This window comes from Quercus robur, chromosome 8, assembly GCF_932294415.1.
Source record: "Quercus robur chromosome 8, dhQueRobu3.1, whole genome shotgun sequence".
NCBI lineage: Eukaryota > Viridiplantae > Streptophyta > Magnoliopsida > Fagales > Fagaceae > Quercus > Quercus robur.
The window spans coordinates 40,548,483-40,620,571 of record NC_065541.1 but is presented as its reverse complement, the minus strand read 5'-3'; the positions used below and the strand labels follow the sequence as shown (position 1 = coordinate 40,620,571).

At 36.5% G+C, this 72,089-nt stretch overlaps 3 protein-coding genes across 3 annotated transcripts; 1 reads left to right on the top strand and 2 right to left on the bottom strand.

Annotated features, from left to right (window-relative positions):
* The first annotated feature begins 736 nt into the window (after positions 1-736).
* Positions 737-4,289, top strand: LOC126695502 (protein STABILIZED1-like). Its single transcript, XM_050392269.1, has one exon. The coding sequence runs from the start codon at positions 929-931 to the stop codon at positions 4,031-4,033; it is 3,105 nt and encodes a 1,034-aa protein (XP_050248226.1). The 5' UTR covers positions 737-928; the 3' UTR covers positions 4,034-4,289.
* A 7,256-nt stretch (positions 4,290-11,545) lies between these two features.
* LOC126695503 (protochlorophyllide reductase) lies at positions 11,546-14,920 on the bottom strand. Its single transcript, XM_050392270.1, has 5 exons — positions 14,763-14,920; positions 14,527-14,625; positions 13,028-13,562; positions 11,974-12,332; positions 11,546-11,839 (listed from the first exon to the last, which is right to left on the bottom strand). Exons 1-5 carry the CDS (start codon positions 14,814-14,816, stop codon positions 11,684-11,686), a joined length of 1,203 nt encoding a protein of 400 aa, XP_050248227.1. The 5' UTR covers positions 14,817-14,920; the 3' UTR covers positions 11,546-11,683.
* Positions 14,921-45,523: 30,603 nt separating this feature from the next.
* On the bottom strand, positions 45,524-48,239 carry LOC126695501 (ethylene-responsive transcription factor ERF054). The gene has a single exon (XM_050392268.1). The coding sequence runs from the start codon at positions 47,671-47,673 to the stop codon at positions 46,282-46,284; it is 1,392 nt and encodes a 463-aa protein (XP_050248225.1). The 5' UTR covers positions 47,674-48,239; the 3' UTR covers positions 45,524-46,281.
* Positions 48,240-72,089: the final 23,850 nt, after the last annotated feature.

The following is a 72,089-nucleotide window of genomic DNA, read 5'->3' as shown; positions in this document are numbered from 1 at the left end:
TTGTTATTGTTATTTTTTTATTTTTTATTTTATACAAGATAGAAGTTTTACTCTAACCTAATTTAAGTATATATATATATATATGTATGAAGTTTCGACGACCTAAATTTGGCTTAATAAACTATTGTTATTGTTATTCTTATTATTATTATTATTATTATTATTTTGATATAAGAATAGCTTGATCTAAGTATATATATGTGTGAAACTTTCTCCTAGATACTTGAACCCTGCCCGTTACCCTTCACACCCCACAAGCACTTATACTTGTGAAGTGACCATTGCATCAAGGGTGTGCGGTGATATTGTTATTGTTATTATGATACTTATGTTTGTTATATTTGAGATTATTTATGAGGAATATTGGAAAGGAAGTAGAAATTGCCGTGCTTTTGGGAGATGATATTTGCACGTTTTGCATTTGGGAGACACTGTTCATGGACTAGCCATGAAGTGAAAAGCGCAATAAGTTTTCAGCAATAGTGTTTTGCTATTTTAAAATTATTTTATTATGATATTTTCGTTTTCAGCAAAATAAATAGTATCTAAACAAACCTTTAGTACAAAGTGAAGATGATAATTATTATTTTCACTTCTGCCTCCAAACAGCCTTGTACATACAGATTGGGCAGTCTTATTTTGAAAACGTGTCATACTTGAAATCAGTAAACGTGTCTTATTTTTATTGGGCAGTCTCACCAACTATATATACTGACGTGGGTGAGTGTCGTATTATACAATCTTTTCTCCATTTACCAGAGTCGGTTACTCTCTTTTCCTCTCCCTTCCCCCGAATCCAAATCCCCTACGAACACAAACAAAACACCCCCACACTCTTTCAATTCAATTCATTGTCACTTAACTGTTCTCTCGATCCATCTCTGCTGTCTCAAATCTCAAAATTCAAACAATCACACCACAACCAACCATGGTGTTCATCACAATCCCAAACCACAAAACCCTATCCCTAACCCTAGACCCAAACACCACCACTCTCCACTCCCTCAAACTCTCTCTCCACCACCACACTCACATCCCAATCCACCACCTCCACCGGCTCTACCTCTCCCAATCCCACCCACTCCCATCTCAAAACGACGCCGTCCTCCTCTCCCGCCTCCGCGTCACCCCTTACTCCACTCTCTCTCTCCACCTCCCTCTCCTCGGTGGGTCCCAGGCCCAAACCCCAACCCCAGCCCTAACCCCAACTCCAATCCCTCCTCCCTCCAAGCCCAAACTCGACTTCCTCAACTCCAAGCCGCCGCCCAACTACGTCGCCGGGCTCGGCCGTGGTGCCACCGGATTTACTACCCGTTCCGATATCGGTCCGGCCCGTGCTGCCCCTGACCTCCCTGACCGCACCGCCACTACCATCGGCGGGCCCTCTGGGGCGGGCCGGGGCCGCGGAAAGCCCGATGAAGATGAAGATGGCGACGAGGCGGATGAGAAAGGATATGATGAGAATCAGAAGTTTGACGAGTTTGAAGGAAATGATGTTGGTCTGTTTGCTAATGGTGAGTATGATGAAGATGATAAGGAGGCTGATGCTGTTTGGGAAGAGATTGATAAGCGAATGGATTCGCGGCGGAAGGATAGGAGAGAAGCTAGGTTGAAGCAGGAAATCGAGAAGTACCGTGCGTCGAATCCGAAAATTACAGAGCAATTTGCCGATTTGAAGAGGAAATTGTATACTTTGTCGACTCAGGAGTGGGATAGCATTCCCGAAATTGGAGATTATTCGCTTCGAAACAAGAAGAAGCGGTTTGAGAGCTTCGTGCCTGTGCCGGATACGCTATTGGAAAAAGCTAGGCAAGAGCAAGAGCATGTTACGGCATTGGACCCGAAGAGTAGAGCTGTTGGTGGTACTGAGACACCGTGGGCGCAAACTCCGGTCACGGATTTGACTGCTGTGGGTGAAGGAAGAGGTACTGTGTTGTCATTGAAGTTGGATAGGTTATCAGATTCGGTTTCGGGACAAACTGTGGTGGATCCAAAAGGTTATCTCACTGATTTGAAGAGTATGAAGATCACGAGTGATGCGGAGATTTCTGATATTAAAAAGGCGAGACTGTTGTTGAAGAGTGTGACTCAAACGAATCCGAAGCATCCACCGGGTTGGATTGCTGCGGCAAGGCTGGAAGAGGTGGCTGGAAAGATTCAGGCAGCTAGACAGTTGATTCAAAAGGGTTGTGAAGAATGTCCGAAGAGCGAGGATGTGTGGTTGGAGGCTTGTAGATTAGCAAGCCCGGATGAGGCCAAGGCAGTTATTGCAAAAGGTGTGAAATCCATACCGAATTCAGTTAAACTGTGGTTACAGGCAGCGAAATTGGAGCATGATGAGATGAACAAGAGCAGAGTGCTAAGGAAAGGGTTAGAGCATATTCCAGATTCGGTTCGGCTTTGGAAGGCGGTTGTAGAGTTGGCCAATGAGGAGGATGCCAGACTGTTACTGCACAGGGCTGTGGAGTGTTGTCCGCTGCACGTTGAATTGTGGTTGGCATTGGCAAGACTAGAGACATATGATCATGCAAAGAAAGTGTTGAATAGGGCGAGGGAGAGGCTGCCCAAGGAACCGGCTATTTGGATAACTGCTGCGAAGTTGGAAGAGGCAAATGGGAATACAGGAATGGTGGTGAAGATTATTGAGAGAGGTATAAGGGCCTTGCAGAGAGAGGGTTTGGCAATTGATAGGGAGGCATGGATGAGAGAGGCAGAAGCCGCAGAACGGGCAGGTTCTGTGGTGACTTGTCAAGCCATTGTTAAGAATACAATTGGGATTGGTGTGGAGGAAGAGGATAGGAAGAGGACATGGGTGGCAGATGCGGAGGAGTGTAAGAAGAGGGGTTCAATTGAGACGGCCAGAGCTATTTATGCTCATGCATTGAGTGTGTTCTTGACAAAGAAGAGCATATGGCTTAAGGCAGCACAGCTGGAGAAGAGTCATGGGACTAGGGAGTCTCTTGATGCTTTGCTTCGTAAGGCAGTTACTTACAGGCCACAAGCTGAGGTTTTGTGGCTTATGGGTGCTAAAGAGAAGTGGCTTGCAGGGGATGTGCCTGCTGCACGAGCAATCCTTCAAGAAGCTTATGCTGCCATTCCTAACTCTGAGGAGATTTGGCTTGCAGCATTTAAGCTTGAATTTGAGAATCATGAGCCCGAGAGAGCTAGAATGCTTCTTGCTAAGGCTAGAGAGAGAGGTGGCACCGAAAGAGTATGGATGAAATCTGCTATTGTTGAGAGAGAATTGGGGAATACTGATGAGGAGAGGATGTTGTTGGATGAAGGTTTGAAACTCTTCCCTGCATTCTTTAAACTGTGGTTGATGCTTGGACAGCTAGAGGAGAGGCTTGGTCACTTGGAGAAAGCCAAGGAAACTTACGAGTTGGGTTTGAAGCGTTGCCCTCATTGTATACACCTTTGGCTTTCGCTTGCTAATCTGGAAGAGAAGATGAATGGATTGAGTAAAGCACGAGCTGTCCTCACCATGGCTAGGAAGAAAAATCCTCAGAACCCTGAGCTCTGGCTTGCTGCTGTCCGAGCTGAAATGAGGCATGGTAATAAGAAGGAATCTGATATTTTGATGGCAAAGGCATTGCAGGAGTGTCCCAACAGTGGTATATTATGGGCAGCATCAATTGAGATGGTCCCCCGTCCGCAACGAAAATCCAAGAGTATGGATGCTCTCAAGAAATGTGATCATGACCCCCATGTGATTGCTGCTGTGGCTAAGTTATTCTGGCATGATAGGAAGGTAGATAAAGCTCGAACTTGGCTTAACAGGGCAGTCACACTTGCCCCGGATATTGGAGATTTCTGGGCATTATATTATAAATTCGAAATTCAGCATGGGAGTGAAGAGAGCCAGAAAGATGTGTTAAAGAGATGCATTGCTGCAGAACCTAAGCATGGTGAGAAATGGCAGGCAATATCCAAGGCTGTAGAGAATTCACACCAGCCAACTGAAGCGATCCTGAAAAAATTAGTGGTTGCACTTGGGAAGGAAGAGAGTGCAGCTGAGAATAGCAAACACTAGTTATAAGTCAGCTTGTAGTCGTGCAAGCTTCTCTTCTTGTTTTGGTGGTAAAATAAGTGTATTAATCCTGAGATAGACTTGCACTGCCTGCCTCTTATTTTTTTTAGCATATGTTTCTTACTTAGTGGCTCTGATGATAAATCCTTTTTATTTCCTCACAAGAATGTTTTTGTGTACTGATTTGATGATTAATCCCTAGATTTTGTTTATTACTGAACCACTATTTTTCTCTATATTTTAATTCTGTGTTTCTCTATGTTTCTTTGCCTCAGTTTGTAGTTTAGGTATGACTGACATTTATTATCATTCATCTCAATGCCATATCACTTTCCTGCTGCTCCATTGTATGGTTACTTATTATCATTTACTTTGCTTATTTTAATCAGGGTTTTTTATTTATTTATTGCGGAGCTTAAAGGATAGGTTTTGGGCAGCTGACAGTCATTATAACTCTTTGTTGTCAGACCCTAAGTTGTGATTCTACTTAAGCTAATAGTTTCTCGTCATCTTTACCCCCCATCTCCCAAACCAAAACAAAGTAAAGAGTTTGTCTTGATTCAAGTTTTTGGATGCCAACCTGGTCTAGAATTCTAAAATTTTCACAAACCAGAGCTCGTAGGGAAGAAACCAACAAATTATAAGGCAAAGGGGTTGAGGATGGGATGCCTTTTATTTGTTTTTCCTCCAAAGTGCTTCACTAGCCAGCTAGCAGACATTAGCCAAAAATATGCATCAGCATCTTATTGGTACCTTGCAATTTAATTAAAGTTTCGTGTGATGCAGGGAGCACCAAAATCATTTTATTTTTGAATGTGAAATGAATTTTGTTTTTGAATTTGAATTTTTGGTTTTTTTAATGTTGAGGGTTTTAAGGGATTTAATTAATTACTTCCCCATATTGGTGTAATCCCTAAACCCTATTAAAGTAGTGCTCTTGTAATTGTGAAAGGCAGTACAATTTGAATTAGAATAATTTGATGATTTTCTCTTTGTTTGGTGGCGATGCCTAGGGCTTGCAGGCAGATTCTAGGTGGTGGAGCCTAGGGGTTGTCCTGTTTATCCTTTTAATCTTCTTTTATCTTTATTTTCCTATGCTGTTCTACATCATAATGCTTCCAAATATTTGGTGTTTGTTTTCAGATTTTAAAGCACTGTGCAACTTTTGATGATCTATTCCCAATTAAGCCTTTTCTCTTATTTTTCTTTGGATTGAACTTGATACTTAATCAGTTCATGATTATTTACGATTCATGTGTGCATGCTCCAACCACCTCAGATATATTCTTTCAGGTTCGTGGACTGGCTTTGTTCTCTTCTTTTGGTTTGTTGTTGTTGCTGCTGGTTTGTTTTTTTCCCTCTCTCTATCTGGGTAATGGCTCAGAGCAAACTAATATTGTGATTTATGGGGCTCATTGATTTATATTTGTTTTGTCAAAATTGTTGTTTTTGGGTTCAATAGGTGTAAATACTACCAAACTGGATGCAGATAAGCTTGACAGGCCTATATATTTAGGAAAAGTTGTGTGGGTTATTGCTGTTGCTCCTCTTGCCCCATATAGAGGTGGTCATTATATTGGTGAATATGCCTTTTATATTATCTACCACAGGAGAAAGTGGAATTTATTTTCTTGAATTTGGTTGTAGGATATCCTACATGGCACATGAATCTCTTACCTTCAGATAGTATACTTCCTGTGTGCTTGTTGATTTCATTTTGAATAAATTTTATTACTTATAATAAAAAAATTTGTCATTAAGATAAACAAGTACATAGGTTCATCAATAGAATGTCCTAATGTCAACAAATGAAGACAGTCATTAGGTTCTTAAACATACATTTTGTGTTAAGCATAAATGTTTAGCATCCAAAATTGAAGAATTACCACTGTAGCAGATATACCAAACTTTTAAACTAATATCATATCAAGATCCATTGTTTTTAATGATATCATTAGGTCGTACAGCAATTATTTGTTTTCTGTTTTACAGATTTTCTTTTCATTGCTTTAGATATTAGTGTCTGCAAGATTGTGTTTTAGATAGTGTCAATGGTCTTTTACCCAACTGGCACATCAACCCCAGCAGTGGGACATGTCTGAGAGTTGAATCTCCTCAAAACCTTTGCTTAGCCAAAAAAAGAAAAAGAAAATTGTGGTTTAGATAGTACACTGTTGTGTACTTGTGCCAGGTCTCACTGATGCTTCTATGGACACTAGTTGAGAATGATATACTGATATGAGTTGTTCTAGCTACTTTCTTAAGCATTTTTCTTGCATTCGCAGGTATTGCTTTCCTACATATCTGCTTTGTGAGAAATGAGATCTTCAGTTTTTTCATGGACTTTTTCTTCTTTAAAGTAGAAACTGTTTTGTGTAAAGGGTCTCTCTCTCTTCCTTGATTGCAGCAATGCTAGATAACATCTCAAATGATCTTCACTTGGTCATGACTTATACATTATTATTTTCTTGGTTGTCAATTATCTATATATATATACATATATATTTATTTATTTACAAGTATTTATATACCATGGATATTAGCTTTCACTTTATTAAAAATATAAAAAAAAAAGAGAAAAAGAAAAGAGTAGATAAATGCTATAATTCGCCAACTATAGACCCCACAGTGCTCCCCATAATCTGAAAATCCATAACCACAATTGCTGGGATAATGGAAATACTGTTTAGTTGACCTGTGCCGGTTTGAACAGCCTCAGTTAATTTCTCTGATTCATGCCCCAAAAGAGTAGGTTGATTTTATTGGCAATGGTTTTGGTGACTTTAGGCTTTGGAGATATATACCAATGACATTCATGAGATGCTTTGCTAATCGAAGTAGATCTTGAAGCTGATTTTGCTTAGCCGTATCCATTTTTCAGTCATGAACCTCAATTGTATTTTATGTTGTATGTTGAACAGGTACAAATGGGCTCATGGTACAATCACAGCTGATGCACCAATAAGTTTAGAAGCTTGTGGAACTCTCTTTATGACACCTGGGATGGGGGTTGTTAATTTTTCTGTATTTCTGTTTGTCCCTGTGCTTCATAACTTCCATTAATTGTTACCTAAATGTGACTGGTGTAGGTCTCCTGCTTTTATATTTTATTATAAGCAATGCAAATCTGTAACTACAGTAAATTCCTCTGAATAAAATCATGCACATTCTGCTAATGACTGTAGCTCAAATGGCACTGCCTTTGTAAGAACAAGGTGGAGGGTGAGATCATAGATATAATAAAACATTGAAACAAAATTGAGTCCTAAATTTATATAAAGTTTTCCATAACATTGCAATATATGCCTTGATTGACAGTACCTTTGCACTTTTTATTTGCTACATGTGGGGTGGTCTTGATCATGTCTCTGCTGCAATGCTGTTAGTTTTGCCGGTGTTTCCATACTTTCTTAGTCCAGATGCAAGTGGGACTCTTCTTTTGTCCCACAAATCCCGCTTATGATGAGATAGCAAGGAGAAGAGGTAAGGGCAGCATTATTGACTGACTGCTTGTTCTGCGCTAGTTGGCTCAAAATGGATGACCAGGGTAATTGGTCCTCTTGACCCCTCCTGGCATCCTCCAAAAGGATGATGTGGATGTCATTTGGCATGTCATTTTAGTAAATGAGGTTATACAAATTAAGGAGGATGGAAATCAACAGCTGCTTTAATATGTAAGGTGTCTTACTTCAATTCCCGTTCTCTTGTATGAAGCAAAGGTGATTGATTCTTCTTTGGTGTACAGACATTTGATGGCATGATGTTGGTGAATATTCATGGGATACGGATCTTTACCTTTCACATTATCCATTATGTTAAAGACTAGTGACTTAATTTGCAATGTTTGCTATTGTGCACAGATTATTCAGTTAGGATTGAAGAACTTACTAGTGTGCGTGCTGCTGGCAGGGACGGGAATGTAAGGCTATCATCTTCTTGTCTTGTATGTATTTGTTAGTCATTGTGTTCATATTTGTTTCTGTTTTCTCTGATGGTTTGTGCCAATATGCCTAAAAATAATAGTGCATGATTCACTTGTAGATGGAACCCGTTTAGGGCATTTAGGTCTTTCATATGTGCCAAAACATTTGACTGGATATTCTGGACCATCATTCATGGAAGCTCTCATACAATTTGAGGGGCTGACTGTTTGGTGTAATAAAATGCATCTTGAGAGGCTAAACAACATGCTCTGGTCTTGGCTAGAGAAAGAGAATCAGTGAGGGAAAGAAACAAAGAAAGGTATAAGGAGAGTGACGGAGGGAGGGGGAGAGCAGAAATAAATGTGGTGAACGAACAAATCTACTCCTATATCACCATGCTTTGACATGACTTCCCCAATTCCCTCAGACTTTATGCTGAAAATCATGGGCAGAAGTGAATGTTTATGCGGAAAATCAAAGCCAATTTCTTTTTCTCTCTCCCCTACATGTTCTCTATCAGTCTCTTTGAAGCCCAATAGAGGCCCTAATAACTCAAGTATCAATTATCTTCCAAATCAATCTCAAGTATCAGTTCTATCTCATGGATAATCAATTTTTTTTTCCTGCTCATGCAAGTTGATTTCTTGAGTTTGGGTTAGAATGCCAAATGAATTCTATTATGATTCTGGTTTAATAATTTGCATGATGATGGTTGTGCCCCTTTCCACTCTTGGTTTCTCTTTGCTGAATCTTTGCAAAGGCAAGGTTTGTATGAACCCCACTATATAATTAGTCTATGTGAGATGTACAGGGTTTTTTTTTTTTTTTTTCATGTCTATGAGTTTCTTGGCTTGGTTTTGTGAATGATCCACTTTTGTTTCTGTGATAAATTTTAAGAAAGGAATGGGAAATGAATGCAAAAAATAAGATGGGTAATGGAGTTGGATCTTTATAAATGTATGGATTGCCATATCATAAATAGAGATTTTAGTTTGGGATGAATTTCATGGTTCTCTATATATATTTAGAGAAATTATACAATGTGGGTGGAATGTAAATGAGGTGTACATTGATTATGCTGAGATCGATAATGATTATGATAAAAGGACTATGTTGGTGTACTATATAAATGTTAGCTTGGCAATGTTAAATGAATTTTTTTGGCATGTAAAAAATCCAATTATGGAGTCATGTGATGGGCAATGCATACTGCGTGTGTAAACTAGGTAGTGCAGAACATGCTTAGAATCTGTCAATGTGCAATGTTATGGTTTTATTGGGTCAGACTATTGATTGTAATATCTATAATCAGTTTTCTGTTTTCTTGAGAGTATTAACTATGCTTATGTGTTTGAAGCATTTTAGCTTTCCCAAATCAAATTTATGGGCTTTCCAAAACTGATTGTCAAACAATTTGTGATTTTTATCCACCTAATCCTCTAAACATGACTTAGTGTATTATCATTATGTGGTAAAATGCACACACCCCCACTTGAACTTTGGGGTAGTTGCACTTACACCCCATGAACTTTTATTTTAGTCAATTTAGTACATAAACTTTAGTACTATAACAAATAGACCCCCTAAACTTTTACTTTAGCCAATTCAGTATATGAACTTTGAAAATGTACCAATAAACCCCTAAACTTTTATGTTCATTTTAATTTTTCCCCCATATGGTTTAGTACAAAAAGAGGTTAAATTGGGGGAAAAAAAAATTAAAGGAGTCTTACAGTGACATTATCAAAGTTTATGGACTAAATTGGTGAAAGATAAAATTAAGGGGGTATATTTGCTGCAGTACAAAATTTTATGTACTAAATTGGCTAAAATATAAGTTCAGGGGGTATAAATGCAACTACCCCAAAGTTCATGGGGTGTCAGGGCATTTTTCCCTATTATGTGACTTAGTGTATTATGCTCTGTTGTTATTGCTCTTCCCCCTTGTTTTTGATTGTAAAATCTGATCATAATAGCATATAGGTGTGGTGAGTTTATACAATACTTGCCCCATTGGTTTCCCTGTCTATTATGATAGTAATGAGTTGTTTAAATTTCCCATCCATTGAACAATAATCACTTCTTTTGGGATAGTCAATCAAATTCACCTATAACCTAATAAATTGTTTGAAATCATCAGTTTTGATGGTAGCTAATTTTCTGCACCTGGTTCACTTTCTTGAAGTAATTAGTTTTAGAAGGATAATTCAGTTTTATATACACACATGCGGTTACTTAGTTTCACCTTTTTTTTTCCCCTGTTGTATTGGGTGCTTCTTGAATTTTTTGGTATAGGTTTCAATACACAGGTTTTTTTAGTGCATCACTTGATTTATTCTTTATTCTATGGCCTTCTTCATTAGCTGGATATTCCACATCCAAATTGAAGGTAAGATTAGAATCTCATGATAATTGCTTTATGATTGCTTGCTCACTCCCTAAATTTGATTCAATTTTCATCCTACACTAATTTGCTCTCTCTTTCTCTCTCTCTCTCTCTCTCTCGTCCTTGTCTAGGGTTCATTGGCTACATCCTCTACTTCAAGGGAGGAACAAAAAGTTGATGTTAACCCAGCCCATTCTACATATTCTGCAGAATGGGATAACCATGGATGGTTTTACATGTTAGTGAGAGTTGCACTCTTCCTTGGGGTATGGAATTAATACTTTATTTAAGGTCTATTGTTATTTGTTTTGACTGTTAGGTATTTTTAAGTATTTCTAAAATGTAGGTCTTGATGGGAATTTTCACTTCTTTGAAGGTTTCTCTGCTTAATCTAATAAAAATCTCTTAAGCTCAGGCAAGAGAAAGTGATATAATGGATGGAGAGGTCTGTTGAGATTTTGTTACATATTTAACTTGTTTTGTATCAGTCAGGTCCTAGATTGTTTGAGTTCATTGTGCTGGTGCCACACTCAGCCAGCTTTTTGGGTCATTGTTTGTCACTGGAATGGCTTAGTTGGGGCTATGCAAGATTGCTCGTTCAGTTCCTTATTGATAGGACCTTGTCCTAATATGAGGTAGACCATCCATGCTTTAAGGGGAATCTTTAAATGGATAGTAGGTGGATGTATTGTGTGCTGTGTCTGAATAATTGTCTAGGTTATCATCCTGCAACTATTACTATGCTTCTGCTCACCAAAAGAGAAAGAAAATAAAAATCACTATCCTTCCTCTCTTGCTCTCTAGAAAAATGTGGTATATTGTGTGCTCTGTCTGAATAATTGTCCAGGTTATAATTCCTCAACTATTAGTTTATTACTTTGCTTCCACTCAACAAAAAAAACAAGGGGAAAAAAATCACTATCTTTTCTTATTTCAGCAATATGTGGTACCCAGATGTTTGGATTTGTGTACTTCAGACTTGGGTTTGGCTATTTATGCATCGGGAGGCAATTGGTTCTCAAGCTTTGGCTGTTCAAGGCCACTCAATGCATGCCTTGCATACCAATCGAAGTAAAAATCTGTCCTGAGAAATGGTGTATTTAAAAAAAGTAATAAAATTTTAGTCTCAGTTTTGGACCATATTGAGGTTTATATTGCTGGTTTTAAAATTTTGAGCTCCATATAGTTACTTATCTTCTTGCATAGTTGAAGAGTAAATAAAGGGGAGAACTTTTACCGTCTTATGCAACTAAAAATTTCTACAAGGGTAAAACATTTCTTGGGTATTTCCAAATTAGAGACAAAGGCACATTGTTTAGGAAAATTTTCTGTTTTGATGCTTATTTATGCCAATCCAACTAGCTTCTCACTAATATCCCAAACTTTTCGTGCTTTCTCAGCATCACTGGCTTCTTTGGAGAGCTGGTTTTCGAATGAAGCCGAATTCTTGTTCCAACTCCAGTAAACACCTGATTTTGTTAGGCTCGGATCACTTACAACCTGAATGACCAAGGTTTCATTTAGTTTATGTTCAACATAGAACTTCATTTTTCACACGCATACAAGTAAATAGATGTTTATGTAGGCATATGTATTTATGTATTCATTCTTGCATTTTATAGAATTCAACTGACCTGTGCAAGTCTTTCCCCAGCTTCCTCTTCAGAAACATAGCCTTTAGTGATGTACTTCTGGAAGGGTGGAAATAGAAGCCTGAACAAGGGTATGTGCTCCCTAAACAAGCCTGTTGTAGCAATGCAACCAGGGTAGAGAGAAGCAAAGGTAATTCCTGTCTCTTCATGGTAGCGCCTGTGGAATTCTTGCATGGTGAGCATGTTGCAGACTTTGCTGTCTTTGTAGGCCTTGGCACCATCGAAATCTCCTCCATCTATCATGGGTGATCCGTTTAGCCCATTCAACCCTCCTGAAAGACCTCTCAGGTCCCCAAGGTTTGCCTTTGGTGGTACATTCCCAGCCAAGGTGTTTGTATTACCTAGAATCAAATTCATTGCAAAACCACATTTATAATATGTATCTTGTCATTGTAACAATTAATTCTAGATTGCTTTTATCATACATGTAGACTATTATGGGCCTTCTTTTTTAAGGTACACTTCTTATATAATCAGTTATATTTCATTAGTTAACTTGTCACTTAAGGATGATGCAAGTAATTTCCTTTGCCAATATACACACACACTGACAATGCCACAATAGGTAATGCTTTCTGCATATGCTGCTGCTTCTTCTCCTTTTTTTTTTTTTTTTTTTTTTTTCAGGAACCTTTTTCGATCTTTGAAAATTATTTTCCAGATTTTGATATTAAGTACCTGTTTGGATGCTAATGAAATGCGTCTACATCTGCTTTTTATTTTATTTTTAAGAAGCACGTTTCTGTGGCTGTGGTGGCTTTTCTAGTGGGTCTCATGCATTGTTCATGAGACCCACAAAACTTTCATTAAAAATGAGTCCCACGGCACTATTTACACATTTAAAAATTATTTGCTACAGTATTTTCAGTTTTCAGCAAAATAAGCGGTATTCAAACACATCTTAAGACTACCTAAGAAGCTTCTAAATACTCTCCCTTTATAACATGTAGGTCCAAAATTGGTTACCGTGGTTTGATTGAGAAATGCTGAAGGGAACATATTTGGAATTCGTATAGTGGTTGGAAGTTAGTAGTACCTGTGATGGAACCAACAATTATGACACGCTTGGAAGTGAAATCTGATTGCTTCATGTCATCAAGCAGTAATCGAGAGAGGAGGAAGTGGCCAAGATGGTTTGTCCCAACACTCAGTTCAAACCCCTCGGCTGTGAAAGATGGCTCCTTAGCTGTGGGTAAGTAGACAGCCGCATTGCAAACCAGCACATCAAGTGGCCTACCCAATCGATGGAAATTCTCTACAAATTGCCGGACGCTGTCCAGGGAGGCAAGATCAAGATGCATAACTGTATAGTTCTCTTTGGCAATGCCAGCTGCTTTAGCTGCTCTCTCAGCCTTGAGGAAATTCCTACATGCCATAATTATATGCCATTTCCCTGTATCGGCTAAAGCCTTGGCTGTGGCCAGCCCTAACCCAGAGGAGGCTCCAGTAATTATGACATTGCCCTTTCTCAAGGTTTTCTTTGCTTCTGGTGCTGCCTCGCCAATTGTTGGACTTGTAGTTGCTGTTTGGGCTCTAATGGTTCCAACAAGTAGTTTCCTTTTTCCAACTTCCTGCAAATGGAGCCAATTGATTATTCAATACAAACTACATCTTGAAAATGTTGAGAATTCACGGCTAAGTATAGCATCTGTTTAAATCAGGAGCACCTACGAAATCACATATTCCCATTGACCAGAAGTTCATCTTATTATGTACTGCACAGCACTTGTGTATCTTGTAATTAGCATTTTGAAACGAGTATATTCTGCAATGCACAATGTCATTATTTGGATTTTATGAAGTCATTTTAGCTTTTAGGAAGTGGCATTAAAATCATCCAGACAAAGCGTTTATTTGCCATTAGCTTTTTCCGTTTAGTAGCTTATTTACTTATAGTCTATTTAGCATCAGTTTATTTTACTAAAATTAAAAACTTTTTGCTGGAAGCAATGTAGATAAAAGTAAAAATTAGTTGAAATAGTACAGTGAGATTCATGAATTTTACCAAAAGTATAGTAAAATCTATAAATAATAGAAAAAATAAGCTGAATAGTAAAATAAATTGGCAAAAATAATCTTAGCCAAACAGAGACAACTTTTTTAAGTATCACCTTTTTTTTTCTTTATTACTAACTACATTTTATAACTTTCAGTAAAAGGTAATCAGTGTGCAACTGAGAATTCAAACCTATGTTATCCATACACAATCCCCACTTTTTGATGCCATACTTGGAGATAGTGAAAAAGAAAAAACTTATAATAGTTTAGAACTTTAGATAGTCATTTAAAATGAGAAGAAAATCATTTTACGAAATCTACAGTTCCTGTCATCTTTGTTGTCTTTTTAATAAGTTTTTATTTAAATTCAATCTAAGAATTGTTTCTGCCTAACATTTTTCAGCATCTGAAACAAGGGAATAGCTTGAATTCCCATGGTTCTACAATAAGAATTAGACAGCCATTTTCAGCTTAATCTTAGAAGTGCAACAGGAAAAGAAGGTATGAAAATTTTAGGAAGAGTGATGAATTTAGCACCTGCTTCCTTATCAGAGGACACTTGATTTCAGCTTTGAGGGGGTCTGAGACTGAAACTCCAAATAGACCTGACTCCTTGAGAGAAACATTAGACTTCACCTGTTATGGAAGAGAACAAGAAAATCTCATTGCATGAAACATGAATTAAAAGTAGAAGAAAACAAGGAAAGACCCAAAAGCTATAAAACAATACCCACAAGATTTGCCAAAAGATAAGGCAAAACAGAAGAGTGTACCTCTTTGTGGATGGAGATAGCAGATGGAACTGAAAGTGCTGCTTGCAGAGCCATGAGACACTAGAATTGTTAAAAAATGTAATTTGCTGACTGGAACTTAAATGTTGTAAGAGGAACATTTATTTCTCTCTTTCCTGTTAGGAGAGATAAGGTGGTAAGGGTGTTGCTGACTAACCTGCCACGTGGACTCATATCAACCTATCAGGTGTTTGAGATTTGGATTCTCTTCAAAACGTTTAGCTTGGGTTTTGTGCAATTTGGTGGGTGATTTTTGGGTTATCCAGAGCCTTCTAGCAAAAACCTTTGGGCTGGCCCTCCAAGTATGGTGACGGACTCATGAAAATTTATATTAACATTATTTATTATTTATTTTATATTTTTTATTTACGTATTTTAAAAATGAAAGAAAAAAAAAGTAAATAGTAATTATTTTGTATAAAAAAAGAATCAACTAAAATAACCAAGGAAATTTGACTTTAATCAAATAGAATTTAAAATAAATAATCTCACATTTCCCATAATTTTTTTTTTTTTTTGACATGAGTCTTTTTATGTTAAAAGAAATTAAAAAAAATTCGCAAGATGATGTGAATTGTAATGCATAATAATTACTATATTTTTTTCCTTAGAAAAAGGAAAAAATTGGTCCAAGAATTCTTATGTCCTTAAGAAAAAGAGAAGAGAAGAGAAGAGAAGAATTAGACTATATTTGGTAACAATTTTTGTTTTCTATTTTCAATTTTTTTTTTTTTTGGGAATATGAAGAAAAAAAAAATTTCTTGTATTTTTAAAATAAAAAACATGTTTGGTTAGTTGAAATTTAACAGATAGTTAAAAAAAAAATAGAAAATATTAAAATAAGTTGTTACTAGGATTTGAACTCTAATGCTAACTCATTAAATGAGACAGATTCATTAAATTAAATGCGTGTTTTCATTAAATTAAATGCATTGAAGTTATGTGTTTCACTTATCACAAAAAAAAAAAAAAACCTGAAATTATTTCTAGATTGGCCTTCTAAAAGCACCTTTTGCTGTAAAGATGCAAATGTGTTTCACTTATCCATAAGTCATGTAAATGAATGAATAAGACTTAAGCCCTAATAAATAAATAAAAGAAAAAGAAAAAGACTTAAGCAATATTGTTTAAGTGTGTGTTTGTGTGAGGATGAAAAATGAAAATTATTTCACTATTTAACTTATTTTTGCTACTATTCATGAGCCCTACTGCACTTTTTGACACTATTCATGGGTCTACTGTACTATTTCAACTAACTTTTACCTTTATCTACAGTACTTTCAGTAATAATTTTTTTAGTTTCAACAAAATAAGCGGTATCCAAATACACCTAAATGTAAATTTTTTAATAAAATATTTCTTTACTAGCTACTGCAAGGTAATATTTATAATAAATGATATGTCTACAACATTTTCACAACAAATCATAAGTGGCAAGTTGTTACTGGTTGTTATTATTAAGTCAAAAAAGTAATCTTAGTATTAGGTTCAAATTTGAACCAGTAATAACTAATCACCTATGATTTTTTGTGAAAATGTTGTAAAAATGTTGTGGACGTAATACTTCTCTTTATTTATATATGATTTTCTCTTTTTCGGGGCCATGGACAAGGTTGCAATCTCCATGAAACAGGATGTTATCTCCACATAAAATATTGTTATGTGGTGGTGTTTATGCATTTTAAATTGATAATGTATCTGTATATTTAGATCATTGTTATCATATGATAGAAATTAGTATGTAATAGTTTTGGGATGCAATTTCCATGAAACGCAATGTTAATGTTGTTATGTGGTGGTGTTTATGCATTTTGAATTGATATTGTCTTGAGAATGTATCTGTTTGTTTAGATCATTGGAAAGCTGATCCAATGGTGGAGGCGATGGTTGGTGCTTATGAGATTCCAACGATGTTGATGTGGCTAAAAAAAACCCTTCCTAAAACTGACTACACAGCCGATGAACACCCTTACTTTTCATCCATAGTCTGCGTATAGAAGCTAAATAAATTATTAAAATGTTATAATTAGATTATTAAAATGTTCATCGTTAATTATGTAAGATTTTCTAAAATTAATACATTATTTATTTATAATATTAAAGTTGCTTAAGAAGTGTTAAATAATATATTTCATGTAGGACCATGCGATAAGTATTTTTATAAAAAAAATTTAGTATATATTTTCGTAAGTTAATGGAAGATAACGAGGAAAGAAATGGGAAAATAAAAATTGTCATTTTTGTGATGCTATTATTTTCAAGGGTTAAATGAAATTAGGCTACCTATGTGCTATGAAATCGACTTTTTAAGATCTTTGTAGTACATAAAATAATGCACTTGACCCTTGCGTTAATTAGATTTATGTTATTTTCATTAGACAAAACATGACCATGTCTGCATCACGAGAGTCAAAATTCATTCACACTAATTGATATTCCCACTTAATACATTTCTCCGAGTGGTCATTTCGTCCAATAAAAGTAATGATGATGAAAATCTAATAAAAGGGTTAATTGCATCATTTTATATACTACAATGATTTAAAAAGTCTTCTTTTTTGGTAGTATAGGAGATATGTTTGATAATGACCCATATCACGTGGGGTATCTTTGCATTTAAGATTTAACCCTATTTTCAATAAGTATTGTGATGTTATCATTATTAATTCAAATGATAAACCACCTAAAACTAGTTTAGGAAGTGCTTATGTAATATTCTTATTCTAGAATTAATGTAATATTCTTATATTTTTAAAATAATAACAATTCTAGATTTTCTTTAAATTGATTATAATAACTTTGACAGGAAAAAAAAGAAAGAAATGAAATCTGATGCTATAAAAAAAGAATATAAGAGATATTAAAAATAATGAGTGAGAGGTAAATATTTTTTTAAAATAATCCTGTTTATCATAAGAAACAAAAATTTTTTGAAAGAAAAAAAACTATTTTTATAATTAAAAGTATAAAGCACATATAAAATTTTTCTCCAAATTATTATTTTATAAATGTACTTTCATTTTACTAACTTTTACTACTCTAATTGTAGTTTGATATACATGTGAGTGAAATTTGTTGGTTTGATACGTGTGTGATTTAAAAATTATTGAACAAAATATAAAACAAAATTTTTATATTTTATAAAATAATGAAAAATAAATTAGTGACAAAAAGGAGTGAACATACACTTGGAGCAACCATATCATGTAAAACATATATTTTATTTTGTGGTTGTAAAGTGGTGGGCTATGCTAGTAGTGTTGGGCTACTTCCTGTTGCACTAGGCCCAAGTTTTCTGGATAAGGGAGTTGGGACCGGTCTAACTGCAACTTAATTTGGTCCGGCTTGTGCGCAAACTATACCTGGTTTGCCAGGAACGTGCTTGCGACAGATAAAGCTATTTCAGACAAGTTGTGGCAGACATAATAATAATAATAAAAAAATAAAATATTTGGCTACTTAGTAGGTGTTGAGGTCTGAAAAAGATCATAGTAAAATAAGCCCAAAAAGAATAAGTTAAGCCCAGAAGAAAAATTCAAGCTAAGCCCAAAGGAATTATACAGGAGACCCATGAGGGAATAAAAGAAAGGCCCAGAGGATCCCGAAGCCCAGAAAAAAGAAGCATCCAAAAAAAGAGGACCACGGCAAAGTATAAGAAGCAAGGATCCTCAGGAACCATCAATAGGCGCGGATCCCTTCAGGCACAAAGAAAAAGGAAGACTGGGACAGCTCGATAGAAAGAAGACAGAAAAAAAGAAAACAAGAAACAAAAAGCAAAAAAGAACACGAGCGACCTCTCATGGCACAGACAGAAGGGGTCTCGGGGAACCAAGACAGGGAAGAAGAATGATAACAAACGATTTTTAAAAAAGGCAGAACAGGATTCCGCCCAAATAGGAAATAAAAGGAAAAGTAGAAGGCGCCAGAAATGGGGATGCCGAGAAGAGCATACCTCAGCACATCCCAAAGAAGATGGCCAACCAGAGGCTTTCAAAAGAATTAGAACTGAGAGAAGGAAAGAATGAGAAGAAACGGAAAAGGGACTTATCGAGACGATGGGGACAGGACATACTCTGTTTGCAAAAGAGCAAAACAGGGGAAACAATGGTTCCCCGGGAAGTCCAGAAAACTCCATTATAAAAGGAGGGGATGGGTTGCGAAGAAAGGGCAGCGAAAAAGTGAGAAAGAAAGAAGAAATTCTCTAGAAAAAGAACTATCAGAAAAAATCAAGAGTGAAGAGAAAATATTAAGGGAAAACAAAATATTGCTTCCCGGTATCCTGTAAAAGCCACTATTGCACATATTTGGATTTAACGAGAATCAAACTTTGCAAGTTTTGAAGGCTGAAATAGTCATTCAAGACTGCAATTTTTGAACTTGATTGAACCTTGTATCACGTCCTAGTGAGTTTTCTGTAATCAAATAGATAATGTATTAATGAAACTTTGCTTCATATTTCCCAGGATCCCCACAGCACTAATTTTTATCGCTTAGTTAATCCTGTTTCTTTCCTTCTGAATTTACCTTGTTAATTTTTGGCACTCTACGATATCCTTGTTTGTCATTTTCTTTATATTGTCAGGAGTATTCTCTGCATTTCACTTGATTCTTAAACAGCTCGTTAGCTGCGGTGAGTCAAGGCCCGGTCCACCAAATCCTCCTTTTCATTTAGGCCTAGGATCCTTGGGCCTGAGTGTCACGAAAAAGGGCACTCTAACCCACAATCTCACCATGCCCTGTATTGGCTGGGTATAGGCTGGTGGTGCTTGGGCCTTACGCGTGCCTTCCTTCCATATGTGTCCAAAATCTGCTTGCTGCCCATTCGTCTGCCGTAGTCTGGAAGTTTGCCTGTATAGCCTGCCGTCTGTTTTCTTTGACCTTTTATGTAATGACTCAATTTTGCTGGGCCTCTTTAGGCCAGCCGTTTACTTTTTCCCCCAGTGGCTTGGTATGGCCATTGGTTTTCCTACTTTTGGGCTCCTGTGTCCCTTTTGTCTTCCTCTTGGGCATCCTTGGCCCACTTGCTTTCTTTGGGCTTTCTTGACCCTTTTACTAACTCTGCATTCCCATGGGTTTTTACTAACTTCATTGAGCTTCCTTGGTCCAATTACCTTATTCTCATCCTTGGGGTTCATGGGCTTGCCATTAACCCCTTACTTTCTTTGTTTGCATTACTTTGGGCCTGTGGTGGGCCTTTCTCACTTTTCTACATCATATACTGCCCATGTGTATGCTATTTCTCTATTTCTGGGCTTCTTTAAGCCCACTTGCCTCTTTAAGACCCATCTGTTTATTTCATGGGCCCGCGATCCATTATTCCTTTCGCTTGAGCCTAATGGTTTTGCCATTTGTTTGCCAATTCTTTGCTGCCCTTGTTGTTGGGCTTTCTTCTTTCTATTTGGATTCTCACAAATGACCCTCAACAGTAGTATCACAAATTATAATATGATGTGATTTAGATATGAGCTTATATAATTATAATTTTATTATAAATGGCTTTTGTAACAATAATTAGATAATTGATTATCATATAAAGTCACAATTTTCATATTCCATCCTTAAGGCCTTATAGTTTCACATAAAAGATTTTTTTTTTTTTTTTGGGTGTGTGTGTGTGTTTAGATAAGTTTTAGTCATAACAAATGTAAAATTTTATTATTTTTATTTAGTAGAGACTTTTTTTAGATAGGTAGATTTTTGGTAGATTTGAAGATGGTGGGAGGGGGTGTTACCACTTACCACAATAGACATGGAACATAGACATGGAGCATAAAAAAAGAAGAATATGTCATCAGAATAATTTAAAGAATGCTATAAATTATGGGTGATGGTAGCACAAAAATGCATAAATACAAACTGTAAGGACGCGCTTTGAAACCCAAGCCCAAAATGTAAATGGATCCAGGCCCAGCAAGCCCAATACAATGAATTTATAGAGAGTGGGTTGGAAAACTAGGCCCTAACGAGTTGGATAACAGTTAGAATGGATTTAAAAGACAATCAAGCAAAAGTAGGAAGGATCTGTTTAAGTAAATTCGTCCTCGGCACAATTCAAGGAGGTTAGTTCTTCTATAAATCAATTGAAAAAGGTTACAGATGCAATTTTGATTACTACAGTGCTTTCTCCCCTTCTTTTTCTCCCCCCCCCCCCCTTCTCTTAGGGTCTTCACTCTAATTTATACTATCTCTTCTTTCTCATCTTTATCCTACATGTGGACAGTAGATTGCTTATGTTAATCCTTGTCCCATCAGTACCCTCCTAAAGTCTTTGGGGTAGCTGTAAGGCTGAAAAACACTGTTCAGAGATCACTTCCTCATTAATGCGGCCAGAGAGTTAGCTACAGAGCATTCAATGTGGTGGCAGCAGTTTTTCTTTTAGATATTTCTAAGCTCCCATCCCTCTTGTACGTTTACAAAGCAAGTCCTTATTAGTGAAACTTCCTGGAAGGTCACCTTGAATGGTGGGATACACATTTGATTTATGCTTTGTTTATCCGAGGAGACATTCCTCCTTGGCCTGCCTTCCCCAGCCTTTCCATTCGCAACCCACTCATGGGACTCTGAGCTTAACACCCTTAATATTGTTTATTCATCTTCAGACCAACCAATGTCCTCGGCCAAAGCCCAAGACCCAGTATATAATTTGGGCCTTTATCCCTACAATAACCCCTTAAAACTCCGGTTTTTTCCCTTTTATCCGAGAAGAAAAAGTGGGGTTTTGATTTTTAAGATTTAAGACCATTTATTTCTTTGATTTACATGTGTGAAAACATTGCTTCATGTGCCTCATAACTGCTCTTGACGCTTCGAAGCCCGCGATGCCTCATTTAATGCTCCAGGCGGCACTCTGTTCCCCATATCCTATAGTGAGAGATAAATCCTACGGCTGGTATTTCCCTTTGGAATTCAAGCAAGATGACTCCCACTCAATTTCGCCTTCTATATAAAGCACCCGGGGAAATCATTTTTCCTCATCTTATAATCTTTGAGCTCTCAAGAAATTCATAACCCTCAAAACTTCAAAATTCCCAAATTTCTAAAGTCTCCAAGTCTTTCTCTTTGAAAAATTCAAACTTTTAAGAAGTACTAGAAGCAACTATCATATTCATTCTTGTAAGTTCTTTATTTTCTAGGTTATTTTCTTCTCAGCTTGTCTCCTCGGCCATTCATCCTTTATTTCTTTTCCTTGAAAACTTCATTGGTTCCTTTTTAGCTTAATCTAATGGGTAGGTTTAAACACCTTGTAGACACTGACACTGGTATGGAGGGTTTTAGGTCTAGGTACCACATTCCGCAGGGAGTAGCCCTGCAGTATTGTTGCCCAGACCAGATAGACTTTAACAAGAAAGAAGGGGAGGTTGTCATTCATATGATCGCTTTTATAGAGGAAGGAATGACACTTCCCATTGGTAGGGTGATTCGAGACTACCTAATCAACCATAGGTTGTGTCCCTACCAATGCGTCCCTAACTTGTTTAGAATTTTAGGTTGCGTTGATGCTCTCAACGAGCATATGAGTTTGGGACTCACTTGGCACAATGTTGTCCACCTGTACGAGTGCCACTCGCTCGTTGACTCGGGGTATTATCTCAAGTCCAAATCGCCTGTCGTTAGGCTCATCTCGTGCCTCCCCAAATCCAATAAGGGTATGAAGGACGACTTCCTGATAGCCTCAAGGGCATGGCATGATAGTCTGCATTGCCAAGTCTGAAAGGGAGAGCCAGGTGGGGTACCCTAGGTTTAGGTCCCCTCTATTCTTTTTGTTCTCTTGAAGCATGGGCAGTAGCCCCTCGGCTTCATGTTCCTCCATTGGATTTCGTTTACTTTCAATGGTGATTACATTATACTGACTAGGGTTTTTCTCCTCGGATGTCTTTGCAGATAAAAGGCACGTTGCTCCCAAACTCAGCCTCGTCAACATTCCGGGTCTCAACAAGGTGCTGAGGTTTGAGATCTTTGTAAGTGAAGACAGACAGTTACGAGCCGTCCATCTGATCTTGGACTTTGTGCCACTCTCGGACGTATTTCAAGAAGTAGGCAATGCGATAAGAGCAAGTGACCCTCAGCTAGCCTCGATTGACGTATCATTGCCCGGTTTCCTAGCCTGAGAAAACCTTCCTCTGGTTGAACTACCCTTCCAGCGCGCTTTGCTTGAAGTAGCAGTCTCGAGGGAGGAGACTACCTCCTCGCGCCTATCGCTTGAGGTTGAGATTAATCAATTTCATTTCGGGGAGGACAAGGAGGAATGGGTTGATATTATAATCCAACTCCCAGATTCCAAGGACAAGTTAGACATGCACTCCGCTGCCCACTCTCCCAGGCTCATAGTTGCCCGTATAGACCCTAGTTCCGAGGAAGACGAGGAGATGGACATCAACTCGAGGAGAGGACTGAAGGGCATCCTTGCTAGGAGGAACAAAAGGGCGTCGTCCAAGGAGGTCCCCAAGTCCCAAGGTCTTGCTAATCTCCTCCCTCTTCCTCTTCTCCCTATAACTACAGTCGGACTGCTCCCTTATCCTGACTTGAAGAAGAAGAGGAAAGTGCAAGAAGTGGAAGAGGGCGAGATGGTTTCTTCGAAGGGGGTAAAGTAGCCCAAAAATGCCAAAGATAAACAGGCTTCCTCTGTGGATAGCAGGGAGGACCTCGTTGGGGCTGAGGTGTGCTGACAGCAGCACATTTGGGCTTCTCGGCTGGAGCTGGATGGCGTCGCCATCCCATGGGACGCTTCAATCCGAGAGTTCTAGAGAGGGCATTAAGCCTACATTGCTGAAGACCTAAAGCAGTTTCTTCTCCTCCCCAAGGACATGGAAGCTCTCAGGTGCATGAGGCAGCCTGAACTTTTCTTGTCCCTGAAGAGGGACCTTACCATGGTAAGTTAACCAACAAATCTTTGAATTAAATGCTAAGCTGCACTTTCATTCTTCCTCTCTTTCTCTTTTTTTTTTTTTTTTTTTTTTTTTTTTTTTTTTTTGTAATGGGATTTCTTCATTATTTTTATGCAGGTTACTCAGCAAGTTTTTGTGGCTGAGGAGTGGGTCCGGGACGCCCGTAATGAGGCTAGGGTTGAGGCCCACTCCTGCACTAAGACTGAGAAGTCCTTGGGAGCCCTAAAGCAAGAGCAAATGGAGTTGGCAAACACGCTGATTGCCGTGGACATAGCATGTTTGAGGGTCAAGGCGGGTTTGAAGAATGTGGAGATGCAAGCTGAGGACCAGTGCAAACAGCTTCACATGACTAAGATAGAGCTGGCCACCCAGAGATAGTTGGTCCTGGATCTCAATGCTGAGCTGCAGAAAGCTAAGGATGCAACTCAGGTGGCCAGAGAAGCTTTTGAGGCCATGGAGACAGCATCCTATGAATGTGGGGTACTGGAAATGTAGACCCGGTTGGCAAAAGAGACGGTAGGAGTGTGCAGGGACTACTATGCCGAGACATAGGCAAAAGCGCTCAACTGGGCGGGAGTCCCTACTGACTCTAAGCTGAGGAAGGCTGAGAACATTTTCTTCCTGGAGGACATCCGAGAAGTTCTAGCAATGCTCCCTCCTCCCATTGCTGATCCTCTCCCTCCTCTTGAGTAGCTCCCCACCATCCAAGCCCCTTCTCCTGATGCTGAAGTTTCAATAGGGGTTGGAAAGGGTAAGAAGGTTTAGCCTCCAATCAAGGCCAAACATTCCGAGGACGCTCTCACAATCAGGGATGTGGTCTCTAAGGCTAAGGATGCAGAGTCTAAGTCCAAGACAGTCGATCCCAAAGAGAACCCTCATCAAGCAAAGGCATAATTATAGGATTTTTCTTTTTTACCTTTCTATATATATGTTTTTTGTGTGTGTGTGTGTGTGTGTGTGGTATTTCACCACTGTTTGTAGTAGGCTCTCCTTTTGATCAATGAAAAGACTTTACCTTTTGTTTCCTGAATCTTTCTTTTTCCTTGTAACCTTTACTCTCATATCAGTGTTAACCAAGATTGCTAACAATAGTGAATTGTTATTACTCATACTTTAACAAAAGCTAATAGTGTTGTATTACTGCCAATTCAAATGAATTGAACAAGTGCCAGCAATAAAGAGAATTATTACATACTTGTACTGAGAGTTGGGCCTTCTGCAAGGAAGGCTGAATTTTTTGGAGATGAATAATATATCCTATAAAAAATAAACATGGCAGATAACCCTTATTCTACTCAACACTTATATAAATATCTAAGAACGTTAATTTACTTAAAGCCACTGGTCTGAGGAGTTGGGTATAATCTGGGATCTATTCTGGTACTTAGGAAAATAAATAGGTTGTGTTGATTTACCTAAGGCGTGCGGTTTGAGGAGTCAGACATACCCAAGGTTCTGTTCAACACTTGGAAAGATGTCACAAAGTGTCAATTTACCCAAAACATGTCGTTCGAGAAGCCGGGCATGACTATGTTCTGTTTAATACTTAAAAAGATGTCATTAAGTATTAATTTACCCAAAGCATGTGGTCCGGGAAGCCAGACATGACTAAAATTCTGTTTAATACTTAGAAAGATGTCATTAAGTATTAATTTACCCAAATCATATGGTCCAAGGAGCCAGACATGACTAAGGTTCTGTTTAATACTTAAAAAGATGTCATAGAGTGTTAATTTACCCAAAGCATGTGGTTCGAGGAGCCAGGCATGACTAAGGTTTTGTTTAACACTTAGAAAGATGTCATTAAGTATTAATTTACTCAAAGCATGTGGTCTGAGGAGCCAGACATGACTAAGGTTCTGTTTAATACTTAGAAAGATGTCATAGAGTGTTAATTTACCCAAAGCATGTGGTTCGAGGAGCCTGGTATGACTAAGGTTCTGTTTAATACTTAGAAAGATGTCATAGAGCGTTAATTTACCCAAAGCATGTGGTTCGGGGAGCCAGGCATGACTAAGGTTCTGTTTAACACTTAGAAAGATGTCATTAAGTATTAATTTACCCAAAACATGTGATCCGGGGAGTTAGGAACGATTAAGGTTCTGTTTAATACTTAAAAAGATGTCATAGAGTGTTAATTTACCCAAAACATGTGGTCCGAAGAGCCAGACATGACTAAGGTTTTGTTTAATACTTAGAAATATGTCATTAAGTATTAATTTACCCAAAGCATGTGGTTTGGGGAGCCAGACATGACTAAGGTTTTGTTTAATTCTTAGAAAAGATGTCATAGAGTGTTAATTTACCCAAAACATGTGGTTTGAGGAGTCAGGAATGACTAAGGTTCTGTTCAACATCTAACAAGTAGTAGAACGGACGACAAATAACATGATAAACCAGAAATCTGGTAAATACTGCTTTCATTAATAATAATACCTTTTCAGGTTGTTCACATTCCAGGGACGGAGTACAGTATTTTCATTTAGATCTTCCAGGTAATATGTACCTATTCCTGCCACTGATGTAATGTGATATGGTCCTTCCCAATTAGGTCTCAATTTTCCCCATGCTGGGTTCTTTGCAATACCCAAAACCTTTCTTAACACCAAGTCTCCTAGCGCCAGTGGCCTTAACTTCACGTTGGTATCATATCCTTGCTTGAGCTTGTGTTGATAATAGGCTAATTGGACCATGATATTTTCTCTTTGCTCTTCAATTAAGTCTATGCTCTTTTCTAGCAGCTCGTCATTGTTGCTCGGAGTGAAAGAACTCGTTCTCAGTGTTGGGAATCCAGTTTCTAGAGGAATAACAACCTCGACTCCATAAGTCATTAAAAAGGGGGTTTCCCCAGTGGACCTACGAGTTGTAGTCCGGTATGTCCAAAGAACGTGTGGCAACTCTTCCACCCATTTTCCCTTTGTGTTGTCCAACCTCTTTTTAAGTCCACTCATTATGACCTTATTGATATCCTTAGCCTGTCCATTCCCCTGTGAATATGCCGGGGTGAAATATCTATTCGTTATGCCCAGGTCACAGCAATACCTCCTGAAGGCATTGCTATCGAACTGAAGACCATTGTCCGAGATGAGGGTACGAGGGATTCCAAACCGAGTGACAATATTTTTCCAAACAAATCTCTTGGCATCCACGTCCCTGATATTTGCCAACGGTTCAGCTTCAACCCATTTGGTGAAGTAATTCGTGACGACCAACAAATACCTCTTGTTCCCTGCTGCCTTAGGGAAAGGACCTACAATGTCCAAGCCCCATTAAGCGAAAGGCCAAGGGCTGGACAGAGGATTAAGAACTCCTCTCGGTTGATGAATGTTGGGTGTAAATTTTTGGCATTAGTCACACTTCTTTGCATACTCTTGTGCCTCCCTTTGCATATTTGGCCACCAATCGCCTTGCGTGAGGGCCCTGCCGAGATAAAGATCTGCCTCCTGTGTGACTTCCACAAATCCCTTCATGTAATTCTTCTAGGAGTAGCTTAATTGCTTCAAGGTGTATGCATAGCAGATATGGGCCAGAGAAAGATCTCTTGTACAACTTTTGGTCCTTAGACAGCTAAAATCGAGGAGCCTTCCTCCGTACCTTGTTAGCCTCGGACTTACTCTCGAGTAAGACATCTTCCTTAAGAAATAGCACAATAGAGTCCATCCAGCTTAGACCTATACTTATTTGATGAATATGAACCCCATTTCCCCTTTCCTTAGCAGGTTTACACAAATCTTCTACAAGGATCACTCGAGGTAAACTTTGTGCCGAGGATGTTGCCAGAGTGGCAAGAGAGTCGGCATGTGTATTTCTACTTCTAGGGATTTGTGACAAAATAAAAGACTCAAATCCAAACTGTAAATGTCTTATCTGGTTCAAATATTCCTGCATTCCAAGATCTTTGGCTTCCCACTCTCCTTGAACTTAGCCTACAACCAACCTTGAATCAGAGAAGATTTCCACTACCTTTCCACCCATTTTTTGAACCATGGTCATCCCTACCAACAAAGTTTCATACTCATCCTCATTGTTTGTGGCCGAGAAGTCCAATCTCAAAGATTTCTCAATTGTGATCCTCTTTGGGGATATCAGAACTAGCCTCATTCCAGATCCTTTGTGATTCGCAGTACCATCAACATATATCCTCCAGGACCAAGGTTCTTGTAGAGAGATTGCACCAACCGATTTTTCATCCATGTTCTGCTTCTCTACTTTCTCTTCAAATGGGGTTTTGGCAAATTCAGCTACCAAATCGGTGAGGACCTGACCTTTAACAGAGGTGCGAGACATGTACTTGATATCAAAAGCCCTTAGGATCGTACCCCACTTTGTGATTCTCCCTGTGTAATCAATGCTCCGAAGTAGAGATCTAAGCAGGAGCTGGGTTAAGACCACAACTTTGTGTGATTGGAAGTAGTGGGGGAGCTTACGCGTAGCATGCACCACAGCTAAAATGGCATTCTCCAATGGTAAGTAACGGACCTTGGCCTCATGCAATGTGTCACGATCCAAATCCATGGAACATGAATTTAGATGCACGACTAACCTGCTAAACTTATATAACTCCATAAACATAATTAATCCAAAATAAATTAATACTCCAAAGAAACAATACTCTTAAAAACCTCTTACAAAAATCTAAACTCCACAAATTGGAAATAATCTCCACTATATAAAACATGAATTACAAAATAAAGGTAACTAAAATTCTATAAGTCTTCAAGTAATACTAAAATCGCCTACAACTTCCATGCTCTACCTTGCACCTTACAAAGCGATCCAAAGGTTCTATATTCCCAACTACACCTTAATCTGAAAAATAGTAATTGATGGGGTGAGCCATACATCTAGTAAGTAATTATACAGAATATACAACGGAATAGAGTTAAGCAAAGCACGAGTATTTTGATTTTTCACAAACTCATTCAATGATATCAAAAATAATTATTCCAAAACATATAATGAATCACTTAATACATATGTAATCGCATCTTAAAGTGATTTGAAATCACATACACATAATTGATCAGAGCACAGTGTCACATATACACATCACATATTCTCACATACAATCCTGTGAGTGGATTTACACATATCTGATATATCTGATCAATTCTAAAAACACTTATTTTGAGTCACATATCACAGAGCAAAGTTTATACAGAATATAATAATTTACTTGGTATTAACAATTTCTTTTCAAATACAGAAGCATATCAAATATCACAATATGGAATAGAACATAAATCAAAGGATGCTTGAATATCTTAGGGAACAAATAGAGACTAAGGAGTTTATGTAAATATATTACAGTTCTTGAGTAAATCTGAAAATTAAATTCGCTAAAAGAAACATTTTAAATACTATTTGGAGAATAGGGATATGACCTTGAAATCACTTGGTTTTAACAAATTTAAAGAACAAGAACATTTTTAGAAAACTTACATTGAAGCTCAATTATTTACGGAAAATAGTTTAGTTTAGAAATCATCTTTTAAATGAGATTTGGACATTCAAAACTTATTTAAAATTTGAAGTATCTCTTTAAAACATTATTTAATAGTTGAAATTTCTCTTTCAATGATACAAAAATACTTTTGCCAAACTTTAGAGAATATAAGTTTGAAATACAAAACTTTTGAAAAGTTTTTAACTTCTAAGAACCTAAAGGACAAAACTTGTGCATATTATGCTTAATTACTTATAGCACTTGAATCCATTTGAAAGTCCAGCCGAAACAACCTCCAAAAAGCCTCAAAACACTCTTAAATAAGACCTATATTCAATCATAGAAATTACTTACTATCCTCCACAAAATATAAAACTTATTGAATTATACAAATTGACTCACTAGGACAAATACTGTGCTGAACTGATAACACTTTAACACTAAATTAAAGTTTCTATAACCAATAATATTCCCTTGCATTAATCGAAACTCATATTGCCATGAGGAAGGCAGTAGCCAAAATATCATTGACCTATGATTTAATATAAAACCCCCAAGAAAACGTTAAACCATCCTAATATATATAACCAAAGAAAATGTTAATTCATCCTAACATATATAATCAAAGAAACGTGGCAAAATCATTGACTTCAAATATATTATATATGTACATATCCGAAGAAAGACATATGCCATAACCATAAATCCTTGAAAATCCGTGGCTCAAATCTAGGATTATATATATATTTGTAGTGTATCCCAATGAAACAACATTAAAGGCTTAAAGCCACCCTAACGTTCAAGCCATTCTCTTTTATTTCCAAAATGCAACTATCTCTAAAGATTCAGTAGCTTTTGGATTAACCTTATTGAGGTCTTTACAGCCATCGTCTAATATAAATAAATATATATATTAGTAAGTTGTGGTCGATAGTAAGTGTTGTAAGTTACTGTAATTATTTTGTTTTCAATCAAGTTGGCCGGTTATACCGCCATAGTTATCCATTATTTTCTGGTTATTCATTACTTTAAAGTATGTTATCTCTAACAAACATTATTTTGTTTTACATCTATTTTCTGATAGCACTTCTACTCCCATATGTTGCATTCTTCATCTACTACTTCATCTTAGTCAGTTTTTACTGTTCTTTCTTTTGGTGGTAGGCTGAGCCTCCTGTTCATTCAAACTGTTTATTATTTTGTGATTACCTATTTAAGCTAATCCTTTGCTTCCCAGTTATCTTTTTCTTCTTGTCTTTGTTTCTAGCCCAAAAATTTGTTGCAGATGTGTCCTACTGAGAAGTGTCAGTCCGGTTCTGTGTCGGTTTGTAACCCGGTAAGACTAGGATCCTAATACAGTGTCAGTACTCGCGGCCAAAGCAGTAAAGTCCCGTTTAGCCAGGAGGGCGTTAGGGTGTGCATACGGTGGGGTAAAAGTACACTAGAATAGGAACCAAGCGGCGGTAAGTGGTTACATTTGTCATAGAAGGCATCAGGCTCTATTGAACACACCCTGTTTCAGATCTAAGGATAGATCCAGAAATTGGAAGATAAAGGTTGTCTAGGTTGTAATTGATTTCTTAGGCTTCTAATCCAGAATGATAAATAGGATGTTTAGAAGGAGTGACTCTTCCACTTCCATTAGATCTAGCAGTACAAACACCCCTGAGATTCCACAGGAAGATGAAACAATCAACTCAGAGTCGTACCAGCTTTCAGATCTAGATCAGAAGTTAGGAGATTGGAACATACCCAAAGTTCCCACAACCCAAGTCTATAAGTCTTCATCATGGTCTTTGAAAAAGTCTTTCAGAACAGACTACCATGTTAGGACTATAGAACAAGTCTATAGCATTAACAAGGAATATGAAACTTGTTATTTGTTATCCCCTGCAGCCGTGAAAGCTCACAGGGAAAAAGATCATAAATTCCTCCACATAGGACTTGTCCAAGTTGGAGTAAAACCATTGATCAGAGAAGGGTTGAACAACTCAATCCTTATGGCCCTTAGAGACACCCGCCTCATCAGGTTTAATGATAGTCTCCTAGGAACCATAGAATCCAGTTTGAGTAATGATCCAGTTCACTTCGACTGTTTCCCAAACCTCACTGTTGCACTTGACGACCCTCACATCCTAAAGGTCCTCACCCTCAACATTAAAACCCATGGAACCCTTGTGTTACATGGCACCAGACAACTTGCTCTTATATACAGAGTGTATTATAAGTGCATGAGAACGAACATGTCCATCCAAGCACTTGATAAGAGAAAGGCAGGTGAAACCACTCTTATCCAAACCTCGGATGTTAGATCCACAGTTCAGGTACCTAAAACCCTGAAATGATCTGAAATCACATTCCCAGCACAATGGACTTTAAAGAATGAAAATTATCCTCTACAGATCCAGAACCCTGTTAGGAACCCAGATCTAGATGTTGTCCAGCAGTTAGCCGATGGAACGGTTAGATTTAGCTTTGACCAATCTAGGTTTAGGTCACCCTTAGAATATGATGAACCCAGGCCCAGGTCTTCGTTAGATCTGTACCAAGGACATCAGGAACCAAGGTCTAGATCCGTAGATCTACGCCAGCCTTTTAGACAGTCAACTATTCTCCTTAGAGATAGACCTGCATCTCAGTGTAGTTCGTCTAGAACACGAGCTCCCTTTCCTACCTCTAGAAGAGACTTAGGTCCACAGTTTCAAGGTGTTAAAGACCACTCCCAGGTTAGTACCCCTTGCTACACAGCCAAACAAGACTCAGTTGCTAATCAAGAAGAAGACAGCAACAGTCAGGACAGTTTTAAGCCTCCTTTACCATCAGGATCTGATTTTAGAAATCCTATTCAGCAAGAACCTGAATATGATCCTCAGCTCCTAATGTTGACAAAAGAGTTCATCCCTGATATGGACGCTCTTGAAAAGGAATTTAATTCTGAAGAGAACAGAGTTAAAAGAGAAACCTATAGAGCCAACTATACCAAGGAACAAAAAATTGAAGTTTTGGAGAAATGGAAGTTATTCATGAAAGAGGTACAAGCTGATTATCCTTTCTTTGAATACTTTGAGAAACATTTCAAATGGCATAAAAAGAACTGTGTCATTTCCAAAACCAACTGGAAGTTACTCCCCAAAAAGGATGCACCAAGTACTAGTAAACCAGAAATTGTTCGGTCTAGTCATCCTCCTCAAGAAGCCATACTCTTTAACCACCGTAGTACAGATGTTATTGCCTCTCCCTTCAAGTGTGCCACAACCCCAGAAGAAAAGGTTGTCCGGAAGGTAATAGAGCAAAACAACTACACCAACCAGTGTTTGGGAGTCATAGGAAAACAGCTTGATAGAATAGAAGATAGGATTGACAACAAGGTTCTCCTTCAACCAAGAAACCCTAACAAACCCGTCCAAACTCTAGAAAAACCCCTCGTCAAGCTCCCCACAACTAGACAAGCTAGCCTCAAACCTAAGGATCAAACGGCCTTACAAGTAGTGGCTCAAAAGCTTGAAGATCTTGTGAAGAAGGAACCAGTCACCCCTTCGCCAGATCCCACCTCAACTAGTAGGGACCCAAGGCTTGAAACCTTACATGCCCATATAGCTTCTAATAGTTCTAGCAGGACCTCCTCAGAAACTGAAAAGGAGATAGAACAAATAGAGGACCAATTTCGAGGTTTACAGGTGAATAGGCTTTACCAACCCAAGGTAACCCCAACCAGCCTAACCAAGAACTGGTATCCCAGACCCACACCCCCTGACCTCCAGTTCGAGGAAGGGACCATGCAGTTTACAGTATCCAGTGGTAAACTCTATGAATGGAACATAGACGGTTTATCTGAACAAGAAATCCAAAACAAAATCCAGCATATAACCATGGTAGCCAATAACTATCTGAATGATGGTATTCCAAATACTGAGGTTGTAGAGCTCATTGTTTTAGGATTCACTGGGAAACTATTGCATTGGTGGAATAACTGTATGACAGCAGCTTCCAAGGAAGATATTAAACATGCGATCCAAAAAGATGAGGATGAGAACCCTATCTTTGACGAAAGCATAGGAAGAGGAGTTCCCGATGGAGTCAATACCCTGATCTACATGATCATGAAACACTTCATAGGAAAACCCAGCAATATCACATCTAGGATTTACGACCACTTAAGCAACCTTAGATGTAAAAACCTTGGAGAATACCGGTGGTATGAAGATGTGTTCACCACTCGTGTTATGCATAGAAGCGATTGTAACTCTCCATTTTGGAGGGAGAAGTTTATCAATGGCTTACCTACACTGTTTGGACAAAAGGTCAAAGAAACTCTTGCCAGCTCTTTAGGTGTCATAGATTATGATAACCTAACTTACGGAGACATCTCAAGCACAATCCGAAATGAAGGGATGAAAATGTGTAGAGATCTTAAAATCCAGAGTCAGGCCAACAAGAGCAAAGCCAAGTACGAAATAGGAAGTTTCTGTACCCAATACGGCTTACCTTCAATCATTCCCAAAAGGAAATCCAAACACAGAGGTGAAGAACTCTCTGAGAAATCCCATAGGAAGAAACCTGCCTCCAAACATTATAGGAAACAGAAGTTTAAGACTGATGATTACTATAAGAAAGGCAGATCCCAATCCACAAGTAAATTCATACCTAAAACATCAGGAACATGTTTTAAGTGTGGAAAGAAAGGTCATTTCCAGAAAGAGTGCAAAGCTAAGGCCAAAACCCTTATCAATACCCTCATTAGTGACCAATCCAACAAGGAAGAAATCTTCAAACTGTTAGAACTCGATCACCTAAGTAGTGAGTCCAGTGACCAAGAGAAACACCAGTTGTTTAGGACATCTTCTGAAACCTCTAGAGTATCTTCCAGTTCCTCTAGTGACACAGATGAAATCCTAGCCTGTCAGGATAGTTGTTGTAGAAACAAAACTGTCCATGTTCTTTCCAAACAAGAAGAGCTGCTCTTAGATCTCATAGAACATATCAAAGACCTAAAAGAGAAAGCTCAAAGACTTAGTGAGTTCCACAAAACCCTAGTCAAGGAAGCCAGTACATCCAAACCTAGGTTTCAGGAACCCAAAGTTGATTTAGAGAAAATCTACAATAGGTTTACCAAATCCAAGAAAGAAGTGACCATCCAAGATCTCCAGAAAGAGATTAAGGATAACAAAGTAGAAATGAGAAACCTTAAGCAAGAATTAACCATCCTTAGGGTTGATCATGGTCTCATGGATTTGAGAGTTAAAAACCTAGAGTATACTTTTCATCAGGGCAATGAGGACAGAATCTCATTTCAAAACCCTTCTGATGATGAAGCAGATGAAACAGTTAACCCTACTGCAGATATGGAACCTGAACCATCCAATGGATCGTTCTTGCAAACCATCAGTAGAATTAACTTCCAGAAATGGCATTCCAAAGTCAGGATTGTCATCAGCAAGGATTTTCAATTTGAGGTTGTAGCCCTAATAGACTCAAGCGCAGATCTCAACTGCATTCAAGAAGGAATCATCCCCTCTAAATACTTCCGGAAAACCAAAGAACGGTTAACTTCCGCAAGTGGAGGTAAAATGCAGATTGAATTTAAAATCCCAAAAGCACATGTTTGCCAAGACAATGCGTGTTTCAAAACCACCTTTGTTCTTGTCAAGAATATGACAAATAGGGTCATCTTAGGAAACCCATTCATGTGTCTGTTATATCCATTCACCACGGATAGTGAAGGAATCACTACCCATCCTTTTGACCAACCAGTTAAGTTTAAGTTTCTTAGAAACCCAGAACCTACAGAGATTGAAAGTCTCCAAAAAGTTTCTGTTTCTAAAAATCTTAACCTCATCAATGTCGAAACTTCTTCATTTGGTCCAAATCAAGCAAAGAACCTTGATCAGATTGCACCATCTACCATATTTGATAATTCATTGAGTCTCTATAAACCTCATAAATTATCATCTCATCACGTTGCATATAAAAATATTTGCTCCATGACATCTCCCGATTTTAACAAACTTGTTTTCAAAAAGAACCATTTTGTTAATACATAGCAGGAAGAAAAGCAAGTACCTTTTTGTTCTAGCCCCACTAGTAAGTGGAAAATGGCTTCTTCAAGCAGGAACAAAGGAAAAACCCCTGTTCAGGGTTCTCCTTCTCAAAAGCATGAAGGCGCTTCCTCTGGACCAGAACCCAGGGAAGTAACATCCCTTCTAGAACATGTTCCGCTCCAAATAACATTTTCAGGTGGTAATAGGACTATCACTTTACATGAAGTTTTATCCAGGAATTTTCAATTTGCAAATGGAGTATATACAGGACTTCCACCCTCCATCAAAATTGTCCTTGATAACCTTCAAAGAGCCTTTACCCAAAACAACAATCGCCTTTTCCAAAGAACCCTCAAAGCACTAGAATTGCACCTAGTTAACCTTGAGGCAGAAATTGAGATTGGAAGAATTCCTATTAGTCAACTCTTTGGCAAAGAGGGTATCCATTCAATGGATAAAACGACTATCATGGGCACCGATTATGCTAGGTTAAGTCTTAAGACTCAAAACCAGCTAAGAAGTGCTGTTGCCAACTTGCCTTCTGATATACAAGAACGTATATTTAGAAGCAAGGCTATGACTGAATCATGTGACCTATGGTTCAAACATTTCAAAATAATGGTCATCACTCACTTTCCAGTTTATGGTGAAGAAGCAGAAGATACTGATACTGCCTTCATCCTTTCAACCTGGGAAAAATACTTTGGAAGCAGTCAAAGGGTCTATGAGAAGAAACATCCCTTCCCCGGCCTAATAATCAACTATGAGGATTGGTCCGTTGAAGAAGATCCAAGCTGGCTTTCACAGATGTTCGAATATGGCTTCATTCGGCTCATCAAGCTAACAAGCCATGAACAAATCAACCAGTTCCCACAGATCGTTCGTCAGGTTGTTTCACAAATCAAGAGTCCATTTGTCTCCATCAGATGCTGGAGTACTCTCCCACAATGGGACAGAAGCAATTGGATGACTGTCCAACCTGCGCACCATCTTGTACTCATCAACGGGTACACCCATAATGGTCCTTGGTATGAAGGAGACTCTTATCTCCATAATGAAGACCCCAAGACTCTTGCAGATTACTGGAGAAGTTACTTCAACAATGAGATCATAGATGTCACCAGCGAGCTATGGCAGAATTACCATTTTGTTGGAAATACTGGTAGAATTACAGTATTCACCACCAGGCCATATTCTGAAGCTCTTCATACTGAAAGGATTGACTACATTGAGCCCGAACAGTTAGTACTGCAGCAAGCAGATTATGAACCTATCCTGTACTGTGGCTTTTGTGATAAATATGCCAAGTATCATGAGCACAACTGTGTCTATGACCCTCCATGGGATCCCTATGACAGGTACCCATCTGGCCATGATACTGATTAAGCATTTTAGAACGGCTCCCGGACGCTCCAGAATAGCTCCAGAAGCCTAGAAAAGCTCTAGAACCATCTTTGCAAATCCGGTTACTATTCCATGAACAGTACCCACACCAGCAGAGTTGCCAACAGAGCACTGTTCACTGCACAGTCCAGAACACTATGCAGAATTACTGTTTCAGAAAAGCAAGGGGACAAAACATTGTTCATAAAACAGTGACAAGTTACTGTTCACTCAACAGTGCCCTGACAAAATCATTAGAGTTACTGTTTACTTTCGGCTGAAAAGCTATTCACCTGAAGGTAAAAGCATTTCACCTCCCGTGATTCCAGCAGTCTCCTGATCTGATCCAAGGCTCCCTCCAGCTATAAAAGGGACCCTTCTCCTCAGTCTTCGGCAGGCTTAATACTCCTCACGAGGCTTAGTAATCAGGCTTAGTTTCAGTTACTACCTCAGAGCCCTAAATTACTTGTACCCAGAAATACTTTGTAATCTGAATGGCTCTCTTCTCCTCCCTTCCCTTAGTTTACACTTGTACTAGAACTACACTTGTAACCTATTTATGCTTCCGCCCCCAGTGCCCTCTGAACGGCACCCTTTGTCTGTAACTTGCCCCCATTTGGTATATATATATATATATATATATATATATATATAACCCAAGAAAAACGATAAATCTACCTAATATATATAACCCCAAACGTTAAAGCCATATTCATAATTAAGATTTTGAAATTCCATGATAAGATTCTAACTTTTTAATTCTTTGTTTCTAATGGAGAGAAATCATACCTTGAACAATTGGTTGCCTCTTCAATTAACTCCAAGGAAAAATACGCCTCCTAGCCTTCTTAGTGATGAAACCCTTCTTATGAAAACCCTAATTTATCTTTTTCTCCACCTTATATTTTAAAACATTAGAGATGTGGGCTTGGTGGGATAGTGGGCTGGAGTTTAAAATCCACTTGAGCTTATCTTTTTAGTCTCCAGGAAGCCCATAAAACATCTTCATCTTTTATTTATTTATTTATTATTTTAATTGTGGCACCAAATTGCATGCACTAAAACTTTAATTTTCTCACCTATTTGTAGCACCACAAAATTGTCTACTCCTATCTTAATGTGCACACACACATAGTACCCCAACTTTATATTAAAAATGACAAGGTGCGGTGATAATCATAAAAAACAAAATTGGGGTATTACACTATGACTTGCTCACATAATAAACCGGCCTCTGTACACCACTATCAACCAGTACAAGTACCAAGCTTACTGCATGGGAAGCCACAGCAATATTGGTAAACAAAACCTCATCCATCTCGGGTCTGGACATAATGGGCGTCAAGAAAGATATTCCTTCAACTGCTGGAAAGCCGAGATGCACTTCTCGGTCCATTCAAATCCCTTCCACTTGTTCAACAATTGAAAGAAAGGTCTACACCTGTCTATTGACTGAGAGATAAATCGGTTCAGAGTAGTGGTCATCCCAGTTAGCTTCTAGACCTCTTTGGGATTCCGAGGAGGTTGCAGATTGTTGATTGCTTTGATCTGCTCAGGGTTAACTTCAATTCCATAGTGTGTAACCATGTACCCCAAGAACTTTCCTGATCCAACACCAAAAGAACACTTAGAAGCGTAAAGGCGCAGCTTGTGTTTTCTCAATATCCCAAAGATATTCTTGAGGTCATTAACATGCTCGAATTCTGCCTTACTTTTTACCACCATATCATCTTTATAAATCTCAATGTTTTTTCCTAACTGTGGCTTAAACATCCTAGTCATCATCCTTTGAGAGGTAGCCCCTACATTCTTTAAGCCAAATGACATTACCTTGTAATGATAATTTCCGATAGGAATAACAAAAGTTGTCTTCTCTTGATCGTCCAAAGCCAAAGGTATCTGGTGGTAGCCTTGAAAAATGTCCAAAAAGCTCATCCGAGGATGACTTACAATGGCATTCACTAGCTGGTCTATCCGAGGCATGGGGAAAAGAGTCTTTTGGGCAAGCTTTGTTTAGGTCTGTGAAGTCCACACATACCTGCCACTTTTCATTTTTCTTCTTTACAACCACAGTATTGGCCAACCATTTAGGGTAGAACACTTCTTTAATAGCTCTAGCCTACTTAAGCTTCATCACCTCGTCTTTGACAGCGTCGGAATGATCCTTAGATGAGCGCTGAGGTGGTTGTTTCTTGGGGGTGATAGATGGATTGACGTTCAAATGATGGCAGATGAAACTCGGATCCACCCTCGGAGCTTCGTAGGCATTCCAAGCGAATATGTCCACATTCCTCTTGAGAAACTCTACCAGCTCTTCCTTCTCATGAGGCAGCATCTAAGCCCAAACTTGAAAAAACTTCTCCGGGTTATCATCCACAACAAATTTGTCTAAATCCTCACACTTTGCCTCTTCGGCTGGCTAATCGACAGGTAACACCGAAGACTTTGACTGCTATAAGCCCCTCTAAGTAGAAGCCGAGGACTCAGTTGCAGGCTGATGCATAATTACAGCCACAAGGCACTACCTAGCCATGGACTGACTCCCTACAAGCTCCTCAATCCGGTCCCTGATGGATACTTTACCTTCAAATGTAGAGTAGAAGAGACAGTCCCTAGGGCATGAAGCTAGGGTTTGGCCACAATGGCCGTGTAAGGAGAGTATGCATCCACTACAATGAAGTCCACTTCAATCACCTCCGAATCTGCTTGAACGGGCAACCTAATCTCACCCTTTGGGATGACAACCTTCCCATCAAAACTCACCAAAGGTGAATCATACGCTGTCAGATCCCCAGGTTTTAAGTTCAAGCCTATGTACAAATCCAGGTACATAATCTTCGCCCTGCTGCCCTGATCCACCATCACCCTCTTTACATCATACCTTTCTATCCTGAGGGTGACCACCAAAGTATCATCGTGTGGCTGGATGGTTCCCATCTTGTCCTTGTCTGAAAAACTTAACGTCGGTCGGATCCCCATTTTAGCCCTCTTTGGTTCAGAATTAAGGTCCTCGGCGGACAGCCGAGCCACAGACAGCACCCTGGAGGGACAAGAACCAGTCCTCCCTAGAGTAGCAAAGATGACATTTATTATGCCCAAATGAGGTCTTGAAGAAGCATCTCTCTGGGATTCCGAACTCGTCTGGCCCACCTAGCCACTGGAATGATGCAAAAACTACTTCAACCTTCCTTTTCGGACCAGCTGGTCTAGATGATCCCATAAAGTTCTACAGTCCTCTGTGGTGTGTCCCCGGTCCTGGTGGTATTGACAATGACATCTCTGATTGTGTCTCATGGGGTCTCCTCCCATCTTATTTGGCCATTTAAAGAATGACTCATTCTTGATCTTTTCCAGAAATTGGTGCATTGGTTCTTAGAATACTACTTTAACTGCCTGGGCATTGGCAGGCCCTGCTTGCCCAGCAAAATCCCTCCGAAGTCGGCTGTTGTTGTATTGGTCCGACGTAAAATCCCTTCTCTCCTGAGGAATAGCCTTAGCTTTTCCCTTCCCTTGTTGCTAGTCTTCCTCGACCCTTTTATACTTATCAATTCGGTCTAGGAGTTAGCGTACACTGCTGGCAAGCTTCCCAGTCGAAGACTTCCTTAAACCGCACTTGGTAGGTAAGCCGACCTTGAAAGTCTTGATGGCTACATCATCAAAATCACCACATATCTCATTGAACATCTCCCAGTATTTGTTTAAGTACGTCTTCAGGGTCTCCCCCTTTCGCATGGTTAAGGACAGTAGGGAATCCAAGGGTCAAGGAACCCTACTGAAAGTAAAGAAGCGATTGCCAAATGCTCGAGTGAGCTCCTTAAAGGAACTTATGGAGCCGGCCCCCAGGCCATCGAACCATCTCATCGCCACAGGCCCCAGATTAGATGGGAACACCTTGCACATCAAAGCCTCATTCTTGGAGTGAACAGCCATTCTCCAGTTGAAGTGGCTTACATGCTCCACGGGGTCCGTTCGACTGTTGTAAATGGTGAACGTTAGCTGGTTAAATCGTTGAGGAAGTCTTGCCCTTTCAATATTACACGTGAAAGGCAACCTAGAAATTTGGTTCAACTCCCTGCTTAAAGCGTCGCTTCCCAAGCCTTTACGAGGCGGGCTTTTATACTTACATTTGTGGTGGTGCTCCTCATCGTAGGAGAAAGACTCACTGGGTAGGGTTCTTAACCTACGTCTGTAGCTAACATCCCCTTCATCATCAGAGGAGACAGTAGAATTGGAGGGAGTCCGCCTTCGCCGTGCATGGTGCAACTTCTTCTTTAACTGGTCAATCTCCAACTGCATGGCCATAGCGTTCTTCTCCTGAGAGACATGACTCTCACCTCGAGAGTGGCTTCTACTGGTATGCATGGTATGCACGCTCACCTCCTGATCCTTCCTGCGTTCAAGATTGAGGAAGTTGTCTTGACATTGGGATCCCGTGGACTCTACTTGGTGTGGACTTGATCCCACCATGATCAACCGTTACACTCACTATCACCTAAGTTCTCCCCATAGACGGTGCCAATTGTAAGGACGCGCTTTGAAACCCAAGCCCAAAATGTAAATGGATCCAGGCCTAACAAAACCAATACAATGAATTTATAGAGAGTGGATTGGAAAACTAGGCCTTAACGAGTTGAATAACAGTTATAATGGATTTAAAAGATAGTCAAGCAAAAGTAGGAAGGATTTGTTTAAGTAAATTTGTCCTCGGCACAATTCGAGGAGGTCAGTTCTTCTATAAATCAACTGAAAAAGGTTACTGATGCAATTTTGATTACTACAGTGCTTTCTCCCCTTCTTTTTATCTCTCTCCCTCCCCCCCCCCCCCTCTTAGGATCTTCACTCTAATTTATACTATCTCTTCTTTCTCATCTTTACCCTACACGTGGACAATAGATTGCTTATATTGATCCTTGTCCCATCAGCATCCTCCTGAAGTCTTTGGGGGGTAGCTGTAAGGCTGAAAAACACTGTTCAAAGATCACTTCTTCATTAATGCGACTAAAGAGTTAGTTACAGAGCATTCAATGAAGTGGCAGCAGCTTTTCTTTTAGATATTTCTGAGCTCCCATCCCTTTTGTACCTTTACAAAGCAAATCCTTATTAGTGAAACTTCCTAGAAGGTCACCTTGAATGGTGGGATACACATTTGATTTATGCTTTGTTTATCCGAGGAGACATTCCTTCTTGGCCTGCCTTCCCCAACCTTTCCATTCGCAACCCAATCATGGAACTCTGAGCTTAACATCCTCACTACTGTTTATTCGTCTTCGGACCAACCAACGTCCTCGACCAAGGCCCAAGACCCAATATATGATTTTGGGCCTTTATCCCTACACAAACTATTTATCCATATATAAAATTCCATAATTATAATATGGGAGAAGGGAATTGAGACTTTTTTGAGAGTTTCAATCTATAACATTTGTTCCCGACGTTAGCTCTTTATCAACATACCAAAACATCAATCGGTTTTTGGTGTAGGCAGGATTGAATCCCGAATTTCTTATTCAACCATTAGAGATTTTACCGGTTGAGCTAATTAGAACTCATCGAATATCTCTATTAGAAACACCAAAAAGTATCAATAAATTGAGATACAGGGCTCTTGGTGATACAAACATATAAATAGATATGAATGAATGAATTATATCTCTATTTATGGTGTATCGAATAAAAATAATACACGCACTCAAGTATTTAGAAATCAAATATTGAGTATTAACAAAGAAATGAAGCCAAAATAATTCAAAAAAAAATTTTAGAAACAAATTAAATCAATATATATTAACAAAGCATCCATAAAAACTCTAAATAAAATAAAATAAAAAAAAAAAAAAAAAAAAAAGACTAGAAAAATATGACACAATAGAGTGAAGGAGATAGTGATCAAATTTAGGACCTCATAGTATGTTAAATTACTAATTATTCCAAAACTTTAAATTATTAGAATTTGATAAATTTAATCCTGGAATCACGTCATTCTAACAAATAAAGTAGCTCTACACAGATATGAAACATAGGATCGTTTGGCAAACTCCCGCAATTCCTCAAAGTCACTGAGCTGCCCCTAAGACGAGAATTTCATTCCTATGTTATCATAGCACTTCTCTATACCAGTAGAAAACGCTTGACGACAACCATATGACACAAAGAAAGCTTTCATGCCATAGAGTTTAGGAATATATTGATGCAACAACGTACCAGCTTTACTTTTAGTTATATTTCCAAGTACTTTTTTTTTTAGAAGAATATTTCCAAGTACTTGGATTTGCCTGCGTGGATCTTTCTTCGCCGTCCCTATAATAAGAAATCATACGTTAGTAAGCCTCTAATTTTATTTTATTTATTTATTTATTTTTTAATCTACTAAAAGTGATTATCATTTTGAATAAGAGTAATTTTGACAATCATTACATGATAGCAGAAGAATTATTTTACCTTTATAGTAGTATAGATATATAATCATATAAATAACAAGTAACAAAACAAACTTATAAGAATCTTTTAACTTAGCTTACTCTTCTTATTGAGATGGTAAAATCAAGGCATTGGATGATCATCCATCACTGCCATTAATACCTCCAAAACAATCTGATAATATTTAAGAGTTTTCTTATAATCCAAATACCTCCAAAGCAATCTAATAGTATCTAGGAATTTTCATGTAATCCAAGTACAATAACATAGTTATCCATTATCTTAAAAAAAAAAACTTTATCTATATTTTGATTATATATAAATATAAAAGTAGAAATTCTTAAAATATTTTCAAGGAAGCAAACCAAAACAAAAACTCTTATTATTCTCTCTTTATAGTATCAAAGCAATAGACTCAAGTTAAACCATGTCATCTTCCTCTACTACTTCTACAACCTATCCAATTACCCATCCTCATCCATCTCCCCGTTCTTACTCCCTCAAATCATCTCCAAATTAAATTTACAAAGGATAATTATCTCTCTTGGAAAACTGCAATTATTCCCTATATCAATGGCAATAAGATCTCCCACCACATTGATGGTGCAACAACTGCTCCTCCCCAATACATTGCTTCATTTTCTTTCCCCACCACTATTCTAGTTCCCAACCCAGCCTATGACCCTTGGTTTGAAATTGATCAATTGCTCCTTAGTGTATTTTTGTGTTCACTAATACTGCTATTTCTGAAAATTTTATCCCCCATCCCTTGATTCTAACTATCAAATTATAAATAAATAAAAAGAATTTATTTGACTTAAAATTATGAATCAAATTGTGACTTTGCCTTTTGTTAGTTTTGGTATACTTGGTCCAATTTTTTACAAGTTTCATTAGGTTTCTACTGAACATTGGCTGGATATTCTGTTTATGCCCCAAGTACTTGGAAAGCGGCTGAATTGCATTATTATAAAACTTTGAATTATAAAGTAGTCATGTTCAGCCTGAATTTTATATACTCACCCATACCAAATCCAAAATTTTCTATAACTACAGCATAAATTTTATAATCAAAACATCCATGCCCATCCAAGACAATTAGCTACTAAGTTACAAGTTTAATGATTATTTTAATGCACAAGAAAATGATAGCAGCCACACTGTGACATCAAATATTGGGTTTGGTTTAAAGAAAGGATCAATTAATTAATCCATTACACTACTTCACCATCATCTTAGATATTTAAATTTTTTAATCAACTGTATCATTTAAAAGTATATCATCTTTGATCATTTCTAATTATGCCCATTTTCTTATCACTAGTTATTGTTATCGTGCCGTCACAAATAAGAAATGTAGATGATCTCATGGGCCGGCGACTGACCCCACCTTCCTTATCATGCAGTCAATGTGCTGTGATCAAAATATTAGTAGCTCACATTAGTTAATGTGGAAAGTTTGTCCCTTAAGTATGTGCTTGATTCCTCTTTCCACTGTAATATAAATAGTTATATCTTGTAGATGTGATAAACAATCCTTTAAACTTCCACAAGAGATAATTTCTACAAATAAAATAGTAATGCTTATCACATTCCCAATTATGAAGATTCCAGCAAACGATGCAAATTTTTTATTGATATCACATTGAGCAGAACATGGGAATTGATTAATTGTCTACACTTTGAATTCTGTTGCTTGTCAATTTGAGGAATTCAACTTATGTTTTTGTGGCAGGTGCCTTTCACATAACATTATCTGGAGAATAGGATTGGTGGAAACTACAAATTCTGTTAAACCACATGTGCAATTGAGTGGACGGTTCATTTCCCTATTTGTTTTTTGTTTTTGACTAATAAAAAAAACATTGTGATACAGAAATATATAATATCCCCAAGTCTAGGTCATTTTTAATTATGCAGTTATTGCCTTTGTCCTTCCTTGACAATGAAAAGACTTTCAAATTTACCGGTTATTGTACATATTTCAAAATAGAAAATTATTAGGTACTCTCATAATAGAGTGCCTAATAAAAGTATGACATAGATTAATGTGGAGTATGGCGTCAAACTAACATTGCCACATCATCATTTAGGGATGCTAATGAAGAATGATTACACTGACTTAACCTTGCAATGCTATGCTATCCTGTTTTTGAGGGTCAAGCACAACTAGTTTGTTTGTGCAGATATTGGTCCAAGAAGTTGAGGCTACTCCTAATTCTTGTTCTGCAACAACGCTGTCTTCATTAAATTTTTCTTATCTCAAAGCAGACTTGATAGACAAAAATGCTGTCTTTCATAGGTGGAACAAGAAAATATCTAAAGGCAACTCAAGTTTCTTATTGTTAAGAAAGAAAGTAATAAAAGAATACAAGTGCACTTGAACCCCTTTACAGGAAAAAGTTATTCACTGTCATTGATCTAAGCCTATTTTTTATCAAGTGGGAAAATCACTGCTACAAGCTTAATATTTAACAAGCCCATAACTCATTCTTAATTGCACGGCATGTTAGTTTGAATTAAGAAGCTTATGGATAAGTAGTAAACAACAAAAAGTAGAGCATCGCCAGTAGGTAATAATAAAAATGAGAATGCTGCCCATTGCTTGATCTATCATTACAACTACAACTGAAAAAAAAAGGGATAACATTACAATGGTACCATAAAGAAAACTGCACAATGTACAAAATCACAAATTGCTTCCATCATGAGAGCTGAAAAACAAGGCTCTTAACGGACGGACGGACCATTGAAGGAGATCACAAAACCGTCTCCTCCTGTGCTGGTCCTGCAAATGATCAACTCCAACTACTGCATGTCCATAACAGCAACAAAAGCTAAGAGGTTCTTGTAGACACATAATGACACTACCAATAGTCTAAAGACATACATGATACTACTATAACTAGGAGCAAAAGGCATGGTCCACAAGGAATAAGACTTCCACTGCTGAAAGGTCTTGTAATATGCAGCCTTTTGTAGCAGATGGAATGGAGGAGAATCTAAGGAATAATTGGGGTTGGGAAGTGTTTATAAGTTCAGAAGAAGTCAAAGCAAAAGAGAGTTTGAAGTATGAAGCTTCAAAGATCCTAATAAACTCATGAAAGCTCCAAATGGAATCACAGGTTGTTTGTGAAAAATGTGCAACCAGTGACAAGGAAATGTAAACTCTCCTAATACGCAAATTGGAAAGTGTAAAAATGATTTTGAGGAGTTATTGGAAACTTCTTCTAGAACCTAGAGTGAAGAACGTTTTGGTTGTTTTAGAAAGAGAAGAGGGGGAGGGGGGATTGGAAGGACCAATTGCAAAGTCAAATCCAACGAATGACTTTTCAATCTTGATCCTTCCAGAAGAAGGGTTTCATAGGACAAGATGATAAGGAGGAGGAGCAGGCTGAGCCTAAGTTCTCTTGCTGCCTTTGAAGATTAGAGTCATTGAATTCCTGCTGAGTTGGATTGCCAAAGGGAAGTTGTGACTGCAGCAGAAGATTATTGGTGGTATCCAAATCATCCCATACAGGACTACCAGGCCCCCAACCTGATGCAATTGCATTGTACCAGACATCTTGCATTTCTCCCCAAACCAGTTCCTGTGACTGTGAAACACCTTCCCCTGCATCACCATCCCCTGCAATAGGCTGAACTTCGTCGCTCGTCATAGCCTCACTCGACCCCAATCCTGAATCACTATCAGGATTATCTTCTTGAGTCTGTGGCAGTGGCAGCAGCGTTGGTGGTGGTGGCATAGTTTCCATATTTAAATCCTGCAAATTAAACACTTCTGGAGCTTGTTCAGGTTTCTTTGAGTACCGACTTGGCCTTGAACTTTCATGTGGAGTTGGGGGAGAAGATGTAGTTGAACTAGGAGCTGTGGAAACTGCTTTATCCTTATTGAGAAAAAGCTCAGGGAAATTGAGCCTAGCATTCTCCCCTCTCAACTTGAAGGCCTCGCGATCATATGCCATGGCAGCGTCTTCAGCTGTGTCAAAGGTGCCTAGCCAAAGGCGAGTCCTATTGCGAGGGAGACGGATTTCAGCGACCCATTTGCCCCAATGTCGTTGCCTCACTCCCCTGTAAAGCTTTGTAGTATTTATAGGCTGAACCGGAGGCCTAAACAATGGCCGACCATCAGGTCCCAACCTATTCATCATCATCATCCTTCCCCTTGGACTTAAATTCAGTGCATCACTCCAATACTGAAGAACCTGCTGCTGTTGCTGTTGTTGTGTTAAGGCCATGTCTCCGCCCAATAATGGTGGTGGATAAGCATTGCTATGTTGTTGCTGTTGTAGTTGTTGGTTTGCACCAAAAGAAATCATCTGCTGCTGATTAATTTGTGGTACCTGCAGCGGTGGACGGTACATAGGCAAAGTTGTGGTTCCATATTGTTGAGTAAATGGAAAAGATTGTTGAGAACCATCAAAAGCAAAAGGAAACACAATTCTTGAAGAAGGTGTAGAAGGAGTTAGAGGGCTAGGAATTGAGAAAGGAGGTGTTTGGTGAGCAAAAGAAGCAGAGGACTGAATTGGGTCTTGACGTTCAGGGCTTCGGATCTTCTTGAGAGGCCTATTGGACACGGAAGTTTCATCAAAAAACGGCTTCCATTGCCGCCTCTCGGTGCCAAAATCATGATCCTTGCCTTTGTCAATATCCCAATTTTGTATCATACTATGTGATTCATCAACACCCTTCTTGGATTTCCCACTATTCTTAGCTGCAGCCATCGGATACTACTCTCCCAATAAATAAAACCTGGTGATAATTCTTTACACAAACCGATTGAAGAGAATTTGAGATGGGTCACTAAAGCAAATAGGTATCAGAACAGCATTTTTTTTATATTCGAATCAAATGAATAGATATCCCAAATCCAAAAAAAAAAAAAGCAAGGAAAATTCAATGCGCCGATCCAAATCTGGTCAAAGAATATATATTTCTTGTAAGTAAGGAAAAAAAAAAGGAATTTTGGAATCTGGGTTTGATTTCAAAAGCTAATCGGATTGAACTAAAAAAAGCAGAATCGGATACCAAAAGCATTTAAGTGCAAGTAACCCATCCCAAAATCTCTGAATATGGAGCAGAGGAGTGGAAGAGAGAGCGAGCCCTCGACGAAGAAATACGAAATACCAATTGGGGTGTTGATGATATTTGATGAGGTTGGTGCTGTGCGAATATGAGAGAGATTTTGGAGCAGAATGAGGAGGTGAGAGCAGAGAGCAGAGCAGGGCAGCTAAAAGTTTTTTTTTTCTTTTTTGTGAGACTCTGAGATAGAGAGAGGCAGGGGAGGACGGGGGTTTATAAGAGACCAGAAATTGATTTTGGAGAGAGAAATTTGGAGAATATTTACAAGTCTTGTGGTTGGTTGGCTAGTTTGGGACCCACACGGCTTTGGTTTTCTTCCTTTGTTTCGTTGCTTACACTCCAAATTCTCCAATTCCTCTCTCTCTCTCTCTTTCTCTCTCTTTTGGCTGATTGAAAATATCTGTGTGTCTGTCTAATAAGTAACTTTAAACTGTGGCAAAATCAGAGGGTTTTGTTGTCTCTCTGATATTGAGTGGGGTTTAAGAATCAAAAATCTGTTATGCAACTGTTTATTTCACTGTGGCAGGCTTTGATTGGTTCCTACAGCAATTTGCTTCTCTGCTCTCTCCCTTCTCTACCAATCAGGTAGTAACAAAAGGTTCTTCTTATTCAGCCAAAAAAAAGAAAAACAAAGCTTTAGCAGTAAAAACACAGATGGGCATGTTATGGTATAAATTATATTAAATATATTTCGTGCGTACTAGGTTCTTTTATAACTGACAAAATAACAATAGCGGCGGGTACCCAACAAGTTCTTACCTATGCTCAAGATATTGACCCCTTCTTCATATTTTATTTACTTGAGAGGGAGGGTACCCCATGATTCCTATATCATTAATGTTCACATTGGTTCCAACTGGCTCTCACTGTTTCAACTTTGAACCTCCGATCACGAATTAAACATAAAAGAAATGTTAACCATATCAACTAATGCCAATGGACTTTCACTGCGTCCGTCCACTGATACCCTACTTCTTTCCCTAACCCTATGTTGCGGTTCAATCCTTTTTTCCCTATTAAAAAATTTAAAAAAACAAACAATTGATTAATCATGAAATTTAATTGTTTTGAAAATTCTTAAATGCTTTGTAATTCAATTGGCTTGATGTTTTCAACAAAGACATTTAAGTTTAAAATATTTTTAGAATTATTGAATTATAAAAATAAAATAAAATTGTGGAAATAAGATTTTTATGCAGATTTATATTTTACTGCAGAAGAATACACACAAAAAGAGCTTTATAATTCAATTGATACCTTTTGGTGCTTTGATTGAAAATGTTCAGAGTTCATATATATAATTTAATGGCTACAATAAGTGACAATGGGAATTTGAACTTTAGGTTCTGTTTGGATACTGCTTATTTTGCTGAAAACTAAAAATACTGTAACAAAATAATTTTTAAATGTGTGAATTGTGCTGTGTGACCCATTTTTAATTAAAGTTTTGGTGAAAAAAGATACTTGTGGATCTTGTGAACAGTACACGGGACCCACTGACAGTACCATTCTAGTGAAATGTGTGGACTTTCAAAGAGTAGTGGGTCTCGTGCATAGTGCACGGGACCCACTGGCAAGTCTGTGTCCCACGTGATTGCTCTTCTGGTTAAAAAAAAAAAAAAAAAAAGGGAACGTGAAATGTAAAACGCACCATTTTTATTCGTATCCAACCGCTGCTTTAGTCTATATATTTAATTAGAGTATAATTTTGCACCATATGTCCCATCTAATTTAAGTTTTTAAAATTTTTGTGTCAAGTGAGTTAACTCAATGTAAAAAACATAGAGTCCAATTTAAATAAACCATAAAAGACCTAATCATATATCTAATTATATATATAAAATAGAGGAAGAGAGAGTTTGGATGATTTTACTTTTATAATCCATTTTTTTGTGTAACTAAAAAATATTAAAATTTATGAGTCATTTATGCAATATATTATGACTATATAGAGTCCATTACTAAGTAAGTAAAAATATGTTATATATTATATATGCGTGTGTATAGGTGTGTTACCCGTGCATGCACAGGTGATAAAAAATAGTTCTTATAATAGGAGGTTAAACAATGTTGTTTTACAAGACTGGAGACTAACCCACCATATCTAAGGTGATACCGTAGAATAGAGTATTATAAAATTGTGTCATCTTAGATACATGCATCAGCATCAAAGAATGCTATGCTATACTATTATACCATCTCAAAAAGTCACTTTATTATTTATACCATCCCATTTTACAATACCTCCTACATCCTAAAACTCTATTTTTATTAAAATATTATTTTATAATCTTTCTTTACTATTTTTTTTCTAACCGTAACTTCTGTTTTCCTACGCTTTTCCAAATCCATCACCACACACACACACACACGCACAAACACAACCATTAAACCTTAAACAGAGCAACAAACACACATAATCCAAATATCCGCCGGCGATTCGATTAACTGATTCCGGCAACATGTACAAATGAGTTTCTCTAAAATCCCACCGGAACAAAAATCCCAATTAAAAAAAAAAAAAAAAAGCCAGCATCACAACAGAACCATCACGCACAAACACACGCACAAACACAACCATCAAACCTTAAACAGAGCAACAAACACACATAATCCAAATATCCGCCGGCGATTCGATTAACTGATTCCGGCGACATGTACAAATGAGTTTCTCTAAAATCCCACTGGAACAAAAATCCCAATTAAAAAAAAAAAAAAAAAAAAAAAAAAAACCAGCATCACAACAGAACCCGATCTCCAATCTTCGATCTCCACTCCGATCTCCAATCTCCGATCTCCGTGACCCACGCTGTGACCAATTAGCCATACCCACAACCCACTGCAGCCCACTCCGATCTCCGACTCCGCGACCCATGCCGTGACCCGCGCCGTGACCCACTTCAGCCACTCCGATCTCCGATCTCCGTGACCCACGCCATGACCCACTCCGATCTCCGTGACCCACAACTCACCTCAGCCATACCCACCACTTCCTTTAAGCACCGGTCACAGCCAAAAAAAAAAAAAAGCAGATGAGAAAGAGATGGATGATGTTTGGGTTTGAAACCCACCACTTCCTTTAAGCACCGGTCACAGCCAAAAAAAAAAAGCAGATGAGAAAGAGATGATGATGTTTGGGTTTGAAAGAGGAAAGAGCAGAGAGAATGAAGAGAGCGGAGAGAGCAGATGATGTTTGGGTTTGGAAGAGGAAAGAGCAGAGAGAATGTGAAGAGAGCGGAGAGAGCAAATGAGAAAGAGAGAGTGAAGAGAGAGATATGGCGGTGGATTAAAATATATATATATATATATATATATATATATATATATTTTACAATTGTGCTACAGTACAATTCTAAAGATAGAATTGTACTGTAGCACTATTGTAAAATTTTTTACAATAGTTGTGTTTAGCATCCTTTGATGCAGCACATTTTAAGCCATAAAATGCTAAAAAAGGCTTAGATATAGCATTAGCATTTTTCAATGCTAATGCCCACACAGTTGAAAAATGCTAATGCTATGAGATAACACAGTTAAATTGATGAGGCCATTAATGACACTGGCTTGAGACACACCAAGTGCATGTAGGTCTATCATCTATGTAGATCCAAAAAGCAATTTATTCAATTGTTTATTTAAATATCAATTGTTAATGATTTATAGTTTTTCTAGATATTGATTATAAAATGAAAAGAAAAGAAAAGAATTTTTCTATATATTGCAATATTTCAATTGTTTATTAAAATATCATTTAGAAATATATTAACATATATATATATATATATATATATATATTATTTATTGATAAAATATTGATGAAAAATAAAACAGAAAAAAAATGACCTCCTCAAACATATTGCGATTCTTGGCCAATATATTGAAAATTATATATGAAAAAAAAGTTATGGAAGAATATAAAACTAATAAAATAATCATATTTCAGCCATCAGGAAAATAATCCCGGTAGCACCCATAAATTCAGAAATGTTAAACCCCTGTTTTCCTATCATTTAGCAAAAAGCAGATAAAAATAAAAATAATAAAAATGAGAGGAAATGAAATTTTTTTGTTTCTTGTAAGTCTTCTAATGTATACTCTCTTATGCGAGGTTTAGTTTTATAAATAACTTCTCACTTTATATGATGTAGATTGTCTTCTGAATTTATAATCATTAAATTCCTCATCGTTATCCTATAAAAAAAAAAAAAAAAAAAAAAATCCTCATCGTTATGGTAATGAAATTGAAAGTGGGATAAGAATATGAAGCACAATTTTGATAAGCTAGAAAATGTCATGGAAGGTATCTTCTTTCTTTGTTAGGGAAATTTTGGCTCTCTTTTATTATTGCGTTTTATTTGTAAAAATGATCTCCTTGCCTACTGTAAAATTTTAAAAAGATGAATTTAATTACAAGTACCATAAAATTTTAAACACTTTTAGAGTTCGGATGCATTAATGAACTCAGAATGGGAGTATAAATATTATGAACTTGTTTTCAAAATTATTAGGGCTTGTTTTAAAAAACAGCTGACTTATTCAAAAAAAGAGTCTTTATATAAATATATATATATATATATATATATATATTTATATATATATATTTTAAAAATTTTAAAGGCTTGTGTTTCCACAGGTAGATGTCTAAAGTGGCGGACCAGGACAGAACTTTGGGATTATTTATGGTATAGGTGGGTAGCTAAGTAAGTTCTGACCGTACCTTGTTGGCTAGGACTAGAGTTAATTCAATTAGGGGTTGGAAACAACGTGTTTAACCTGGTTTGAGAACCGACCAAATTCGATTTGGGTCAAAGTGGAAAGGTCAAACCAAAGCCGACCCTAGATTATCCTTTTGACTTTGTCCTCGCAAACAGGGAAGAAGCTTGCAAACTAGCAAAAAGAATACCTATTATAAATGATGAAACATGAAGTCATCGAGTTGGAAATATAAACATAGCTTCAAAAATAACAATCTAAGAGAATTAGCATGGAGTTCTTAGAAAATTTGTTGTTTTGCATTCTAAAAAGTTAATTTATTTATATTGCTATATCATTTCACAACTCACTTAACATCTTATTTTTTATTTTAACATAAAACTCATTAAAATAATATAAACTATAAGCACAACTATTTCTCTCTTTTTTCTCCCATCTCTCACTTCCCTCTCTTCCTCTTTGTCTCTCTCTCTCTCCAACAAACCCACACACCCAACAATCACCACCAAATCTAGTAAACCCACTATCGCATCAACTACCTACCAACAAAACTCAGCCTAACCATCGAAACTTAGCCATTACCACCACAATTGAAACATCGAAAATCAAACCAACCAACCCTTGAAACACCGAATCATAACCAACAACCACCGTTGAAAACACCAAACCATAACTAACCACCACCCCCACCACCACCACCAAATCTGAAAACAAATAAAAAAAACAAATAAAAAATCAACCACCAACAAACATGGAAATTGAGCCACCACCAAGGAAACCTAGATCAAGGCAACCACCATCACAAAAATCCCAATCCAATGCCACCTAAAATCACAACACACTCACCCGCCCAAATGCGGATCCATGTTGAGAGATAGAAGGAGAGTCAGAAAATGAGAGGGAGAGAGAAGAGAGAGAGGTAGAAAGTGAGAGGGACTGAGAAAGAAAAAGTAAATAAAATAATAAGTTTTAAGTTTTAAGTAATTAAAGCAGCGTTTGGATAGCGTTGATACATGTTGAGCGTCTGTTTTTTTTTTTTTTTTAGAAGCGCGTAAACATAGCTTTTGAGAGATTTTAGTAGGTTCGTGTACTGTTCATGAGACCCACAAACATCTTTTTCAACAAAAATTTCATTAAAAATGGGTCCCACGACACTATTCACACATTTAAAAATTATTTTATTACAATATTTTTAGTTTTCAATAAAATAAGCGGTATCCAATCGGACCTTAAATTTTAAAAGTAAAAACTTTTACTATATCAAGTGTTCAAATTTTTTTAGCAATACATGCCCGAATAAAGTTGGTTTTAGGTGTGCTATTGTATAATAATAATTTGGAAGATTTACACTCCATTACTAATATTCTAAGATTTTTTTTGAGAAAGTTAATATTCTAAAACCTAGTTTGTCATGTAAAATTTCCATTCCAAAAAAGAATAAAAAAAGTTTGTTAAGTAAAACTGGTTAGTGGTATGTACATGTGCATGGTTTTTTTTTTTTGGCCAGTGTGATAAGGTTTTCAAGCCTCAGTCTCACTGGTAAAGCTTGGTATGTCATGGGGTTTGGACTTGCACCCTTTACCAAGGTATTGGTTATTTAAATTTTATTTTTCAAAGCTTAGATAGAGTGGTAAAGAGTTGTGTGTGATTGGGTGAGTCACAGAAGTGATCCACGTTCGGTTCTCTCACTTTCACTGAACTTTCACTTTCGGTGGATGGTTTCACAAAATGTCAGATCCGTTTGTCGTTGCAAAAGTCAAAAACATAACGGTGTCGGTGGGAATCGGCACGTGTCGGTGGTCCACATTTAACTTATCATCATTTTTATTCTTTCTTTAATATTTTGTTCAAATCCATCGCAGAAAGTTCATCAGCTTTGAGTACAAAATATCAAGCTAGCCCCTCCCCCTATAAGCAAAGCTACGCTATCATACGGACACCCTCATGAGTTTTATCACGGTCCCTTCTTTTACTAACACAACATTTCAAGCATGTAAAATTAAAGTATGATGTCCTGTAGAACAATTTAACATACTTCATTATGGAGTTTCAAAAGATCAGGAAACAATGAGATTCAATTGTATGTATTTGTTCATTGTGTTGGTTTGAGTTGATAGATTCTCAAACACAATCAACCCATTAAACAATTTCAATTTTGATAGTATTGATTTTGTTAATGAATGTTTTAAAAGTATTTGTTAATAAACTATTTTAAGAATGTTTTTATATGAAAAGAAAAAAAAAAGTTGATTTTTATTTTTTGATAATTTTCTTCTATTTTTCATAAAAACAATATCAAAATTTTTCAAAAATCATACATTAACAAATGTCTTAAGGGTATTTGTTAATTGGATCAATTTCCTATCATTCAATCAAAAATTTTACTTGAAATTAATATTATGGTGTGAATCTATAAGACAATTCTCAATTTATTGATTTAGTCCTCTAAATAAATCATGATGCATGCAAGATTTAACACAAGATATAGGAAAGCTCACACAAGCTTATACTAAGACAAGCTCATTGTAACATTTTCTCTCCTTGTTTATGGAGGATTATAATATCAGTCCACCCTAGAGTTAAGAGCAAAAACAAACCTTTCCTTTGAAGTTTGGTGGGGCCATGTGATAGACACGTGGCTTCTATTCCTGCATTGTGGTTGCCCCAATATCTATCTAGAAAATTGGAAAATCTCCAGTGGCTGTCAGATCCATTCAAGTATATGGGACAAAAATAAGGTCCTCTGCTTAGTTTGACCCCCAATACAAATTCACCAACTTCTCTGGATTTTTCTTCACAAGTTCAGAGACAAATGCATGAATATGTCAATACATTTTGGGACTCAAATTTGACATCGATGGTATAGTTCTTGGCAGATGGAAAACATGCATGAGTAGTGATGAGTCATAATTGTGAATCACAAGTTACAGGACTCTCTTCACATCTGTAATTCAAAACCAACTATCATTTCTGCTCTGACGGGGAATTGAAGCAGCTATTTTTAATTTATTAAATCATTTCAAATCATGAACATGGAATTATACATAAACATTCAAGCACTACAAGAGAGTATAATTTTTTTTTGGTAAAAGTCTAATTTACTAATTTCACTTCAACTAGAGATATTTCAAGAAGGTTATTAGTTTTACATATATGACCTTTTTAAAGAGAAAAAAAAAATAATTCTAGAAATAATATAATTTTTATTATATGCAATTATAAATTGATGTGTCACTAATTAGTAAAAGACATTTCAAATATTCATTTATTAGGTAATTAAAGTCTACCATTTATTTATTACTATAAACATTCATTCATAGTAAAATTAACATATATTTAATCTCATAATCTTAGCCCCAATAAAGGTTGCAAGATTTGAGTCAACTTGCAGTATTTTATTATTAACGTTATTTGACTTTAAATTGAATAAAATTTTGAGATATAGCTTTAGATTATTATTTACTTTTGGAATAAATTTTGATTTTTTTTTCATGTTTGGTAGATTTTAGAACCCCTTTCCATTGATTCAATTTATTTCATTTAGAAATGAAATACTTTTTTATATTTAGATACACACCAAGTATAACTTAGGTAAATTTATACCATTATGTAATTGAAATCAATTTTTTTGTTTATACAAAAATTTCATGAAGGAGAATAAATTATTATTATTTATATCACTTTTGTAATGTAGCAATAATGTTATTTTGTTCCCCTTCTCACTAACTTCTTTATTGTCCTTTTCTAAAATTTGAACCTTAAATTAAAAGTTAAAAGAAAGTGATAAAAGATTAACAAATTATTTAACAACATTTTTAAAAGTTGTTTATATGACAAATTTTTACTAGTTCCCATCTGAACTCACTATTGATATCGCTTTTTTTCTTATCAATAATCACTCACTACATCAGTAATTTGTAAAGAAGTTTGTAAAATAGTTTGTGGTTTTAGTATTTTCCATGATAAAATATGAAATATTTTCTTTCTATTTTCAAAATAATTTTAACATATACTAAAATAATAGTATATTGATTATAATTAGGATATAAAGGAAATATATCCCCAAGAAGTAAATAAAAGAAATTCATTTTAAAAAGAAGGAATCTTTTTAATAAAAAAATCAAATGGTGGGGAGGGGGGGGGGGGAAGGAGTTGAAAATCTTTAAGTAATATTTTAAATTTTTTTTCAACCTCCCTAATCCACTGCATCAAATTACAACACTTGCTTGTCAAGGGCCTTATAGCTTAATTGACACCTCCTAATGCACAAATTACTTAGGGATCTAGGGAGAGTAATTCTTAGGTACTTCTAGAGTACAAAGAATGATGTTCCCTCCTCTAACATTTATGATGAGGTCCACTCTTTAAATTCATGAAGAGGTCCACCATGAACGTGAGAGGAGGGAGCACAATTATCATTGATTACACTGGGGACATTGTTGAGTGGGTTTGGTGCTAATAGGAGAATCTAATTGGGAGTTGACTATGAGTGCTTTTCACTACAAAACACGCGGGTCTTAGGCCGCGGCTAAAGCGCCATAACCAATTCCAATCCTTTGGTAAGGCCTAAGCCACTTAGGCCATGACTTAGAGCCCTATATTCAGTGGCGATGCCACATTCAAGCCAAGGTGTTCCCAGGAACACCCTGACCTGAAAAAAAAAAAAATATATATATATATATATATAAATAATAAATTAAAATTTTTTATTTATCTACCCTAAAAAAATAATTAGGAACACCCTAAAAAAAGTTAGGAACACCCTCAAAATCCCCCGGACCTTTAGAAAAAAAAATTAGTAGGAATATATGCATCAAGTTAGATACTCACATACAACTTCGCTCCCCCCCCCCCCCCCCCCTCTCTCCAAAATCTAGGCCCCCATCATCAAAATTTCATCAAATCAGCCCAAAGAGATCACAATAGTCAACAACTTGTAACAAGAAAAACCTTAAAATAGAACAAAATTTTGGTCTAAACAAAAAAAAAAATACATAATATAATCATACCACAAATCTAAAATAACAAAACAGAAATCACAAATTCCCAATTTTACCCATTTAAATTTCTCTCCCTTAATTTCACTCTCTCAACTCTTATTTTTTCCTCCAACAACTGTCGTTTTTTACCTGAATCCTTTATTCCTTTATGCTTCATTGCTTCTTCAGTTCTTCTTGCCTAGACTGTCATACTGTTATGGTTGTGTTGTCTGCTGTTTGAACAACAAAAATCCTCCTCTATTTTTTTCTTCTTCTTTGGCTTTAGATTTCTCCACCAGTTTGCTGAAATCCTCCTCTATTATTTTCTTTCTTCTACTTCGATTTCTCTACCAGCCCACTATCTCTTTGTTTTCTCAAGAGGTTTTTTACTTTCCCTATATCTACTTTTAAGCTTTTGGTCAAAAATGTCAGACACACATGTGGTTTTTACTATTGTATTTTGTCCATGAGTCCATCCACTCTACACGTGGGATTCACTTCTCCACATCTTTCTTTTTCCTACCTTTTATCTATTTTGTTTTTCATATTAATGAGTTGTGATAGAAATCAAAATGTATCTTGTGCAGTATATTATTAAGTTAGAGGTCTGTTTGGGATCCACTTATTTTATTAAAATTGAAATTTTTTTGTTAAAAGTATTGTAGATAACGGTAAAAGTTAGTTGAAATAATACAATGAAACCCATGAATAGTACTAAAAGGTGCAGGAGGACTCATGAATAATAATAAAAATAAACTAAATAGTAAAATAAGCTGGCAAAATTAAGCCATGCCAAACACACACTACATATATTAATTTATGGCTTAAAAATAGATTATATGAATTTACATTTTTTAAAAGCTCTTAAATAAATAAATAAATGAAAAAAGTGGGGTTCTAATTTATAAATAAATAAAATATAATATATATATATATATATATATAAATTGATAACTCTAAAAGGTACATTAGGATTGATTGGTATCCAAATATATCATTTTTTCTTCTTCTTAACTAAACTTAAATGACCTTAGTATGAAATTGACCCTTTTGCTTTGGGCCCCCTTTAAGTTCAAATCCTGAGTCTATCCCTGCCAGGAACACCTTGAGAAACATTCCTGGATTTGCCACTGCCCATATTAGGAAAATGCTCCATATATGGGATACGTTTTTTGCTTTTTATTTTTATTACTATTTTAAGATTTTTGAGTTATATTATTTTTCCTCCACTCTTAAGAAGGCCTAAAAAATTGAGTGATGTTAGAGACACTAGTGATATTATTATACAAGATTATGAGTTCGAAACCTCTTGATAATATCTTGAAGCCATCTTCAAGGGATTCCTCACTATAATAATTTGGTGCGTGTATGGAATAGGGGGATTGTACATGCTTGAAGGAATAGTCAGATACTTGAAGAGGTATAAATACCTTTGTTTGGCTGTTTCTTATAAATTGATGTGTCACTAATTAAAAGAAATAATTCAAATACTCACTTGTTATATTATCTTGTTAACGTTCCACCAATCACATTTATTGCCATCTCACTTCGTAAACTTTTTGTAGTAAAAAAAAAAAAATCAAATTAAAAAGTAAGGATAATGGATTTTAAATTAAAAATTATTGTATAAAAAATTAATTAAATATTATTGAAGTAGATTTTTTTGGCAATTAATATTAAAGTGATATTAAAATTAAAAAAAAAAAAAAACCCATTTAAAAGTATTGTCGTAGGCCTCAAACTATATTGAGTCATGCTCTCTTGCGGAGGAGGTAGTATATGGTGTTTCCGGTGCATGCATCCTCCCTCTCCTTGTGGGGTCTACTCTTATGTAAGAAGGAAGATATATGTATCGAAAACACAATGTATTTTCTCCTTGTGGAGAAGCTAAGGTGATTGATGGAACATAGATATTTGTAATCTACAATCATTGAGCACCATCCACCTAACACTTGTCTTCCACATATTATGTTATTGCGACTACGTCTCCTATCTAAGGAATGACAGGTTTACATGCCATATCTTCTTGAAAGTAACATGTGTAAATATATGCTTCTTAGTTTCAACTTTCGAAGGGTGGAAAATGCTCAACGTCAAAAGCATTTTTTGGTTGTTGTTGTTGCTTGTCCTAACGTTCTGAATCTTAAACTTTTATGAGATGTCATGTAATTGGAGAGCATATCACTTCTAATCTGTTCATATACCATCACTACAATGTGACTGGCTAGTCCAATAATAAAGCAACACCTAATTAAGAGACACTTCAACGGCTAGCAACTTATTGCAAATTGATTAGGTTTCCACATCCCAACAGATCTCAATTTCCCCATAGCCAAACAACCCAACTTCGATCACTAGCCATTAACATTCATCCTTATCTCCACTAGTTTCAAAAATCACTGCGCCACCTCTTTCTCCATCTATAAGCTCGTGTTCTTTCTGTTTTTTTCTGTTATTTGTTTCGTGATGATTATTCTTTATTATTAGACCAAAACATTAATGTATTTTTTTTTAATTGTATAAATAAGATTTAATCAAAGCCTTTTATTAGATTATATACACTATTCTACCAAATAAAACTTATTATATATTTTAAACTAGGTGTTATTTTATTCTTACACCAATCATATTCTCCGATTGGTGATAATAGTGCCATGTAATTATCCATATATAAGCTTAAGTTGTGATTGGTAGCTTCCCATTTTTTTTATAAGAAAAAAGTAAATTAAGTATTTCATATAAACAAAAGTGGAAAGAAAGAAATAACATGAAAAGAGGGGGACTCCCTTGAAATAACATACAAAACATACGGGTCAACGTGAAATGCAACCATGACATGGCGCACACTCATTTTAGTATCAATTTTTCACATGCAAGCTTATTTATTAACTCTATTTTATGGATTGTTGCGAAGTCTAACATGGTTTGGTTTATTAAAAAATAATTAATCATATTCCAAGATAAAATAAATTATGGTATAGTATATACTATATATTATCAATGTCACATTTCAATGATTTCATCGGCTAATTCAAACTAGTATTATACAAATATAAGCATAAGATAAGATTGATCAATATAAAAATGAGTGGCGAGCACATGGAAGATATTGCTTCACATCAGAGGCATTGTGGTGGGAAACTAGAACGAAGAAAACCCACATAATAATTAAAATTATCATATTCTTTCCAATATTATTGGGTTCCCAGAACTTTTGCACAAGCACAGGTGAATAACTGAAATGCAATCTAGCTTAAACACGCAAGTATGCAGCAAAATACACCTCTATTAAAGCAAACCACTCTAAATACTATATAGTTTGTACTGGGTTGATAGTGCTTATGCAAGTGAATGAGAACACTTCCTACTTGTTGTTGTGCTACCATTGGTTGAAGCAACATAGATTTCCTCGAAAACAATTGGTTTATATGAAACTTAGTGAAAGATTAATCAGCAAAAAAAGAAAGGTGTGAGGGTTAATTAAAGTCAACTACCCTAATTGGGTTGACAAAGTCAACGCGTTGACATGATTATTATATATGATAATCATCATCATCCTCGTTGGCCCATTTTAGTAATGGCTCCAATAATATCTCCACTCCCTCCAACAATGTTGGTAGTGTTGGACTCGTTGAGCTTAGCCAGGCCAGGGATGGTCCACACGTTTCCCTTTCAAGAATTTGAGTGCACCAAACATTTTATCGAATAGCCATGAATGCGGTTTCTCCCACCAGAGTGTGTCAAAGGTATATGCATAATTTTAAATTCATTTCCCCCCGGTTTGAAGAGGAAAGTCAGAACGTTTTTCCATAGGTTTTACTTTTTAGACTTATGGGTGGCAGCATAGGATTTGAATTTTTCCCATAAAAAAATTTGGGTTATGTTATTCAATTACAAAACTCTTGTTTAGAATATGATGAAGAGAATACTTGGATTAAAACGTGTTAATGTGTATACTGGTAGTCTTTGCCTTTATTCTGTTTCTTTTGTCGATCAACTTGCAGATCTTTTTACGAAGTCTTATTCACCTGGTCATCATCATCGTGATCTTCTCTTTAAACTCCAGATGGCTTCTTCACCATCTTGAGTCTGAGGGGGATGTTAATGTACATACACACCTAGCCCAGTGTGTCCAAGTCCAGTCTACTTTACTTGTATGATATATTACTTGTTGTGCATACATACTGCTTAAATGACACTCTAATGCCTGTATATATAAATCATCTTACAGGCATAGAAATACATAGATTATTCTTTGTTTTTATTTGAACAAAATTTTCCTTCAAATTGAATTAGAAGAATCTCCTTCGACTCATTTATGAGATGATCAAATGACATTCTACATTTCTACATTTTATTTTAATCAAGATTAGATAATTTAAACAAATCATCATTAAATAATTAAAGCAATTATGCTTTAGAAGTAGGTGCATTGACTTAAATGCATCATTGACTTAAAAAAAATTATTGTCCTGTATAAAAGTCGAATGAAGGACTATCACACTTACTCTAAAAAATATTTTTTTAAAAAGGAAGAAAAAGAGGCGAATTTCACCTTAAAATCTATAGCTTAGGGGTAATACAAATTAAATCCTAGAGTTTTAAAAGTACAAAATTAATCCCTAAACTTTTGAGAGGTAATAACACTGTTGAGTAAACATTGAGAGAGAGAGAGATCAGCCCAAGCCTTTTGTAAGCTCGTCATATGTATCAAATAGTTAAACTTAGTTCTCTCCCACGTCACCAAGGTAGAGGGAGTTGATGTGCCTTATATGGAGACCTAGGACTCTAAATGGTATTAGACATTTTAAAATTGTGAAGGGCAATTTCATGCTAGTGATGATGAGTTGGGGGCATGACTAAATGGTATCAAATTAGATTCAACCCATTGGGTTGGTAGGTAGGTTCCACAAAGGGACATGTGGAGTGGGTTGACTTCTAGGAAAAGAAGCAAGAATTGAGCCTTGTACTCTCTCTCTCTCTCTCTCTCGTTAACTATATTACAATTTTTTTTTTTGCAAGGAACTATATTACAATTCTGACTCTAGAATTTAATTTGTTACATTTCAAAAGTTCAAACTCACGCCCAAAATAGACAAAAAGGAATATCACAGTCTAGGATTCACCTGCCAAGAATTTGATTGGTAATAGTACAATACCTATAATACTAGGGGCCTTGCTTGAGCCTTTGACAAGGCATACACGTTATATCTTAAATTGATTGCTGTCTTAACTTCTGCTGACTAAAGGGATTTGAAGATGATCATTTCCATGATATCTCTCTTCAATTTTTTGGTCCATAATCTTGCCATAACTCATGCCATGACTCTGCCATAGTTCTTGTCTATTTGGATTCATTGATTGTAAATTTAGTTGATTGGTTATCTTGTAAGAGAATTAGGGAATTACTTAGCTAAAATAATTCATGTATAATCTCTATAAATATCTGGCCAAAGAAGTTCTCGTGAGAGAGTAGGAAAATCAGTAGTTCTCACTTTTTGTGAATGTAGGAATAAGATACTTTTATTTATTGTGTGTTTACTTTTTTCAACTCTATTTCAATTATTCATACGGTACTACTAAAGCTGGATTGTGTGAGTTTTGTCATCTGTGAAGCCCAAGCTAGTCTAGATCATAAAACGACGAAGCATTGGCGCAGGCATGGCACGCAACGTTTGCATTTATACTATACTCACACTTACGGAAAATTATTGAATATTCTGAGAGTATCATAAATACATATTATTATTCTCACATAAATTGTGGGTGGGTTTTTCTCAAAAACAAAATTTTGAGTGAGTCAGGTTTAAGTTCAGTATCCAGTAATATTAGACCCATTGAGATTATGACGTATGTCTATTTTTAGACATGTGTCACCATCTGACCGGGTCTAATATTACTAAAGCTGGATTGTGTGAGTTTTGTCATCTGTGAAGCCCAAGCTAGTCTAGATCATAAAACGACGAAGCATTGGCGCAGGCATGGCACGCAACGTTTGCATTTATACTATACTCACACTTACGGAAAATTATTGAATATTCTGAGAGTATCATAAATACATATTATTATTCTCACATAAATTGTGGGTGGGTTTTTCTCAAAAACAAAATTTTGAGTGAGTCAGGTTTAAGTTCAATATCCAGTAATATTAGACCCATTGAGATTATGATATATGTCTATTTTTAGACATGTGTCACCATCTGACCGGGTCTAGTGCACTGAAGCACTGGACCTAAACCAAGTCCATTGCAAATTTCATCATAAATTTAATTAATGGGACTTACAAATAAATTTAATTAGTGAAATTCGCAATTATGTAAAAAAGAAGAGTATACATTTATGATACTATGGGGATACTCAATAATTACCCCACACTCACGCTTCCCATCTTGCTTCAATGGTATTATCCATCAATTTATGTGTACAATTAATTTTTCTTCATCAAGGACGCAGCATTTATTTCAAGGATAACTACCTATTTTTTGTTTGTTTGTTTGTTTTTTTTTTTTTTTTTTTTTTTTATAATTTGTTTAATTATTATTATTTTACCAACGTGGGTGTCTAAGACTCTTAGAGCACCTGATTAATCCCTCCGGTGTGTTTAGTCTCCCTCTTAGGGCGGCTCTAAAAAGTTGATTAAGAGACTTTACCAATTTACCCCTTCATTAATTACATAAAACTTGGAAACCACTAAAACAAACCAATTGGACGGTTCATCAAAAAAAACAACCCAATTGGATTAACCTCTCTGAAGATGTGTCTAACTTCTTGAAATTTCAGTCATTTTCAACCATCTTGGTTTATCATTAAGAGAATTGGATGCATTTACTACCATCAAATAAAACTATCTCCATTATCGCATACAAATTTAAAGCCAGAATAACTATATATCTTAAAAATAAGGGAGAACTAAAGTCTGATAAAAAAATGGAAAACCCTTCAATTTAGTAGTACCTCCTTTATTATAGATATATGCAGGAAATGCCAGAATTTACATTGGTTTTTAAATATAATGGATGAAAGAGGAAACCTATAGTTGAATTGTATTAAACCCATAGTATTTTTCATTTTTATTTTTTATAATCTAAATCTCCACTATGTGTATGACATTGTAACTAGACGTTTGGTTGGGCTATCCAATATGCCATAAGGAAGAGCTCGGAGGCTATGGAAGTAAACACAACACAAATTGCTCCATCTTTAAACATTTGTTTCCTCATGTCCTCGCAACAATCTGGCATGTAGCCAAGCATGCTCATGTAGTCAAACGGAAAGGCTCCTGTAGCGGAAGCTGTAAGCAAGATTCCCTCGGCAGCGAAGAATGCAACCCTGAGACAGATCAATGAAACCAAATTGGAAATCATATGAGCAAAAGATCTAACAGAAATTAAAATTAGTGACCCAATTGAACTAAGCAGCACATATGATGAATTATGTTACATTTTCTTGCGACTAGGTTACTGAAGGTAGCCATATCTATATCTCTCTCTATATGTGGAGATAAATGGAAAACAATATAAGTTGATGTTACAGAATTACTGATTAAGCCGAGTGCCTCATTACTTTTATCTATATGCAATTAATTAAGCGACACACTAACTTGCAGGTGGGGGTAGGGTGAAAAAGAAGAGGAAAAAGAGAACTCTCACCAGGAAGCAATGAAGAAGGCAAATGCCCATGCCTTAGAACAACCAGGACTCAGATTCCTCCCAAAAAAACAACTGGTTTCAACCATGACAATCGTTTGAGCACACGCGAGTGATATACTGGAGAAAATGCCCAACAAGGAAGCTTCATCATAAGCGTAGGCACAGTAGGCGGAATTCGTCTCAGAATTGTGTACCAGCGTTGCCTGATCAAGAAGAGGTTGATGGATTATTGAATATAAACATTCTGACAAACAATAGAAAAATCACTTGTGTCAGGCAGCCAATGATCATTTTTAGCACTAATTGGATGAGTTGGCTAATGCAAGAAAGGTATTGATATTTAGTACTACTACTTTAAAGTTAACATTCTTAAAACTTTAAAGAGACTTAATTATTTAAAAGAGAACTTTGGTAGTTGATTAATTTTCTCATACTAAGGATTTTTCTAGGATATGCATTGATTACTAGAACGTAATTTTTTTCATATAATTACATGATGAACATTTGAGAATATTGTAGAATTTGTACATTTCTTGAGAATATTTTGTTTGGGGCCTACGCTAGCTACTGTGCAAGTGTTCTTGCTATCAACAATTTAAGTTCCTAAAAATGATTTCCTCTTTCTTGGCCACTGTGTCAAACTGATCAAAAAATTCTACAGGCAATGCAACAACATAAGCTATTCACTTCCAATAAAACTCATATAATGGAGGTAGCAAATAGAGGCCAATATGAAATACTCTGAAGTTTAACACAAATAATGAGAAGTGCCACAAAACTCATCAATTTCTAAAACAGAACAAAAGAATGGATCAGTGGGTTCTTCAATGCTTACAAAACCGCGTTTCTGAACCATATAAGCCAAAGCGTAGGACATAACTTGAGCAAGGATGATGAGGGAAAGAAAGAAGAGTAGAGAAGCCAAAGTTTTCTCCATGATCACTCTGTGTTTGTGTCTTTTGAGGAAATTAAAAGAGTTTTCTCATAGACTATAAGATGGGTGAAGGGATGTATATTTATATATACACACACATACGTGCAAATTTGCAAATACAAATTAAGGTAAGGGAATTCCTTAGGAAACTACATGGTTAACATAAAAAGGAAAAGTGATACACCATGTTAGGCTATGGTTACTTGTTCTCCAAGTAAGTTAAATAATAATATATTAAAATTTCACTAAAGTAAAACAAGAAACAAAGCTAGCAAGAGTTGAAATTTTACTTAAATATTGTGACTTGTATCCATATGTTATAAGCAGTGCTACATGATTCAAGGTAATCATGGAATAAAGGGTAATGTCTATCATCAAATATAGCTATAAAATTTCTATAAAATAAATAATAAATAATAAAAAATAAAAATAATAAAAAAAGAAGGAGAAGAAGAAGAAGAAGGAAACATATCAAAAAGACCACTTTAATATTTTAATTTTTAAAACTATCAAGAATCCAATTCTAAAATTATAATTATAACATTAATGTGTGAACACTTTATACAATCATGATGAAATGTGTAAGGGCACAATTCTAGTGGCCCAATCTTTGTTGGTCAAGTCTTGGTCCAAAAAGTCTCACACTATGAATTTTTTGTAGAGTATGGGTTAAAGAACTTGGTTTCAGTTAGCTTAAACGGTTTGTTGCATGGGTTAAGTAAATATAGAAAGAAGAACGAAAAAGATGGACGTGAAGAGAGATCCCTCTTAAGTGATCAGGCTCGAAACTTCATTCCTAGGCATATATTAATACAGTAAAATTTCTCTTCTGTGTTCCTCCTCTCCTCATTTTTTCCGTCCCCTTCTCTTGGGGGGCTATTACATATTATATAGGCCCTCTCCTATCATCTGGGCTTTACACTTGTTGATCATCTAAACCCCTACTTGAGCACCTGTTTCATCAGACACTCTTATCAATTCTTTGTGAGTTGCAGTGGCCAAGGTAGCACTGTTCAGGGGTCTTCTCTTCATTAATGCGGTCAGGAGAGTAGTTGTGATGTATTTAATGTGGTGGTGGCAGCCTTTGCTAAGATATTTTGGGTTTCCTTTCTTTTTACGTATTTGGGAGATGGACTACAGTGGCTTGGACGCACCTTTGATCTGGATTTTGCAGTGTCCGAGGAGGAATTACTCCTCGGATATGTTCTCTTTGCCCGGTGGGCCTAAATAAGGATTGCCTGGGCCACGATGTCTCCTCGGAAGAACTGGTTCTCGGACGGGCCTAGGGCCCAGCCAACTTATTACTCTGGGCCGGTCCCCACAAAATGTATCATGCATATATATATATATATATATATATATATATATATAGTGAATCTCATAAATATATAAGACCACCAAATGGAATGGGTAGTGCTTGATCAGTAAAAAGAAGTTTATATTATTTTCTCAAAAAAGAAGAAGAAGTTTATATTAAGACATTGTGCTAAATGCCAAATAGGTGACCTTTTAGGGTTATAATCTCTCACTTTCATCCATATTTCAAATTTCCTATAATATATAATCTCTCTTGGTTGGGCAACAGGACAACGAGCCTAATCCTCAAATCATCAATGCTATAACCTGTTTATGTGATTAACCTGATTGCTATCAAATTATTCTTTAGCTCGATCAGCATAGTAAGTACAACAATTTCACCACAAGCATATATGCATCTTTCCGATGAAGTTATTAGTCCATGAATAATCAAATTTAAAAATTAATGGTTAAAACTTACGGAACAGCATCCAATCCTTAGTAAATTAATAAATACGAAATTGCATACCAAGCATAAAAAAAGCATCCACAATGCAAATGCACGGGTAAAAAGAAAGGGGAGGCTAAAAAAAAAAAAAAAAAAACCATGATTGGATGTATTGTGGAATTTTAAGTGCTCTAGACTTCTTAGTCCAATTACACGCAAGGGTTCACATCACATGTACTCAAATCATGAGATTTATGATCAAATTATTCAGACTTGTGAAACTACTATATCAATAAACATTAAAAATAATCCATTAAAGGATACAAACTATGATAAGACGGTATTTATTGATGTGGCCTCACCCTTCTTCTTTTACTTCATTTTTATTTTATCTTATATATTTATATACATGATAGATGAAATTTGTTCAAAAGAAAAATATATATTATATAGTACGGATAGACATCTATTTTTTTTTTTTTTTCAAATTCATGGATCAAAATACCAAAATGTTTTTTTGGGATATAATATAATTTAAACCTATGACGTGTGCTTCATGACAATTTTACTTTATTATTAGGCCAACACATTAACAATATTCCTTTTGATATCATATATCCCATATTCAATTAATAGAAATTTTGCCATATGAATAATAGTATATTTATTAATTTATGAGCAAAAATAAAGCAACCCCCTTTGTTTAATTATAGGGAAATGCAAAATAATTATTACTTTGTCGTATATTATGTAAAAGTTTTAAGCATTTGATTATTGTATTAAGAAACCAAAGCTTTTATATTATTTCGAAAAGATCAAACTCTTTCACATAGACCTGTTGCCTAAATAAAGTTGGTTCTAATTTTGCTCAATTGGAATCGTACGTACGGCATGCAATTAGGAGGCTTCCATTTATGCTTCAAATGAGCATTCACATGGGTGACATGGTTTCTTGACGCGGGCAAATAAAATTAATTTGTTAGTGATGGATTGATTGATGGTTGTGGTTGAAGTTCAATTCTCTTCAACTTTCCTGTGTTTAGTAGCCAGCTGAAATGCCAAAAATTTGTTCAAAATGCAAATTCTATCTCAAAAGTTTCTAATTTTTACTGAAAAGCAATTTTTATTTTGTGTTTATGTTCATATTTTGTCATATATTAATTTCTAGGCATTTCATTATACGTAATCAGCTCTATTCCCACATGAAGATACAATATTCAACATAAATGCAATAATACCATTGTTAGATTAATGAAAACACACATATATACCGAAAATTATTAGATATTCATATGAATGTAGGATCGTACCATAAATTTAAATTATGGAACCCACTATTATATGGAAAGGAATTATCATTTGTACGTGGTACTCTTGGAATATATAAACACACTTCCACCGCCACACCGCATGCAAAGAAAGGAGTGTACGATCTGTTATTTTTCATTTCCAACCGATGCCATTCAACCTTTCATATTGCGAAAAGGGTGAACTAATTTTAGGGTTATGTTACTTACTTGCAATACGAACATGATTCTTAATAGTTAATACAATGAATTTGGATTTCGATAACACAAAGGATTTAAGATAGTACAATGGGTCATATATCTTTAATTGTGACATGCATATTAAACCTTACTGACATGTTTTGCTCTATATATCCTCACCCGTTAACAGTAGTGGTGGTATTTGAGGTAGCGCATACTCCTATAGTATATTCCTTGTTCCCTAAACTGTTTTAATGGGTTTTGAATGTTATAATGGGAAAGCATGGATTCTTGATGTTACTTTTATTTGTAGCAGCACCATGGGACTATTTCTTTATGTTACTTTTATGTTACTATTTCTTTATACAAGTTGCTTTCTACTCCCCTCTTGGGGTAGCTCTAAAATGTAGACTAAAAGACTTGGCCCCCTTCATGAATTCCATGGGACTAATTAAACAAACCCAATGTAGTTAACCTCTCCTTACTTCAAGATGCATCTCTTGTTTTCATTTAGGAGAACTTGTTGACAATTCAGGCATTTTCAACCATCTAGTTTATCATTAAGCGAATCGGATGCATTTACTACTATCAGATAAAACAATCTCCATTATCACATAAATTTAAAGCCAGAAAAATATCTGAAATATTGAGGGAGAAAGTAGAAAAAAATGAAACCCCTTCAATTTAGTAAATCCTGCTTTATTATAGATATGTGCAGGCAATTGCCAGAAATTAAATTGGTTTTTGAGAATAATGGACAAAAAAGAAGAAGCCTATATTAGTATTGTAGTAAACCCATTGTACCATCTAAGCCCAGATATTGTATATGATTTTTAAAGCCAGAATTTACAATGGTTTTTGAATATTCTGGATGGAAAAATATGAAGCCTATAGTAGGATTGTAGTAAATCTATTGCATCATCTAAGCCCTGAGCCCCTGACATTGTATTTGATTTTTCTTTAATCTCAATATCCACTATGATTGTGACATTGCCACTAGACATTATGTTGGGCTTTCCAATATGTCAAATGGTAGATCTGGGAGGTTACGCAAGTAAACAGAATATAAATTGTTCCATCATCGAACATTTTTTTCCTCATGTCCTGGCAACCAACTGGCATGTATCCAAACATGGTCACATAGTCAAATGAAAAGGCTCCTCTAATGGAAGCTTTAAGAAGGATTCCCTCTGCAGCGAAGAATGAAACCCTGAGACAGATCAAATGAAACCGAATTGGACAGTATATGAGCATAAGATCTTACAGAAATTAAATTAGTGACCCAATTTAGGGGTCTGACAGTAAGTGTAGCATGCATATGATGAATTATGTTATATTTTCTTGGGACTAGGCTGCCAAAGTTAGTTCGTATCTTTATCTCTCTCTCTATATAACATATATAGAGATAAATGGAAAAGAATGCAAGTGAATGTTACAAGGTTACTGATTACGCCAAATTCGAGTACCATATAAGTAAAAATTAATCGACACACTAACTTGCAGGTGGGGGTAGGGCAAAAAAAGAAGAGGAAGAAGAGAACTCTCACCATGAAGCAATGAAGAAGGCAAATGCCCATGCCTTAGAACAACCAGGACTCAGATTCCTCCCAACAAAACAACTGCTTGCAACCATGACAATCATTTGAGCACACATGAGTGATATACTGGAGAACATGCCCAACCAGGAAGCATCATCATAAGCGTAGGCACAGTAGGCAGATTTCGTATCAGAAATGAGCACCAGCGTTGCCTGATCAAGAAAATGTTGATGGATTATTGAATTAATATAAACATTTTGACAAAAAAACATCACGCAGCCAATGATCATTTTTAGCACTAATTAGATGAGTTCACAAATAAAAGAGCCTCTGGTATTGTATTTTGGAGTACCACTTTTAAAGTTAATATTCTCATACTTTAGAAAGATTTAAAAGAGAACTTTGGTTATTAATTATTTTTCTGATACTAAGGACTTTCCTATGATATGCATCTAGTAATTTACTAGAACGTATTTTTCATATAAGCAAGCACATGAACATTTGAGTATATTGCAGAATTTGTGTATTTCTCGAAGTATATTTGGTTCGTGGCCTACGCTAACTAGTATGCAAGTGTTCTTGCTAGCAACAATTGAAGTTCCTACAAAAGATTTCCTTTTTTTTTTTGGCCACACTATCAAACTGATCAAAAAATCCTAGAGGCAAGAGAATAGCTTATGCTAACATAAGCTATTCTCTTTTAACAAACCACATATAATTAAGTTGGCAAATCGAAGCCAATGTGAAATACTATGAAGTGTAACACAAATAATGAGAAGTACCACAAAACTCATCAATTACTAAAAACAGGAAAAAAAAAAAAAAGAAAAGAAAAGAAGAGAGGATCAAGTGGGTTCTTGAATACTAACACTACTGCGTTTCATAGCCATATAAGCAAGAGCGTAGGAGAGTGCTCCAAATATGAGGAAATGCAGGAGGACAAGCGAAACCAATTGTATTTTGGAAGCCATGATCACTGTGTGTGTGTCTTTGAAGAAACCGAAGGAGTTTTCT

Bases quoted from the DNA above. Each gene is read 5' to 3' on its own strand.
- LOC126695502 (XM_050392269.1), top strand. From the start codon at position 929: ATGGTGTTCATCACAATCCCAAACCACAAAACCCTATCCCTAACCCTA.
- LOC126695503 (XM_050392270.1), bottom strand. From the start codon at position 14,816: ATGGCTCTGCAAGCAGCACTTTCAGTTCCATCTGCTATCTCCATCCAC. The intron at 13,563-14,526 runs GTGCTAAATTCA...CTCCATTTGCAG, and splicing joins GTCCTCTGATAAGGAAGCAG to GAAGTTGGAAAAAGGAAACT. The intron at 12,333-13,027 runs GTACTACTAACT...ATTTGATTCTAG, and splicing joins AATTGTTGGTTCCATCACAG to GTAATACAAACACCTTGGCT.
- LOC126695501 (XM_050392268.1), bottom strand. From the start codon at position 47,673: ATGGCTGCAGCTAAGAATAGTGGGAAATCCAAGAAGGGTGTTGATGAA.